At 33.2% G+C, this 72,089-nt stretch overlaps 1 protein-coding gene across 1 annotated transcript; it reads right to left on the reverse strand.

Moving 5' to 3' along the window:
• Window positions 1-33,004: 33,004 nt before the first annotated feature.
• Window positions 33,005-57,124, reverse strand: LOC143254611 (uncharacterized). Its single transcript, XM_076509759.1, has 2 exons — window positions 57,008-57,124; window positions 33,005-33,951 (listed from the first exon to the last, which is right to left on the reverse strand). Exons 1-2 carry the CDS (start codon window positions 57,016-57,018, stop codon window positions 33,327-33,329), a joined length of 636 nt encoding a protein of 211 aa, XP_076365874.1. The 5' UTR covers window positions 57,019-57,124; the 3' UTR covers window positions 33,005-33,326.
• Between the last annotated feature and the right edge of the window lie 14,965 nt (window positions 57,125-72,089).

The following is a 72,089-nucleotide window of genomic DNA, read 5'->3' on the forward strand; positions in this document are numbered from 1 at the left end:
ATGAGTGGTCAGTAACAGCTATCTAAATTGTTCAATATTTCAATGGTTTTATGTTTAACAAGCAACGATAATTAAATGTGAAATGCGTACATACATACGTCTGTGGATGGCTGCATGAAAAGGTATATATTTCCTTCCTAGGATCAAAAAGAAATTTTACAAGAAGAAAAAAAAAAACATGCGACAAAACTAATGCCAGGAATCTGTGTGTATTAATGTTCAAAAACTCCACAAATTGCACCATTAACACCAACTCACATGTTTTTGTGACAATATCATTCCATGCCTTTCTAAGTTATACAAATGGAATTAATTTCTGAAATTTCTAAAGATTGTTTACAGATATGGCTATGCTTTCATAAAAGGTAATTCAGTTTGTACTTTTGTATATCAAAGATCATTAGATTATTTTTGGGAAAGGTTGCGATTCTATGCTAAACATTAAACAATTTATTATAAAGTAAAGGACATCACATTAAGAGCTACATCTCAAATAACATAGAACAACTTTTATCACATTCGTTTTTAAATTTTCACGTATTGCAGCTGTGACGCTCCCACACATCAAAACGAGGATGAAAATAATTACAGTCATTAATGTTTTCATTACTTTCGATATGGTCAACTACTGAAGATACTCAGTAGGAGTACGTAAGGCCGAAACACAAACATTCACAGCTTCAAACCTATAAAATCTACTAAGAAAGCAAACCTTCAGGCTTTTTCTAATTTCTATAGGTAAGCAAGTACACAGAGCTAGAATCCAACTATGCTTTGTAAGTCACGTGGTATATGTAAACATAATCAAATTGTTGGAAGCTAAAAAGGTGTTGATGTATTAGGTTCTACTGAAGTAAAAACAGCTGATGGTATAGAAAGCGTGACTTCGCCTTCACACAACTTGAATCAAGTTCAAGTTATCCTTGGGTCTTGTATCTTTAGGATGAGATCATTGAAGAGAGCTCCGGAATAACAGGCATTTCAAAATCAAAGCAACTAAAATCGTTTCACCTCGGGACTGCACAGTGCCATTAAACTAACTTGATCTTTTTGTGTTTTTTGTTGAATATATTGCGAAAGTTTGGTTGAAGGGCAATCTAAGGTAATTAGTAATTTCCCGTGTATCTTTGATATTATGATTAGAGGAAATAAAGTAAATATATATTTTACTTTTATTTTTGTTGTTTACTCGTTAAAGATTATAGTTTGTTTATAGTTTCACGTTACCTTGTACTTTGAGAAATGAATGAAATTATAGAAATAAATACAGGATAATATTGTCATTAACCAAATAAATAAAACAGATTCGATAATAAGAAAATTTCAGAATTTTCGTCTTGCAGATTTTAAAACTCCCAATTAATCTGAATCCAAATTACTTTGTAAAACCAAATTTGAGTTGTACCAGCTACTTTTCCTTCCTAGAATAAATTATGAACTATATTATTAATTTGCTTTGACAAAGACGGCGTTCTTTTTTAAGTCGGTTGAATCTCTCTATACATATTGAATTATTTAGGTTAAGACAAAGAAGAAACAAAAACAACGCAACTTACACAAATATTTGTAATTGTAATGAACAAGATAACAAAATTTCTCATATATTATTAATAAAAAAAACAACACAGTGAACTATTTGTATATAATCCACAGAGAAAGCCATTTTCATCGAAATCCCAATAAATATTAAAGTCAATTACTAAACGCAACAAATTAGTAAGACATTTAACCTGTAGATAGCAGTGTTTCACCAGAAGATAAAACTTTTAGTAAAGCCGGTTGTAATATACCCAACAAGTATCTATCACATGTACGTCGTTATTAGTGATAAAGCCCAAATAATTATATGCTTGAAGTCAATACCTCACATACGTTACCACCCTGGAGATTGTTTTCTGATTCTTAATAAAGCATGTGCTTTTCCCTAATGACAAGCAGTAAATGTAATGAGAAGTTTCTTCACTATACCTAACTTTGTTTCAATGTAATTTACCTGTAATGATAGTTATTGTTGGAATTTCGTGTAAAGCTACTCAAGATCCATTTGTTTTTGTATACTGCGGGGAATCAAACCCTGATCTAGCATTGTAAGTTCGAGAATATAAGGAGACCAACCAATAAACCTATAACGATAGCACGATGCTTTAAGGAAACAATAGAACACATCATTGTAATGACGGAAGGGGGAAACAATGCGCTTAATTTTCCAAAAATTAAATTATAATTGTCACTTTAAGTACCAAATGTCGATTTAAGACTTTACATGTTTAATATATCTCAGTACATCTTTCCTTGTTTGTTTTAACCCGAAGCACACAGAAGTTTTATATGGGAGATATATAAATGCTTTGAAAAAGTAATGGACTGACAAAGCTAAACGGGAATACTAAATACACAGTTTTATACGCCAAGGTGAGCTATTCACAAGTGGAAATAGGGTGAAAAATATGTTTCTAATCGTTAGAGATAAAAACAGTGCTCATATCTTTTTATAATTAATAAATTGGTATATTATGTATTTTACATAAAAAATATTGTTAAACATAAGTTTCACTAAACTGTTTGTTTCTCGCTGTTAAATGTCAATATTTTCCTTTGCGAATGGCCGTTGATCTATGTTTAAAAAATACAAATCGTAAACAGCTTGCAAGGATTAGAAACTAATTGGTTTGGATTAGTGCTAGGATCTGGTAAGCTTACAGATTATCGAGATTCAGGCCCAGGTTTATACTTAAAATGACAATTTTTTGCCATTCGCACGGTCTGAAACTAACGTCTTTGTAAAGCATTTGGTAATGTAGTAAAACACACACCATTTGGGGCCGCTCACAGTTTTATGCACTTGGTGTTTGTTTTTTTAGAGAGTGGGTGAAAAGAGCCCGAAAATATTTTTACTTAGAACTCCCAGAGGTGTAGCACAGTCCCTGTATTTTATATGCCCTTAACCACTGCCGAACGTGTAATAAGTTTGTTTGTTGTTGTTGTTTTGAATTAAGCACAAAGCTACACAATGGTCTATGTGTGCTCTGCCCACCACGGGTATCGAAACCCGATTTTTAGCGTTGGAAGTACGGAGACATACCGCTGAGCCACAGGGGAGCGTTTGTTTGTTTCCTTGTAATATAAGCACAAAGCTATACAATAGGCTGTCTGTGCTTTGCCATCTACAGGTATCGAAACTCGGTTTCTATCGTTTTAAGTCTACAGACCTGCCGTTGTGCCACTGCAAGGAGACATGCAATAAGAAATTAACATATTAACAAAATGAACGACTTGGTCTTTCAAGAAAATCATCACTACCCCTCCTAAACCGTTATAAGGGGTTACATGTCACTACTGCCAATGGTAACCTATTTTATTAGTTAGTTATCATGTCAGGTAAATGAAACTAACTTAACTGAAGTCTTTTTGATATTTTAAATTTATCTTCTCTTGTCTTCATTCTTCAGGTAAAAAGAAATCAGAGTCCTTAATTTTACTGACTTCTCGGATAATCTTTTAAACTTCAACAAGCGCTTCGTGTATCATATAAAAATACTCAACAATATAATCCTAGTAACCCTTCTTGGAATTATTTCCAATAAATATTAACTTTTCTTAGTTAAGTAGATCAAAAATGTATATAGCACTTCAAGTATGGCCTAACTAGCGATTTATATAAATATAATTATCTCATTTGACTTCAATCGCTATGTCTATAAGCGAACCTTAAAATTTTGTTAGCTTTACTGCTACGTTGATAGTTTGAGTTACTTATATACCATTATAGCAAGATTAATTTTTGTTAGTCATGCTATCGAGAGGGTTCTTATTTATTCCAAACACATGATCTATGCTATTATTACACATATCCGTTAATTTACATTTATTGTTTAAAGATCATTTGTCCAAATATTTCATTAAAGCCATTATGTAACATCTTAGTATCTTCAGCACGGTTATAAATGTCCAAGAGGATAACGTTAACAGAAAAATTTATTGAATGTGACCCTATCAATACAATCAATTTAAATAAGGTTCAAGGACGGACCTCTAAGACATTTCGCTGGTGAAAAGGATCCATTTTGAATCCACTCAATTAACAACAACTTTTTACTTCCCCACTCTGAAGTCCAACATAATCGATATAATTTTATCAGCTATTATTTATATGGAACTTTGAAAACCTTTGATAAACTCTCTATACACTCCTTCCACTTCATTTCCACCTTCCAGGTAACAAACAGTACCAACACATTAATAAGGCGAGATTCCTCTTTGCTGAGAATCGGCTTTCTTTTAAGATGTCATATTTCACTGAATGATTTTGTAAAGCTTCTTTAACAGGATTTCTAGTACTTTCCCTACTTCAGAACTAGCTGGCCTGCATTTTTAAAAACACTTCTTATCATCTCCTTTTTAAAAGTATACTTCAGGCACTTGTCCATGCTTTACTTACCTACAAGAAATTAAAGAGGAATATTTGCATATGTAATATTTAGCTTCATTAAAACCCTTCGGACTATCTTGTGTATTTAAACTTTCTCACTATTTATACTTACTACCGAGGAACTAATATCTTGTTTGCATCAATCTCATTATTTTCCGTATAATACTCAAGGTGGAAATATTTCCAATATTTTCTCTTGTAAAAATTGTAGAAAACAATACATTGAACAAGATATTTAAATATAACCCAGTTTCAGTATTTTTCATTATATGATAGTTTTTATTTCAATCTAAGCCTCGGACTCATCCATTTTATTCTTAATACTCCAAGTATTAGAATAATAGAAAGTAAGCTATGATTATCTTTGTATCTGAAAGACTTATCTTTCGAACTCATTCAACTTGTATGCTTCAAATCTCCTATTTCTAACCTTCTCTTGCTATTACTATTCCAAGAATTTTACTCCAACTTCTCAAGGTCTGTTATAACCACGTGTTTTGATTTAAATAGTATTAATGAATATATTTAGAACTTTCCTAACAATTTTAGTATCCAACCTGCTTAAGTAGAGACAATTTCTTTCCATGACATAATTCACATTTACCATAAAAACTATTTGACATGTCCAACTAATCCATCTATTACTCTAAAGAATATTCTTGATAATATTTCTTTTAAATATTGGACCCTTCTAAGTACACCATTCCTATTTCTGTTTTTAAACTTCAGAAAAACACATATTTATACTTTCTAAACAACTTTTTTATTACTATTCCTAACATATTTTACTCCTACATGCACTATGAATATTTCTCCTTACCAGCAACTAAATCTTCTGTAATGTCTTGAACTTCAGAACGTGACAAAAAAATTCTACTCATATCATATTTTATGATCTCCATGACGGTTTTATCAATTAGCAGCAAGAAGCTGTCAAGATGCTTATTTCACTTAAAGTTAGCGACATAAGAAATTAATAGCTTTAAAATAATCTAATTTACTAAAACTATCAAATTATTTGACATATGTAAGTATATAAAACAGTAGCAGACCAAAGTTTCGCCTATGACGCCCCAAGATATCCACCATATTGAACAAAGGAAGTAACTGTGTTTATTAGCGATAAAAACTAATTGTAATTATTTTTATTTTTATGATTTTACTGGTATTTTTGTGTAAAATAAAGATGTATTTATCTGAATGCTTTCTTACTTATTGACTTTGCACCACTTTTGTGTGTTAAACCCAGTAGCATAAGTCTTTTTAATATTGGTGAGACTTACAAACCGTAGCCTACATTAAACGTGTGGTATATCGAAACATTGGGCTGTTTTGTATATTGACGACACCTGACGGTATTTATACACTTTCTGTTTGTTGAATTTTATGCATAGATATTCGAGTGCTATTTGCACTAGTCGTCTCTAATATTGGATGGATAAACTAGAGGGAAGACATCTTATCAACACCACTTACCGCCAACTGATGGACTAATCATTACCAACTAATTGTGAGATCGACCATAACATTATTACGGTTGAATGGGCAAGCATTTTCAGTGAGGGTTCCAACTTAAGACAAGCAGATTCCTAAAGGAGTGTCCCAGCCAGCAGATCTTGTCAAGTCCCATTTGGATAATAGGATAATAATAATTGAACTGTGGCCTGCTACAACGTCGGATCCCTGAAGTCCTTTGATGTTTTCTACTAAATCAGATTGTTTCAAACTTTCCATTTTCTCTCACATCGATGACTTGCCGCTAGTTAATGAGACACACTACAAGTTACTTTATCAGTGAACTGAATAAGAAGGCCACCCCTAATGTCACTACAAGTAATACGAGGTTGAAATCTAACCGATATTGCTACATAAGTATTACCTCTATAACCTCAACTTTTATTACGTTGTTATTTCGACATTTTCATTCTCACCATACCTGAAAGCTACGTTCAACCTAACTATATATTTTCCCTGTATTGCTTCTTTAGTTTCTCCCAGTAATCTGCTATCCCTCACTTCTACTAATAAAGCAAACATATCCAAAACTATCTCTAATCTATTCTCAAGTAACATACTCTTTTTCTATGGTTTATTGTGTTTTTATGAGCCTCCTGAAAGTCACCATCAAGCCCATAGTTCTTAAATATAATCTACCTAGCGTTTATCACAGCCTATAATTTCCACCTTGCTTATCACTGAACTGTCTCTAACCATGTTGAAGTTAATAAGTATGTATTCTCGGTTTTCAGTGCATCCAAACAGTTCTTTTGTTTTTCAATAAAATGAAACTATTATATGATTTATAGAATGATATAGCACGAGTCCTCTGATGATTTAGGGTAAGTCTCAAAAGTTAGAAAGGAAAATATTTAATAATGATACTGTTAGTTACTTTACTGCAGCTCTATATTTACAATCTGCAACTTTAAATATTTCTTATCTCTCTCTATACTCCCAGTGGCTCAACTATAAGTCTGAAGGTTTATAATGCTAAAATCTGGATTTCGACACCCGTGGTAAGTACATCAGAGATAGCCTATCTATTGTTTAGCTAAGCGTTTAATGACAAACAAACTCTTTCTCAGAACATAAAAATATTACGTCCTTTAAAATCAATAGTGACTTTATCTTAAAACAAGCGAATACAGGATATACACTCTTTATAAGAAGAAAATCTAACTGTTTTCATGATACTACTTAAGACAAATGAAACTTAAATCTTTTAGACGCCAAACGTGACAAGACCCTCTTTACAAATTTTATATCACTTATAAATTATCACTCGACAGCTTTCTAGCTAATTAAATCATGAAAGTGTAAATGTTAAATAAAAACGTCACATCTTCTTTATACACTATACGTAATGTCTCGTCAATTCCAGGTTTGTTTGTTTTTTTCACAAGAGGTCCAGAGTGAATATGTTGTTTGTTTGTTTTTTGAATTCCGCACAAAGCTACATGAGAGCCATCTGCGATAGCCGTCCCTAATGTAGCAGTGTAGAGTGAAGGTAGCTAGTCATCACTACCCACCGCCAACTCTTGGGCTATTCTTTTACCAAAAAATAGTGGGATTAATTGTAACATTATAACGTCCCCACGGCTGAAAGGATAACCATATTGGGTAGAACGGGAATTCGAACTTACAACCCTCAGAGTACGAGTCGAGTGTCTTAACCACTTAGCGATGCCGGACAGCGTGAATATATTACAGCAAACTTCGTCTAATATCTAAATTTGTATATAGTTAAAAATAAGAAAGATGAGTAATAAAATAACAGTTAGTTCAGTGATTAAGAATTCAGTGAAATATTCAGAGTGGAGGAATCGAGTAGTTGTTGATTGAGAGAAGTTATACAGTAAGATCTGGTGCTTATGGTAAGCTAATTAGTGAGTTAATAAAGTTTGTCATCAACAGAGGAAATTTATTTTAAACGTTTTTAGTGTATTAGTCCTACAGTACTTTCAGAGCTTACTTTAAAAGGTATGTTTACGAATTTAGGTCTCCAATCGGCTTCACAGTGATAATAACTTGTAGTAAACATTATAGAAGAAACTGATTAATTCATTATCTTTCATGACCTGGACTTGGCATTATTTTTTACAACTAGTCCACAAGAACCTGCCTGATGATGGAACACGTTACAACAATACTTTTAAATTGATACATATTTAATAATTACCATGAAAGTTGGTATTTTTAATTAATACATGAGGTCTCTGATAACTATCATGATAAGACACATTTCCAGTTACACACATTGTGTTCAACAATTACTATGGTAATAGGTAATTTAAATTATACGCGCAATATTCAATAATTACCATGACAGCTCGTACTTTTAATTTCAAATTTGATGCGCACTGTTATTGATAACTACCATGACAGTTGGTATTTTGCATTTATACTTGTGTGTTTTATGTTTTGATATGTATTGTAACTTGCACAATGATCCTAGTAATTTATTCTTTATCTTTTTAAATTATTCAATCAAAGCTGTTTAAATATAGGACTTGTGTGTGAGAAAAAAACTCCTTAAATATATATAACATACACTACTCAACTATATGAAACCCAATCTTATTCTTTCAATTTGCACCTGTTCAAGGTTACTAATGAGGGGTTAAATTCCCGAAACCAGAATATTATCTTGATCGTTCGTATGTTAAATATATTGTTCACTTCTAATGCAGAAATTGTTGAGAGAGAGTAGAAATTGGGGAATATCTGGGTGCAAGTGATCACTTCGCTGTTAGGTTTAATGCTTTGCTGTATATGGATATAAGAAATAACGATATTTTAGTTGCAAATTAAAAAAACAAATTTTCAAATAATGCGACAAGAATCAACTGTTGTGAACTGGACAGTTGAATTATTTAAAGATAATAAATGTGGAAAATGTTTAAAGATATTTTTATATATTCAAGATAAGCATATTTTTTTTATAAAGAAAATGGAGACTGCAAATAAAAACCAGGTTGGCTTACAAAGAGAGTAAGAAATGTAGTTAAAGTAAATCACCACAAATTTACTAAATTTAAATTGACTGGTATTATAGAAAACTTTAAAAGGTCAAGAAAGCTCAAACCGACAATTTGAGCTTCAGAAAGACAAAAGGGATGTACGAGAAAAGGTTGGCTGAAAATATACAAATTAATAGTTAGGATTTTTTTAAATACATTAAAGGTAAATAAAATGCTAGAGTGGAGGTAGGGCCCTTGAAAGATGATAAAGGAAGGCTTGTGTCTGATGATTATGTAATGGCTGGGTTATTAAATTCTGCTCTTCCTTCAATTTTTACCAATGAAGACTTAAGCAGTATTTCTCATCTTGAATAGTTGACAGGTTGAAAGAAGGTCGAACAAGATAATTGCATTAATTCTGAGCATGTTAAGGAAGTTTAAAGAATGATAAATTTTCTAAGTCAAATAATATTTCCCTAAGGGTTTCGAAAGCGGTTAAAGCTTGGTTTTGTGCGCCATTTGTTACTATTTTTTGTTAGTTCTTAAATAGTGGGCAAGTACAAGAGAAGCGGAAATTGGTTAATACTTCTTCTGTTTTCAAAGAAGTTTATTAATGTTTTATAGCAATTATAGGCCTGTTAATTTTACATCTATTAAAGGAAAGTTTTTGAAAGTTTGATAAAATTGCTTTGCAAAGTCATTTAATGAAGTTTAGAAAATTTTGGATAATCAACATGGTTTCACTAAAGGAATATCTTGCCGTATAAATATTCTTTGAAAAGGTTAATTTTTATATAGACGAAAATAAGAGTGTAGATTTGGCTATCTATATTTTGTGAAAAAAACATTGACAAGGTCCACATAAAAAGCTTGTAAAAGCATTATATCTATAGGTAAGGGAAGATAAGTTATCTATTTGTATAGAAGAGTGTTTTGATTAGAGAAAGCAGAGAGTTGTTTAAAATAAAGTTCAATCAAACAGGATTAAAGTCACAAGTGAAGTACATTAGGCTTCAGTCTTAGGAACTTCGATCATTTTGATTTACATCAATGGCATAGATAAAGAAATAGTAAACAAATTACTTAAATTTGCAGACGATATTAATGTCTTCAGTGTTATTTGCCAAGAAGAGAATGCCGCTGATTTACAAAATGATTTAGATCATTTACTGATTTAGGCAAATAAATGGCAGATGGGTTTTAATTATATGTGTGGGCTATCATAATTTAAATCATTAGTATAATTTGGATGGGAACAACCCTAACATTGTCATAAAAGAAAGAAATTTGGTGTAGTAGTTGATCACTTTCTAGAGCCATACAAAAAGTGATGTGTTGCTAGTAGTAGAGTAAAATGGATTTTAGTTAGTATATAAAGAAATATTGAATACAAACCTATAGTTCATTGAATATGTCACCAGTTAATCACCATTTAATCATTGTGTTCAGACTTGGACTCTTTACTTTGGAAAGAAGAATGAGTTATTATAAAGAGTTCATAGGAGGACCACTAGAATAGTGCCTTGGATGAAGGAGCTGTCATATGAAGAGAAGTTAAGGTGACTCAGATTGTTTTCTCTTGAAAACAAGAAGAGCTATATATCATATTGCTGTATTGTTATAGTAATTTGTAAATAAAATTTTTACACGATATGCTTGATAATTATGGTAATATCTTGTATTTTAAAATTACATAACTTGTGTTTCTTTGATTCTCACCATGGTGGTTATACTTTCATTGGTAAACTGTGTGTATAATACCTATAATGACATTTAGTACTTTACTTTCGTACACATTGCATTTATTAATTACGACGACAGCTCGTATTCCAAATTTATACATTTATACTGTGCAGGTATATCACGTACTTACTTGTTTTATCATTACAATAATTCTTAATGTTTTCATCTATCTTATTGCTATGCAGTTTTTGCATAAAAAAGTAGTCTAGAAAAAAATTCATATTGTTTCATTCTAGTTATAATTGTGTTTTTGTTGTTCTATAGAAAATACTATCTATTTTAACCATGGAATTTTTGTTGCAAATGCACTAATTGTGAAGAAATAGGTCAGCCACATTAATATTTCTCACTGGCTGAGTAGCTGATATCTTGATGTTACAGCCTTAACTATACTCTTCAAAACAAGAAACGCAAAAGAGATATTTTTGTTATTTTAAAGAGAAATATATGTAATAACGTTACAAGCTCAGTGTATGTGATGTTACACGTGTTAAGGCACTGATTGTCAGACCAAAATGACAATAAAAGTTGTGCACTTTGAAAACGGAGGAAAACATTGGATTTTTCGCCAAAACGCATGCGTGTCCAATAAATTTGTTTGAGAGATCTACATGTTCTGCAAGTGCAACATGTGCAAAATCCCTATAAAAGTGACGGGTTCTCGGTTTCCATAGCTCAGTGTTAAGCCACCGACACGCAATACAGTTACGCCAAGACTGACTGAAGCACAACGCAACAACGCCATTGGTCGCTTGGAAACAGGCGAATCTCGATCAGATGTTGCCAGAGCTGTAAATGTCCACCTAAGCACCATCACAAGGCTATGAAATCGTCACCAACAACATGGATCAACTCGTGGCCGTCCACGATCTGGCAGACCTCGTGTGACCACGCCCACACAAGATCGCAACATCCGGTTACGTCACCTTCGGGATAGGACCACCACTGCGACGTATACTGTCTCAACCATACCAGGGCTGCGTAGGATTTCCGATCAGACCGTACGCAACCGTCTACGAGATGCAGGAATCCGACCTCGACGTCAAATGAGAGGCGTCATCCTCACCCAGCAACATCGTCAAGCACGGCTGTAGTGGACTCGGGCACATCGGGTATGGCCTCATCGACGATGGAGGCATGTTTGGTTCAGCGATGAATTACGTTTTAGGCTTCGTAGGCAGGATGGAAGCACCCGTGTTTACCGTCGCCGAGGTGAACGTTTTGCAGCAAACTGTGTGCAGGATGTTGACAGATATGGTGGTGGCAGCGTTATGATGTGAGCTGCCATCGCCTACAATGCCAGAACAGACCTTTTGCACATACGAGGGAATCTTACGGCTCAACGATACGTCGACGAGATTCTTAGGTCCCATGTGCAACCCATCATGGTGAGCGTCAACGACGTTTTTCAACATGACAACGCCCGTCCTCACAGAGCCCGACTCACCACTGTCTTCTTGAGCCACCACAACATCAACGTTCTTTTCTGGCCCTCCAGATCACCAGATTTAAACCCCATCGAACATCTTTGGGACGAGTTGGACCGACGTCTGCGACGGCGAAAACCTCAACCGCAGACTCTACCACAGCTTGCAGCAGCTTTGCAGGCTGAGTGGACAGCCATTCCACATGATGTGATTCGTCATTTCATCGCTTCCATGGGCAGGAGATGCCAAGCAGTTATTGATGCTCACGGGAGGCATACTCGTTATTGACGTTGAGTGACGTTAAACTTCACCTAGTGAGCGTGGACTTCGCCTTTGCAGACTTTGGATGTTCAGCAGTGAATGTGCAAAGTTTCACACATGTCATACAAAACTACCCGGAATAAACTTGTTAACAATATGTCTCAAATTTTGCATTTTGCGTTTCTTTTTTTGAAGAGTATATGTTGTATGAAAATGAGTAACATACACATCACGTTTATTGTTTATAGGTAAAACTGAGGTTACTTTTTTGTAACAGGAGAGTTGGTTTTGTTACTTCTCATTGATAATTAAATGGAATAGGTAAGGCAAATATATTTAAAATAACAAAAGTTTTGAATGAGTAACAGGTCAGTTGATTGATTGTCCAGTGTCATACGATAACAAAGTTATAAAAAGCGACATTTATATTCCAGATAATTAAAAGATTCTTCTTCTTTCAGTTGATATTTCGTCTTTGTGGCTTCTTCAGGACAGTATATAAAATTGTTTGTATTACAATATTTGTTAGATTAATAAACTATTTATAATGTTCAATTTCTCGATAATCAAGGATTATCACACACGAACATTTCTGACGCTTGCACATAAATAATAAATCTCAGAACACCACACATATTGCGTATTATAATTACCAGGATAATTTGAATCCTTCATTAATATAAAGAGCTTTCAAGAGTTAAGATGACACTTAGTATTCCATATTTACACAGGGCAGGTGTAATAGCTACGATGACAGTTAGTATTCTACACTTATACAGGGAAGGTTTAATACTTACGAAGACAGTATTCCATATTCACACAAGGCAGGTTTAATAGTTACGATGACAGTATGTATTCCATATTTAACAAGGGCAGGTTTAATAGATGAGATGACATTTAGTATTCCATACCTACATAGAACTCGATTAATAGTTATGATGACAGTTAGTATTCCATATCTACACAGGTAAGTTTAATTGTTAAGATGAGAGTTTGTATTCAGTAGTTAAACAGGGCAGATTTTATATTTACGATGAAAGCTGGTATTCCGTATTTATACAGGGCAGATTTAATAGTTATGATGACAGTTAGTATTTTATGTTCACACATGGTATGTTTAATAGTGACAATGACAGTTAATATTCCACTCTTACACATGGCACGTTTAACAATTACAATGAGAATTATTATTTTATATTTACACTGGTCAGGTTTAACAATTACGATGACAGTTAGCATTCCATACTTTTCCAGGACAGGTTGAATAGTTATGATTACAGTTAGTATTTGATATTTACACAGTGCAAGTTTAATAATTAGGATGAAAGTTAGTATTCCATATTTTAACAGAGCAGGTTTAATAGTTACGATGACAATTAGTACTCCGTACTCACATGGGTCTGGGTTAATAGTAACGAGAACAGTTAGAATTCCATACTTACTGAGGGCAAGTTTAATGGTTACGATGGCAGCTAGTATTCCATGCTTACACAGGGTAGGTTTAATAGTTATGATGACGGTTACTATTCGATATTTATACAGGGCAGGATTAATACTTACGATGAGAGTTAGTATCCGGGATTTATACAGGGTAGGTTTAAGAGTTACGTTAACAGTTATTATTCCAAACTTACACAGGGCTGGTTTAATAATTAGGATGACAGTTATTATTCCATATTTACAACGGGTAGGGTGAATTCTTACGATAACAATTAGTATTCCATACTTATATAGGACAGGTTTAATAGTAACGATGACAGTTATTATTTGATATTTACACAGGGTCGGTTTAATAGTTACGATGACAGTTACGATGGCAACTATAATTCTATACTTAAACAAGGCAGGTTTATATTTACCATAGCAGTTAGTTTTTCATACCTACACAATGCAGGTATGATAGTTTTGATAATAGTTAGTATTCCATACACAAGGGAGGTTTAATAGTAATGGTGACAGTTAGTATTCCACACTTACACAGAACAGGTTTAATAGTTACGATGGCAGTTAGTATTCCACACTTACACAGGACAGGTTTAATAGTTACGATGACAGTTAGTATTCCACACATACACAGGACAGGTTTAATAGTTACATTGGCAGCTAGTATTCCACACATACACAGGACAGGTTTAATAGTTATGGTGACAGCTAGTATCCCATAATTACACAGGACAGGTTTAATACTTACGATGGCAGTTAGTATTTCATACTTACACAGGGTATGTTGAATAGTTATGATGATGGTTAGTATTTTCAATTACCCCGGAGCAGGTTTAATAAACACGATGACCTTTAGTATTCTAAATTTAGACAGTGTAAATTTTCTAATTACACTGTCAATCTCTATTCTAAGTTTATAAAAAGTGTTTCTGGTAAATTACAGTTTGGCTCAGTTGTTATAGTCACAACATACAGTGAGGTTTAATTTTATTGTCACAACATACAGTGAGGTTTAATTTTATTGTCACAACATACAGTGAGGTTTAATTTTATAGTCACAACATACAGTGAGGTTTAATTTTATAGTCACAACATACAGTGAGGTTTAATTTTATTGTCACAACATACAGTGAGGTTTAATTTTATTGTCACAACATACAGTGAGGTTTAATTTTATAGTGAGGTTTAATTTTATAGTCACAACATACAGTGAGGTTTAATTTTATAGTCACAACATACAGTGAGGTTTAATTTTATAGTCACAACATACAGTGAGGTTTAATTTTATAGTCACAACATACAGTGAGGTTTAATTTTATAGTCACAACATACAGTGAGGTTTAATTTTATAGTCACAACATACAGTGAGGTTTAATTTTATAGTCAAAAGATACAACGTAAACTAAGTCGTGATGACGAGAAACACACTCGAACTAAAAACTGTGTCTCAGAACAGCTTTAATGAGTATTAACAATTTACTAATAAAGTGGAAAACTTTTCGACCTTCCTAGTTCATCTTCATTTTTAACCAGCCGTTATGAGATACATTTTTAAAACATGGAATAAATATTACAGTAACAAGATAGAGTTTACATTCTAAATTTATAAAGCATAAGTTTAGTCAGTACAATCACTGTTTATATTTTAAGATCAGGACGATATATTTAATAGTTGCCATGATTGTTCGTATTATAAATTTATACAGTTGTGTTTAATGACAGTCGTTATAGTTGATATATTAAAGTTATAAGTTTTATATGTATTAATTACCATGATTTTTCATATTTGAACATTATACACGTTATTATTTGATTGCTACCCGAGTTTGTAGGTTTAGTTTATATACGCTGCGCCTAATAAATGACAATCAGTGTTAGCATTTTAAACTAATATACACGTGGTTGATAATTACTGTGATAGGATTTGAAATGCATGCTCGTTGTGTTCAATGATTATTACGATAGTTGCAATATTAAATATGTACCGTTGTAATTATTTGTGTTATAATTTGTATTTTACAATTAAATGTATTTAATTAGTATTTTAACTTGATGCACACTATAGTTAATAATTACCATGATAACTCCTGTTTAATTACCTTAATATTTAATACATTAATTTCATACACGTTATGTTTAATAGTTATCATTATAGTTCGTGTTTTAAATTCATTCACGTTATGTATAATAATTACTGTGATAGCTCGAATTTTATGTTTATACACTTTGGGTTGAGTAATTACTACGGTAGAACGTGTTTTAAATTATACACGCCGTGTTTAACAATTGGCATGACAGCTTGAATTTCAAACTTGTAAATGCTTTGTTTAATATCATTTACTCAGTATTAGACAATTTTCTGGTTAAAGGGTTCTTAATTCACAGTCATTGTTCACTAACAAACTTCATTCAGTAGTACAGTGAGATATTCAAGAATATTATTGCTACTGATTATGTTTTTTTTTTTTTCAGAATATCACGATCTTTTATAAACTTTCACGTCTACATTTTAATTCGTTTGGAATAGCGAAACGCTTTAATCTACTGACTACCACTAGTTTTACCTTCAGTTAGTTTAAACTTTTATTACAGTTAATATTAGTTATCTATTAGTTCCACACATAGTATGTCATCACGTTATTAGATTATGCTAATTACTTTCTTTGCCGTATTTACGAATGATGTGAGCTTCCTAAGTCTTATTATTATTATTACTGAACTTTCTTCAGGCTGAGCATATTTCCTTTTGACCTTTATAGAAGACGTAGCTTTATCTTTTACCGTTTAAACGCTGAAAGATGGTGCATTATTGAAAAATCAATAGGTTAATTGCCGAAGTTTTTCTATATCACTTTTAATTTATTCATGCTACTCGAGATCATAGATACCTAAAAATAGTATTTAATCTTGTGTTTCCCACAGACCACTGCCAAATAAGCTTTTCGCTCAAAACTAGAAATCATCATTTCGTCTTTTTGATGAAGAACAATTGAATTTTATTGTCATTTTATTCCAGCCCGAGGGTTTAACGAGCCATTAGAGGTTTAACTTCTCTTCGGGTAAGATAAATAAAGAGATTAATGATTGAGAGTAGATAAAGAAGGTGTAAGTTTAACAACCAATACGTGAAGATAGGCATACGGATGATGGTTTGGTTTAGAAATTAAGTTTATTTGTGTGTCAAAGACAAAACAGTTGAAGAAAGGCGGATAAAAAAATGTCGATGAATGAACATTTTTGCTGAAGATGTCAGGTAATACGATATTTTGAGACAGAAAATATCTATGACCATATTTGGTGGTAAATTTTCGTAGATGTTAATGTACTGGGAGAAACATTATCTTATAATACATCTCTTTTGTAGGATTAGGATGTGTAATATTGAAAGCAATCCTAATGTGGTTCCAAAATTAGAAGGCAAACATAACAGGTAGGAGAAGCGGAAATCCAGGTAGTATGATCATATGTAATACATGGTTGAACAAAGGACTTTTGGGTGTATAGTAGAAGGATGGAGGTTTCCGTCACACATAAAAAATTAATACAATGAGTGTCTTTGTGATTGAGACCCCTTATCTGAATTTTTAAAGTTAAATGTTTATTGAATATCACACCTAGATACTTCTGTGTAATGTTGTTGGTGTTAATGTTAAATAACAAAGTGTTCAGACATAGACTAAATATTTTCTTTTTAGAAACAAAAATGCTCGTATAATAAGGCATCAATGATAACGTTTAACCAAACAAGATGTTCACCCCGGAGAACTTTATTACGAGTGATCGTAGTCATAACGAGGATACCAGTTTACAGATATTAACAACATAAAGAATGTACAGCAGAGATAACGGAACATAACCACGAGTATCTCCTGCAGAAAGATCGATAGAGACAATATTCTACAGAGAATTAATTGCACGTTTCCTACAAAAATATGAGTTAGTAATTTGAATCTAGATAAGTGGTAGTTTTTGTTAATAAGTCTCTGTGCCATATCAACGGGTATTGTAATTTTCCTTTTTATGTTTTATTATCATTGAACTTTTTAGAAGTTTATTGTGTTTCATTATTCGACAGTGGATCTATAAGTTTTAAAGTATTATACTGTACGTAAATAAATAACGTTTCACAGAATATTTTGTCTCTTATCGTCCTGCCAACTGATGGGTTCTGGTATTGAACGAAAAATAATAACATAATAATAAACAGGAACGTCTGGAGACAGAAGATCGACCTGAAATGATATTTTCACACAATTCTTATTTCGATCACTAATTGAAGAGTTAAAAGGAATGTGAAAAAAGATGTTGACTTAAGATTAGTGGTGTTAGGCATCCCACATAGTGTGTTTGGAATATTATTTTCTTCGTATTTCATTTATCAGTTATAATTTCATGGATGATTCGGGTATTCTTTTAATGTCTTACGTATTATTTTGTACCTTTGTAAATGTTATTTTTTGGCTTACTATTTGAGAATTATAAATTGGTTAGACTGTTTAATGTATCTAATTTTATTAGCTCTCAATTTACTTTTTTATGATTATAGAGATTATTTCACACAATTTATTAAAATATGTATCTAAGTGTGAATTTCGTGCAAAACTATACTAATTTAGCAATAAAAACAAGAGGAAAAGCACCTAGTCATCACCACCCACAGCCAACTCTTAGGCTACTCTTTTACTAATGAATAATGGAGTTGACTGTCACAAAATAACGCCTTCACTGCTGAAGGGTGAAAATGTTTGGTGTGACTCTCAGATTGCGAGTCAAGCGCCCAAACCACCTAATCATCCCAGGCCATGTATTTAAGACTAACTTACGTGTTCTAAGCTAGTCGAACTTTATGAGATGTTATTGAGATTACAGCCTAAAATATAGTTAATAGCAAGAGTAACACACTGATGTAACAATGCGCTGTAATCTTTATAAGTATAAATCTAAAGACAGTCTTTTTAATTATCTATATTGAGTATCAGATTTATTTTTATTTTCGATTAATTAAGTAGGTGATTAACATTAACTTAAGAATTGGAAGAAGAGCTCGTATTTTAAGTTCCTCCTCGGTGGACTCAGCAGATAGCCTGGTGTGACTTTGCTGTAAGAAAAACACACACATTTTAAGCTCATAAATGTTACATTTAACAATTACCATGATCGCTCGTATTTTAAACTTAAACGCCTTGTGTTTAATAATTATTGTGGTAACTGGTATTTTGAATTTGAGTTTTCTAATTGTGAGTTTCTTTCATTTTAACATTTTGTTAATTGCACACTTAACGGTGAAACTGTTTTTGTTAGAAATACTGTCACATTTATGAGCCAAGAGTCTGTAGATATTTGAAGAATTAGCGGAACTAGGCTTAAGATGATCTTTCGTACAATGTTCTGAACAATCCTGTACACATCGAGAACAAGTATGCCGATAAAAAATGTAATAGCAGTGAAAGTTGTTAATCTCTTCTTCGTTACAAAAAGTCCTTAATACTGATTTTGAAGATATACACAGTAGTATTTCCGGTTAGTGTGATTTCAAAACATTTTACATTTTATTTCACATCTCGTAATTGTGTATACCAATTTCACGGAAGACTGACATAAAATTATAGTCTGGACACACCAAAACTCATTTTAATAGGGTGTATGCGTCGTTAACATGAAAAATAATATATTTTAAAATATACAGGAATAGAAAATGAAAACTATATTTTACAAAATGTTTGTCTTCGGATTTACAACCTAACACTATAATTCTGGGTTCGATTCCACACGGTAGTTACAGCAGAGATCCTAATGAGGTTTTACTTTAAAAGAAACAAACGGTCAAAAAGTTTTGTAGGTTTTTCATGAAAAGAATAAAAATAATAATATGATAAGTTGTATAGGACAATATATTTATCAAATATTTGTTAAGGATATTCCAGTGTTTTGTTAATTGTATTTGCAGATCATTTAATTCTTTCTCCGATTTATTAGTTTCTTCAAACGTTTTCTTGATTTTCAAGACAACTCTTCATGGTTCCCCCGGACATCAGTAATTCTTTGGTAATTCATGGGTTTCATTCCCCTCGGTGGACGTAGCGGACAAGCCAACTGTGGCTTTGTTATAAGAAAACACACACAATCTTCATAACACAACTTTACTGAGAATCTATAACAAAAACATACATATACCGTTTTTGAACTAAACATAAATAATCTAAAATAAATATATATATCTTCCAAATATATAATACTTTCCATTCTGAATTTTCAGGGCAAAATATAAAAACATATAGTCACGTATTATCGTATTTTCTTATATATAATTATGAGGTTTTTATAGGAAAAATTGACAATTTAAATAGTAACTGCAATATCTCAGCTTAGTACGATCGCACTATCTTGAAAAATCAAATGTATTTGTAAATCAACTATCTTAATAAATAAACGTAAATACGTATTTGTGTGTCTGTTACTTATACCTTTCCACATTTCTTGATTAATCAGCGTCAAACTCTCCACAGGGAAAGAGTATGACGTGAGAACAGTCGTGAGGGAGATTTAGACCCACTCAACTAATTTCATATTGATAGAATTCTTAAAACAGTATGTTTGTCCTTTCGGTTTTAGTATCTTTATGTATTTGTATCACACTTTTAATGTTTATTATATTAAATAAAATAGAAGCACAATTTCCCATTCTTTATTAAAGACGTGTCTTTATTTCACCCAGTCATCCAGTTGGATTCTTATAAAGGCATATTAATGTACAACGACTTAGTGTCCAACTTCGCACAATGTACTTATTCATTAAATCTTAAATCTGCCAGTTGTTTAGAGATTTCAAAGTTATTTTCAGTGTGTGCTTATACTTTTCCAAAATCTTAAGAAATGAATTAAAAAATCTGCCAATAGTTGTTCATAGGTATCTATATTTGAGATGTTTGGCCTAATTCGGATAATTATTTTTATGAATGGTTGAAAAAAATACTACAGTGAGAACCAACCACTACAATATCTTTGTATGTTTAATGAGTATATCTTTTTTAAATTTTAACAAATATTTTTGTAATTAACTTTTTATTTTTGTGGGCTCAAGATTGAATATTCTACATTAAGTTTAATCAGACATTACTTTCTATTTAAAACAACTATACATTGTTCTAAAAATTAACCTCGGTTATTAAACGTTGTAGTTTTCTGCGAATTTCCCCTGAAGATGGCTCTAGTGAATGCCGAAAATTTGTCTATGAACTGTATGTGAAGATATTTTGTTTGTTAAAAGTATTAAAGAAAGAGGTTTTAGGTTCAAGTTGTGTGAAATGAGAATTATTATTCCCCGTTTTTAACTTGTGATTTGACAGTAGGTTTTTCTTGTTTAAATGCAAAGTTATATAATGAGTTATGTGTGTTCTGTCCACCTCGGAGAATCGAAACTGGGATTTAAACATTGTAGGGTTTGTAACAGTACACCTGATCGGTTGGGGACTTGGAGGTAAGAAGTGATAGTGGTTTGTCTTGTGATGTTATTTTGTTTTAATATAATGAAGATAAAATAAAAGTTTATAAATGAAAACCTGTAGAAAAATGTTTGTTTAGAATTAAGCACAAAGATACACAATGGGCTGTTTACCCACCACAGGAATCTAAATAAATTGTAGTTAAATTTATAACTAAACTTCTCGTTCACCGACCACATGCGTACCAATTTTAGTCGTCATTATCGAAATTGGTAATAGGGTGGACAGTCTTTCATAAATTTAAATACATATAAAATTGTATAGGAATATGTAATTTGAGTAGTTAATCTCATTTAACAAAATAATGTTTTACTCTCTTTCCTTACGTTTCAAACAAGTAATTCTGCTGTTCCTAAAGAAGATTATAGTTAATAAACTTCCCGAAATTGAGAAAACCTCCTCTGAAAACTCATAACAATAGGTCATGTCTTGAGTTTGTAAAATAGTGAATCTCACATCTAAGTTTCTTTATTTTAAGACTTATGAATTTAGAGGTGGAAATACGAAGATTTACCACTGTTCCACGTACTTTAGTTACTTGTATTTTAAAATTGTGCAATTTGTGTTTAATAATTACTACGACAATTCGTATATTAAAATATACCTTGTGTTTAATAATAATTATCACGATAGATCGTACTTTGAAATAACATACTTTGCATTTCATAATTACCATGATAATTCGTATATTAAAAGTATATATTTTATGTTACCATAATAGTTTGAGTATTAAAATTGTACATTTCGTGTTTGATAGTTACCACGATAGTTCGTATTTCAAAATAGCATACTTTTCGTTGTTAATTATTATTATAATTCATATACTAAAATTGTGAACTTTGAGCTGATAATTACCATAATAATATTATAAACTTGCACATTTTTGTATTTGATGATTATCATGATAGTTTGTGTATTAAAATTGTACACTTTGTGTTTGGTTATTTGCCAAGACAGATCGTATTTTGAAAGTATATACTTCATGTTAGTAATTATAAAAAAAATCATATTTTAGAACTGTACCTTCTGTGGGTGATAGTTACCATTACATTTATACCTTTATATTGACAATCACCACCATAGTTACTTTTTTAAAACAATAAATTTAAAGAATGTAGAAACAAGCCATCACTGAACACAATTCACTGTGCGGGTGCTATAAATGTGACCTTAAATCCAGCTATTCGAAAATCGGGTGCTTGGTGTTTTCATTCTCTTTGTTCAGCAATTCTGTGTTGATTATGGCTATATACTCGAACCTTGGATTCTCCGACTTGGCCGTTTAATATGCAAAATAGGTTGAAAGTGCCAAACTCCAATTATTTATTATACCATCTTATTGCCATCGTGTTAAAAATATTAAGCGATTAAGAATACTAAGTTTTAAACATTAAGCAAGTCCAGCACTTAATGTCGAATGTACAATAATATGCATGTACTATTTAACAAATAGCGAATAGAACATAACGAATTATTAAGAGACAAATTTCAAACTAGGACATATTTCCAGTAAGAAGACAGGGTTACAAGTAAAACACATTTTTGGCTAGGAGTAAAACTAACATATATGTATAGTTCGTATAGTATTTTAGGAATTGTCTTTTGGTTTTTATGGTATGATATATACAAAATACGTTTTAATAGTAACTTTTTTGTTTAGATATTTCTCAAATAACTACATAATAGCTATCTATACATAACTTTCCTTAATTTTGAATTGTTTATTTGTTTTGAATTTCGTGCAAAGCTACACGAGGACTACCTGCGCTAGCCGTTGCTAATTTAGCAGCGTTAGCTTATAAGGAAGGCAGCTAGTCATCATCACCCTCACCGTCAGTTCTTGACTCACTCTTTTAGCAACAAATAGTGGGACTGACCAAACACTAACGCCTCCACGGCTAAAAGGGCGCTTATGTTTGGTATGACAGGGATTCGAACCCGCGACCCGGGCCATTATAAATTAATAGACTAAGGGAAAGTAATTATTTAATAGCGCTCACCGTCATTTCTTGAGCAACTCTTTTCTGAGTAAATAGTAATATTTGACTCACTGTTACACCTATCTACGTCTTTCAAACTGCGGAGAACGAATTTGTGGCAACGGGTCATTAACATGAATTCTCAAATTCATTTTCTGAGTAATCTAACAGCTAGCCTCCTCCCCAAATGGTACAGTGATTGTCTGTAAACTTACAGCGCTAAGAACCGGGTTTCCAAAATCGTAGTCGGCAGAGCACCGACAGCCTATTGTGCAGCTTTATGTTTAACTTTAAGAAAAACAAATCTAACAAGTAGGTAACATTCGTACTTTTATGTTTATAAGCTGAAATAAAGATTTTAAAATATATTGTATAGTGTTCCCTTTTTCTTATAGCAAAGCTACATCGAGCTATCTCCTGAGTCCACTGAGAGGAATCGAACACCTGATTTCAGTATTGTAAATCCGTAGACTTACCACTGGACTAGCGGGGGCCATATTATATAGTAAATAAATTGAACAGATGCGACTTAATGGTAGCATGCATCCCCACGAGTACAGCGGTATGTCTTTGAACTTACAACATAAGAAACTGGGTTTCGATACACGTGGTGGGCAGACCTTTGTGTAGTTTTAGCTTAACTACAAAAAAACAAACAATGGCAGCATGCGGAACTATGAATTAGATGATCCAATATTCGCGTATTGTAACTTCACAATACATTTGGGGACACAGATGTGCTAAAAGAACCTTTGACAAATCCGAACTAACAAAAATATTACATTATTGATCAAGTTAATACAGTATTATACATGGCAATTATAAAGTTAAATCAAACATTCCCTTGCACATAGCTCCGAAACTTAACAAATGTTACATAAATTAGTTTTTTTGTTTGTTTTGAATTTTGCGCAAAGCTACACGAGGGCTATCTGCGCTAGCCGTCCCTAATTTAGCAGTGTAAGACTAGAGGGAAGGCAGCTAATCATCACCACCCACCGCCAACTCTTGAGCTACTCTTTTACCAACGAATAGTGGGATTGACCGTCACGTTATAATATAACGCCCCCACGGCTGGGAGGGCGAGCATGTTTGGTGCGACTGGGATTCGAACCCGCGACCCTTGGATTACGAGTCGAACGCTTTAACACGCTTGGCCATGTCGGGCCCTACATAAATTAACACAAAAACTGAACAATCGTCAAATACTAAGTCACAAAATAAACTACATAATAACACTTATACTAAACGGTATTGTATATCTAAGAAGTTAATGGTTGTCGAAAAGGAAGCGAATGTTGGTTATTTGTTGTCCTCCAGTTGGTTAGCAGTTCAAAATCAGTTATAGATATATCCGAGTCTTGGCTTTGTTTGACCTAGCAATCGTTCGATCGTTGAGGTTAAAGATAGCTAATATTTCAAATGCCTCCTTTTCCCACTCATATTGCATAGATAAGTTTAATGCTCGATTTTCAGCGTATTTAAAGAACTTTCTTTCGTTCTGTTTGTTTGTTTCTTGGTGATGAGCGATGAGCTGAGTGTCACGTGTTTTTGTGTATGCAAAATAACTTAAGAATGTTTACAGTTAGGGCCTAACTATCAATATAACAACATTCCTAATCATCAAGTATAACAAAGTTCTTAGCCATCAATGTAAAAGTTTATAGCTATCAAGAAAAACAAAGTTCATAACCACAAAGTATAACAAAGGTCATAAATACCAAGTATACAAAAGTTCTTAACCATTAAGTATGATCAATTTTAACCATCACGTACAACAAAGTTCATAACCACAAAGTCTAACAAAATTTATATCCATCTACTGATGGATAACGAAGTTCCTAGCCATTAAGTAAAACAAACTTCATGACCATCAAGTATACAAAAGTTCTTAATCATCACGTATAACAAAGTTCCTAACCATCAAGTGTAGCAAACTTCCTAACCATCAAGCATAACAAACTTCATGACCATCAAGTATATAAAAGTTCTTAAACATCAAGTATGATAATTTTACCATCTCGTATAACAAAGTTCATAACCACAAAGTATTACAAACTTTCTATTCATGAATATAACAAAGTTCTTAACCATCAAACTTTCTATCTATCAATGTAACAACATTCAAAACCAAAAAGTATGAGAAGCTTTCTAACCATCAAGTAGAACAAAGTTCGTAGCCACCAAGTATAACAAAGTTCATAGCTATCAAGTATAACAAAGTTCATAGCTATCAAGTAGGACAAAGTTCCTTATTATCAAGTATAACAAACTTTCTAATCATCAATATAAAAAAAAAATCCTAACCATCAAGTATAAAAAGTTAATAACTATCAAGTATAACAAAGTTCATAGCTATCAAGTATAACAAAGTTCCTTATTATCAAGTAGAACAAACTTTCTAGTCATCAGTATAACAAAATTCTTAACCATCAAGTATAAAAAAGTTCCTAATCATAAAGTATAAACAAAACGTTTCAAGTCATAAACATGAGTCTATTTTGTATTTGATTTTCAACATCACAGAGTCCAGTGAGTTTACATTCTAATATCACCTCACGAGGCTTTAACAGATTTGGTAAGGTTTAACGATAAAGAAAGAAGCCCTTTTTCAGTAAACTAGGTTATTAACTTTTTAACAATGTGGCTATATACAAAGCACGACACAATTGCTGTGCTATATATTATTTTTTTCTGAAAGATCTTGACGCTAATATTACGACAGCTCACGGAAATCTGTTTAGGACCATAAAGCCAATTTTGTTACATCGCACTAAGACTATGCTAAGGGATAACTCAAGATCTCTAACATAACTGTAACACTTTCCTATAAATCCTTACGTTTAATCCAATCGCACTAAGACTTTAAGGGATAACTCAAGATCTCTAACATTAACACTTTCCTATAAATCATAAATCCAATTTTGTTAAAGTTGTAAAGTTTTCCTTTGAATCCTTCAACTCAGGTATAACAAAACTATAAAGTATCATATAACAACATAACTTTCTGTAACCATCAAAGTAACACTGTGCCTTTTGGCATTGTTATACATATGTATACAGTTCAGTTTCAGTGTTGGAACTAACAAAAATGATATAAATGATCAGCTGTGATCTATATGAATCAGTATCATGATATATATATATATATATTTGTAATACTTTCTTCCAAACCCTTAAGTTTTACCAATTTTGTTACATCGAGATAGCATAACTTTAAAGTTTTCCTTTAAACCCCTCAGTTCGCAATATCAGAATTTTACTCTTTCTATTTATATATAACATAATCAAATGTTGACAGAATAAACTCCCACTTTGTGTGACTTTAACATTTAAATTAGTATATTATATCATATATCCCAGGAAGAAATGTATGGAGTACTCTTTAATAGCTTTACATGTCCTAACAAACCTCATTATTTCAAAATGATTCAAAATTTCTTTTAAAATGTACTTATTATAATTTCCATTTAAACTTATTAAACACGGTGTCTTTTGTCTTAAGCATAATAAGTGATTTCAAGTGATTCTGCATTAACAAGTCTCGAAAGAATGATTTTCAGTTTACGAAACGAAAATAATCCATGTATGGTTTCTTGCTTTGAAGTGATATTTACTAAAGCTATTAAGAAAACAGAGATGTCTGTCTTTTCTAAGAGGATGATTACTTCATTTCGTCGAAACCACAGAACAACAATACGTAATTGTAAAGTAATAACAACCACAGCAAACAACTGTAAACATTTGTTTGAGTGTGCAACATGCCTGTAACCTATAATTAGCACGTGCAAATAAAATCTGTCATGAAAGAGGGCTGCTTGGAGCATTTTCACCACTCGCGTTGTAAGCTATTACAATTTATGAAGTACTTTCAATATTAACTTTATAAGCTGTCATGAATGATGAAGCACTTTTAGCTCTAGCGTTATAAACTATCATGAATAATAAAGCACTTTCACTACTAACCTTATAAGCTATCGTAAATGATGAAGTACTTTCACTACTAACCTCATAATGTTTGTTTTTGTTTGTTTTTGGAACTTCGCACAAAGCTACTCGAGGGCTATCTGTGCTAGCCGTCCCTAATTTAGCAGTGTAAGACTAGAGGGAAGGCAGCTAGTCATCACCACCCACCGCCAACTCTTGGGCTACTCTTTTACCAACGAATAGTGGGATTAACCGTCACATTATACACCCCCACGGCTGGGAGGGCGAGCATGTTTAGCGCAACGCGGCACAAAGCTACACAATGGGCTATCTGTGCTCTGCCCACCACGGGTATCGAAACCCGGTTTTAACGTTGTAAGTCCACAGACATACCTCTGAGGCACTGGGGGGCAGAAGGAGAAGGACAGTGAAAAGAAGATAGTAGAACTTTAATATAAACTCACCATAAACGGTTCAGTCTCGGTGTTGGAACTCACTAAAATGAGGGTAATGCTTTCTGAGCACGCGCCCAAATAACACGTTCTCTGACATTCCTATATCCTTCGTTTTTGGTAAACATAAATAAACAGAAAATAAAAGAAGGGAAAAGTCTCGTCTCACTTAGATGTGTATTCATCCTAAACTCTGGAAACAAAATGGATAAATGACAACCTGTGATAAATAAAGACAAATAGCCAAATTCTGGTTGCTTGAATGGTTGTTAAAAGTGTATATTGAACAGCATTAAATTTCTACTATATCGTACTATAATGGAGCTTGCAAAGAATACATACAAAATTTGGATCTCGGAAAGTACCGCACCGATCATCACAAATCATAACTGGTTTATAATTTTGTAACTAGGCAGTATTTTTATAGCTGAGCAATAAATAAAATCAACAATTTCCATAAAAATTATATGTTTCACACTTAACTAATAAAAATCACAAACAGAAAATAAATTAGTTTCACATTCAACCATTAAACATTTCAAAATGGAGTAAGTTTAAAATATAAAGCCCTTTAAAAAACAAACTTAAAACATTTGTTTTTCTTTAGTGAAAATTCATGAGTGTTGCAAAAGAAAAGCAAGTACTTTCATTGATAACTGTGTCTATAAAGAAATACTTCAATAAAATCTAATGATAGCTCATTTTTTAAGTAACATTTTAATAAAATCATTTTTCTTATTAATGGTGAGCGTTATTGAATACCAAGTATAAGTACTTTGTTGTAGAACTGTCAGACAATTTCAGAAAAGGCCCAGAGGGCTGACATTTCTGTCAGTTTATTTAATCTTTTAATAAAAACATTTTATCAAATTACATACACACACACACATATGTATAACTTAAAAAAAACAATCCGAAAAAATTAAACAAATAACGCTTCACTGATTGAAATGATACCAGGGTACAAATTAAAATGTGAGATTAAAAAATGTTCCCCAGGTTTTGGAGGTGACTGAGAAAGTAGGACCTACATTGCGGCGGGGATACATCGTCTATCAGTAGTTAACCTCCATTCGCCAATCTTACATAAGAAATAAAGAGTAGTAATAGATACAGAAATAGAAATTGAGAGAGTGAGATGTGGGTGCTCAAGCCCACAACGTCCTATATCCATATCACCCTCCATGTATAATGTATAATAACTGGGTATTGATGTACCGAACATTATTAACGTGTATTTAAAATTGATCAGGTACAAATTGTTAAAGAAAATAATATTTAATAGAAATTGAAAACTAGAAACCAGAAATAGCCTATATCAAATCCTTTACAAATGTTAAGCACGTTCACCTGTTAGAACGATCCAAGCTCCAAATTTATTTCATCATCCGTTATAAAACTTCACGTGCGAATTTAGATAACGAAATAAGTGAATAATCCTGAAGGAGAGCGACATCTATAGATTTGATTGATTTGTATTCAAAGACACTATGTGTTTAATCCACTAAGGAGCTTCAATGCGAGCTGGATTCTGTTACTGAATAGAGTTCAAGAGTTAAATGGCAAACTCCGTGAACTCGTGAGTTTTTAACGCAATTTTAGCCACAGAAAATGTGTGAAGATTCTCTCATTGTTACTCCTCTCTGCTTCTCAGTTTGTGTTTATGTCTTAATATCATATATTCTGATATACAACTCAATTACTTCTTTCGAATTTATGCGAATAAACCTTATAGCGGCTAAAAATGATAAGTACGTTTTCACAAGACTAAAAGCTTTACACATAATCAATTGGTCATTGTGATCTTAAATTCAATGTAAATTTCTGACAAACAATTCGAATTAATGTATTTCACTAAACTTTTAATCTTTATTCAGTTTATTACCTTATCATCATGTTTATGTCAGATAGACCATTGGACAATTAAAAGATATTGATACTTAAGCTTTCACCCAGGTTAGATTTAACTTGTATCTGCTATTGCAAGTTTCGTTTTCTAACCTTTTTTGTATTAAATTCATAAATGTTAGTTAACTGCACATAGATATACATCATTAATTTAAAGAGACGACAGAGAAGTAACATGTGTTAACAGTTTTATCGCATTGAACCTTATAAAACTAAGTACAAAAATTAACATATGATGTAACTGACAAGTGTACACCTGTAAGTATTTAAGTTCTCAGATTTTCATTTCAAAACAGACTGGTGGAGGCTTAACATGAGCAATCCGAACAGATCGAAGAAGGCTTAACTTGTCCAGGTCCACTTGGCACATTATGTGAGCCTTTAAAACTGGTAGTCGTTTCCAAAGTCACTATCGCTGTCCAGACGACTGTGTTCAGTTTCAATGTAATGTGTACGTGTCTTCTACACGGACTTTTAAAAGATTGTGTCCATAAGTCCACAAGATCACATTTCTTTACATGGACTTTTAAAACATTGTGTCCATTAGTCTGAACACAAACACACACATTTGTGTACTTGTATGTTGCGAACAGAATTTACAGGAAATAGAACAACGTCACTGATATTTGGGCTCTCATGTGATTATTGTTTTATAATGTTTAAGGACGAACGTTTCCACTGATAAATGAAAACGTAATATCCTACAGATAATATTTACCAGCATTATCTACAAAATAAATGTTTAAACTTTCAAGCCACAAATCTTTCCAAAAAGTGCAAGTTTGGAAAAAACATTCGTTTAAAATATTTCCAATTCTTCAGATAATATCAGCTATTCGTTAACAGGAACTTTCTTCGATGTACAATGTAATTGGTGTTACGCGTGTATATTGTGCGGATAAAACAATAATACATAAAATGTGTAAAACTTACATTGTATTCTCTACATTCTCATATTATATTAAACTTCACATTTTTTATTGCTATAAACAGTATAATACCAACTGAATACATAGAGAAAACGATAATATTAAATTAACATTCTGATATGCTTTTGAAATCCAGAACACATAAGAATAATGTTTTTGTTTTGTTTCAGTTTATATCATTCTTTTGAAATTCATATCAGTGTTGATAATTCTGTACGAGATAATGGAAAGAGTCCTTTGATATATATATTTTTTGGAAGCCAAGAAAAGTTTTTTCTGTAAAATAAAACTGTAATTTACAGTGTAAATAATGGGAATTTTATTTGACTTCAAACGCCACATTACGGTACGTTTAAGTTAGAACTGTTTTTTTCTAACTCATTAAATCCAAGAAAAGTTTTTCCTAATACATTAAGATTTAGGAGTGTGTGTTAATCTTACAGTAAATGTAGTTTGTTCTAGTAGTTTTATCTTCTTAAAATAGACTGTTACAATGTTATAATTTTAACACAGATTAGAAAATAAGTTATTACAGATAAATTTAAGTAACGTTGAGAAACACTTTTAGGCGTGATGTAATTGCCTATTGTGAACAAATAATTAATATTTTTATATAATTGACTTCACTATATAAGCCTTGTGATAATCTTTGTGACGAGATAAGTAAACAGATGCTAAGACTGTTTTCTTATTAAAAGAAGATCCCAACTAGGCACAGTGGCTAGCGTATCGAACTTAGGATTTGAGGGTATTAGGTTCGAAACGTGGTACTGTCGATCACACTTCGCACTTCAAGCTGTGTGAGTGTTACCAGAGTGACAGTCAATCTCATTAATCAGTGATGAGTTTTCGTTCAAGCAGTAGGCGCTGCTGACTGGTTGATTGCCTTTTCTTTGCACCGTAGTTCAAAATAAAGACGCCTATGAATGAGTCACAGAAGTCTTTGACCTGAATGTTTAATCAACAGTGTTCAGATGAGCAAACAAACAAATATATCCAAAAAAACTAATTATTGTTTAAAATAGTTCTAGCCACTAAATATAGACTGGTTAAGATTTTTGTAATTTATCTTTTCAACGAAATAACATATTAGGTTAAGCAAAATTCCTTCATATTGTGTTGACTTATCAGCACTTTTTAAACATTTGTTCACATTTTGTTGACTTAGTAGCGCTTTTAACACGTAAAATAAGATACTGATATATGACTAAACACCGGAAGGAAATTGTGTTAATCACGTACAAGATCCACTCTTGTACACTTGCTTGAAAGCCCTCTGTGAAAATTAGAATACTTTTTATAGAGACAAAAACATCCAATAACATTTTTAAACTCTTCTTAGGATTAAATGATTTTTTTTATTACGTACGATTTTCCAGTTAGAATTGAAATCTTTGTTTCTAGAGGTATATTCGTGCTTTTAAGTATATTTGGTGGAATTACGAAGTAAGCTGAATTATCATGATGAAAGTAAGAATAATTGATTTTAGTACGCTTGTGGAATATTATAAGCTACACCATAAACTGTGTATTATAAAGATGTAACAAATAGTGGTATTTAAAACCTCCGGTCACGAAAAACCGACCCTCCATAAGTCGCGCAAAATATTGAAATATTATGTCCCAGAAAGCGCTGGTTTGTTAAAAATAAACTACTTGACTTTACTATTCAGAATCGTTTTCCAGATTTAAAATCCATGAAATATGAAAAAATATACGAAGCTGTATATATGAGTAATGGTTTTAGAGGCTTCATCGTTTCCATCTTCTCCAGAATCAATATCATACACCTTACTTTTTCTGATATAATTCAATTTTGACCCCTCAGGACGGGTCTAGCATGGCCAAGCGTGTTAAAGCGTTCGACTCTTATTCCAAGGGTCGCGGGTTCGAATTCCGGTCGCACCAAACATGCTCGCACTCCCAGCCGTGGGGAGTTATAATGTGACGGTCAATCCTACTGTTCGTTGGTAAAAGAGTAGCCCAAGAGTTGGCGGTGGGTGGTGATGACTAGCTGCCTTCCCTCTAGTCTTATACTGTTAAATTAGGGACGGCAAGCGCAGATATCCCTCGTGTAGCTTTGCGCGAAATTCAAATATATGTATATATATATATCCCCTCAGGACACTTGTCCTTCTTATTATTCTTCTTTCTACACTTTCAGCATCATTTCTTCACTTCCAGTTAATATGATTCGTTTTATTCGAGCATGAATCCAAACGTAAGCAGCATCTACAAACACTACAGGTGAAGCAGCCTCCTTTCTTTCTGTGTTTGTTTCTAACAAGACATTTTTCAGATTTCACTTATGAGCATATTTTTTTTCAATCAGAATAAGAAGCTTTTTTAAACTATATTATTGTAGGCTTCCAGTTCATTCTTCTATTTTGATGTTTTTCCTTAAATTTAGGTTGGTTTTTCGCGACTAGGGTCTTAACAAAATATTAATAAGAAAAATCTTAATCTCTTAATCCAATGATGTGATTCCGATAAACGTTAATCTGATGTGAGACAACAAAAGTATGACCAATAAACTTTAAAGTGTATGCTTTTATGTCTTTATTTCACTTAGAGCTATGACTACACTTTTCACTGTGTTAAAGAAGTTAATCAACAATTTCTGGTGACAAAGTTAGTCCTTCAGATTTTGATACACAAAGATAAAATGGGATACATTTTGACAACCAAATAAACACATATTTTGCCACGTCGACAGAAAGTAGTTTATAAGAAATTAGCAGTCATATGTGTCAAAACTTCTTTACTTTCTTCATATACCTTAATATATAAACTTTTCTCTTTCGTTCATCGAGATTAATTTTCTATGCCAATGATGTTCTCTAATTTATTAATTTCCCTGCTTTATTTACTCTATAGCGGTATCTCTTCCTCTTTTCTTTCGGCCTAAACCGAAACTGTACTCTCGATCCTCACGTTTTCCTAAGCCAAAGTGAAACCGTCGTTTAATGAAATCCTCATACTCTCGTGGTATGCCAGAGTCCAATGAACTACGTTTCCCAAGACCAAAATCGAAGTGTTTTTCTTGCCGTTTACCAAGGCCGAAAGAAAACCTCTCTCTCTCATCATTTTTCTTGCCTAGTCCAAAATCATAAGTGAAACCCCTTTCATCATCTATGTTATACATGTGGGGCAAGAACCGCTTTCCCAAGCCGAAAGCAAACTGCTGAGGAACGCTTTTATAATTCGAAAAGAAACTTTGGTGTTCAAGATGATCTGATAAAATGTCATCGGGAAAGGTGAAAGAATCCCTTTTACCAAGACCAAAGCTATACATTTGGTCTGCTCTCTTGGATTCAAAGTCATCAAAGTGTTGTCTTCTTTTGCCGAGACCAAACCTGTATAGATCGTGAGTCCCCTTCTTCTGCGTATAACCAGAATATTGTATGTCTTCTCTCTTCTCACCTGATGAGACAGCGAATAGTTGGGTCATCCAGAGAAATCCCCAGGCGACAAGAACCCCTTTTGTTATTCTGAAGAAAAGAAAGCAAACGAAGCTTGGATGAAGATTATAAGAATTAATGCAAAAATATTAAATCAATTACAAGTATTGTATTTTTGTTCAACTTTATCAAAAAAGATGAAATAAAATAGATACAAATCTGAATCAGGACAAATTAGCCACATACAATTTCGGAGTTACTTTGGGCAGTACATTCAGAAGTAACAATACCTTTCTATTTAATTCGATAATTGGTTTATAAATATTTATTTTTCTCCTTCCAAATTATATTTTGGAAAAGAAACTGCTTTCTGAAAAAAGAGCCCTTTTACATCCATGTTTACAAAGCTAAACGAAATTGAAAACAATGCGGCATTAATGTTTCCTTCATTTTTATAATTGTCTTTACTTTTTGTCTCACTTCACATAAATATTTCACCATTGTACTTTAAGGATATCAAAACCATGTTTGTAAATCACCGAAACGAAAGCAAATGAAAAGCAAATGTTCTATTGTCCTGGAAACTATTCATACATTGTTTATATTCACACCATCAAGGGGTGAAAGTTATTTTATGTTATTGCGATGATGGTTGAAACTTTAGGTATGTGTGAGTACGAAATAGTTTAAAGACTATTTTAGCTATTTTTGTCAAACTACAAAGATAACTCATATAACATATTCTGAATTTGTATATTTGTGTATGTTTCCCCCCATTGTGGCACAGTTGTATGTCTACGGACGCTAGAAACTGGGTTCCGATACCCGCGGTGGGTAAAGCACAGATAGCTCATTGTGTAACTTTGTGCTTTAATTACATTCAATCAAAACATGTACGTGTATCTGTTAGAAACCGACTCTTTGTTTAACGTATCTGATAAATTGGACTTCTTTATCAATTGTTTTTTTACAAAAGATAAAAAAGCACAACGAGTGGGATTAGAAAAACAGCTTATAAAGATTTTGTAGTTTAACATGATTTCTCTCACGAAGATTTTTGATAAAGTGAACGAAAACTACGTTTGAAAGTTATATTTGAAACAAACATTTGTTTATTTATGTTCTCTTTACAAACCTCCCTTATTTTATTTTGTAAAGAAAACCACAATGAGATTATTTTGTTTATCATGCTCGCATGCGTTATGACACACAGAACATTAAAGAAAGAGCCACGTAAAAACAAAGTTGGTGTGGAGATTTAATTTATGTTTCTTTTATGGAAGAAATATATTAGTAAAACTTAAAGCCACATTACTCTTATAATAAAAGTTTAATATGATTCATAAGAGTTCCCTTTGAATGAGAAAAAATGTTTTTTTGAAAAATAAACGTCAGATGACTATTCATTGACAGTTAAACAGGAATCTTTTGGCTGAGTATAAAGACAAAAAGTAGGATGAACAGGAGGTGTTGTCCAAGTTCCACACAGCGAAAGAAACGCGAGTGAACAAGACATTATATTTAATAAATTTATACAACTAAAGTAAATATCAAAACAGCATAATTTATTCAAAGTCTTTGTAATTTCATCTAATACATTCTTTTAAGATATAATAATAGCGTATTCAAATTACCGAAAGGAAGACATCAGTGAAAAGGAAAATAAACACATTTCACTTTTATAAAGTTTTATTTATTTAAAAAAAAATCATTTTTGCTGAAATATGTCTCACATAAACACCACTCTTCTGTTAAAAACAGTACTTTATGAAAAATAACAATAATATCTGATAACTTCATGTATGGATCAAAAGTTTATTTTGATAACAAGTTTTGTATGTCATTTGGAGTTTCACGCAACGCTAATTCACAATATCATGTCACAACCTAATGTATGAAACACATGTTCCAGAAGTTTCTGCTGAGTCATCGTTTACTTTCTTGACAGACGAACAGTGTTTGTCTTCACTAAACATTCGTAAAATCGAATTTTTGTTCATGTAACCGAAACTTGCAAATTTATTTATAATATTGAAGCAATAAAGAAAACAACATTTTTATTCACAGGTGTTATTATCACAATTATTTCTCTCCTTTCAAAAATTCTAAAAACAGTGCTGATTTATCTAAGTGTATCTTGGCTCTATTGTTTTATCGTTTAACGTCTAACACTAAAGTATAACTGTAATTGAAATGACCTCTCTCAATGTTCTGTGAATTATCACAGCTGCTTCAAGTGTAAACGCATAAAATAATGACTTATGAACAAAAAAAGATTTATTTCGCAAACCAAGAAGCAGACTTCAAACATTTGTTTTGTAACATTGTACACAAGTAGAGTAATTTAGTTTACATTCGAATAACATCTGCAACAAACGTCTTCATGAAAAACTATTCATAAATAATTGTTTAGAAGAAAGAAAAATAGCATATCCACTGAAAATGTATTTACTTGTATTCATGGTTAAATGCCTACTTCAACTTGTTTTGTGCTAATTCACGTATTGGAAGCCATATTCTGTTCAACCAATTGGTTTTATTATTCGACCTGTTTGAAAAGCACCGTGAAACAGTTTGGAGAACCGAGCTCGTGCTCAGTGAATAGAAAAATGTTGGCTGGGGATAAGAAAAATTATTAACGTTTATATTAGCAGATGTGAGTCAGCTTAATTTTGTTTCTCTTCCAGATGGACTTTAGACTGAGTTACACAACAACAACATGATGTTACAAAGTAATAATAGAATCTTCATGTGTAAAGCAGCAACGTTAGACATAAATTGGTTAGTAGTACAAACCAAACTATTTACACTTTCCTTTGTTGTTACGTGCTACACAATCGGACGTAATGTAAACACGTTAAACTCGAGTGAATTAACAGGATTTCTTCTCCATATTCATGGTAGTGATACAAAACTTAGTAAGTAATTTTTTTCAAATTCCATCATTTACTGATTGGAAACAATGTAAGTGAATTTTATTCATTGTAATAATAAATACTTTTATTTACACCGCAGACTTTCATTTGGGTTTTGTTGAGGCATGTTTACATGTCAGTTTACAATGTGGCTGTCTTGTACTTTTATTATGTTAAAGTATGTTTATATGTCAGTTTACAATGTGGCTGTCTTGTACGTTTATCATGTTGAAGTATATTTGCATGCCAGTTTACAATGTGGCTGTGTTGTACATTTATCATGTTAAAGTATGTTTACATGTCAGTTTACAATGTGGCTCTCTTGTACGTTTATCATGTTAAAGTATGTTTACATGTCAGTTTACAATGTGGCTCTCTTGTACGTTTATCATGTTAAAGTATGTTTGCATGTCAGTTTACAATGTGGCTGTCTTGTACTTTTATCATGTTAAAGTATGTTTACATATCAGTTTACAATGTGGCTGTCTTGTACGTTTATCAGGAACTATAAAAGCTGTGCAAATCCTCATTTGCTTTCGACGATGTTTTTATTGCTTAATAAATTCAACAACTAGTTTTACTAGCGTTATTATTGTTAATGAAGATAAACGTATGCTGTTACTGAACAAGAAACAGGGTCTCCATGAAAACAATAATTGAAACTAAGGAAACAATAATAGAAGGAAAAATTAAAATATCACTATGAAAATGTTAATATAACTACAGCATCTGATATTACAACACTTAGAGTTACTTTTCTTGTATTTGATTTTATGTTTAAATTATTCAAATTATGTATTAAACATTTTCTTATCTATTCATAGAAAACAAATACACAAATAAGATATACCGCAGACACGGCATGGCCAGGTAGTTAAAGCACTTGACTCGTACTCTGAGAGTCGCGGGTTTGAATTCCCGTCTCACCAAGCGTACTTGCCTTTTCACCGTGGGGACTTATAATATGACAGACGATCCCACTATTCATTTGTAAAGGGGTAACCAAAGAGTTAGCGATGGATGGTGATAACTAGCTGCCTTCTCTCTAGCCTTACACTATTAAATTAGGGACGGCTAACGCAGATATCCTTTGTGTAGCTTTGAGCAAAAAACAAACAAATATAGACTACTGGCCAAAATCTTAAGGCCAATGAACATAAAAAAAAAATATGCATTTTGCGTTGTTATACTCAACCACGTTTTTTGAGAAGAGCTTCGAAAAAATGAAAATAAGAAAAGGAAAATAAAAAACAACTTTTTACCATTTAATAGGCAAAATGTGAACACTATGAAATTAGCCTAACTACAATGTATTTACATTAATTCTTCTCTACATTCAAAACTTTTTGAAGCTGGCCAAAAGTTTAAGACCATAAAAAAGAAGTCCTAAACAGGGTAGAAAATGCCCAACAAGAGGTCTCAGTAGTGAGTTGCACGGCCGTCAGTGCGAATAACTGCAAACTTTGCTTTGGCACGGTCGGTATAAGCGTTTGCAGAAGGCTGGCTGGAATGTTATTCCAAGTGGTGAAGATGGCTTCACGAAGATCATGCACTGTTTGGAATTGTCGTCCATTTCAATAAACTTCCCTTGCCATCCATCCCCAAACATTTTCAGTGGGGTTCAGTTCGGGCGAACACGCTGAATGGTCCAAAAGAATCACGTTATTCGCCATGAAAAAGTCCTTTTGTCCTGCGGGCAATGTCCATTGCAGCGTTGTCCTGCTGAAATATCCAGTCATTTCCACACAGGCGAGGGCCTTCAGTCAATAAGGATGCTCTCTCCAGCGTGCCAATGTAGCCAGCTGCTGTTTGATGTCCCTGTATAACCTGAAGCTCCATTGTTCCATGGAAAGAGAAGGTGCTTCTCAGCAAAGTTTAACCGAACTGTTTCGTGGTGTGGAAGGAGACGTGGCCTTTGAAGACGTTTACGGTTTTTAAAGCCTTTCACTCGTAGATGCCGTCTTATTGTTCTTGCGCTGCATTCTGTGTCCGTTAGAGCCTTAATCTGGTTCGACGATCGGCTAGTGACTTGCCGGACAACCCGTCGAATCCTCCTGCTCAACGCCGGCGAAATTTTCTTGGGCTGACCACTTGAAATTCTCGTTTTGTATCCCTCAGAATCTTTTAAAAAATTTGCGACAGTAGTTTTACTACGCCTAATCTCACCAGCGATGGCAAGTGAGAGAGACCTTGCTTTTGCAGCTCGACAATTCTGCTACGTTCAAACTCTGTCACCTTTTTATCCTTTGGCATGTTTTTACCCAATGTAACACAGGAGATGTCAGTGGGAGATGTTGACAACGCTAATGCTTGAACAGAAATGACTAAATTTCGTTACGTGTTTACCAATTAACGCTTCATTTCAGTATGATCTTAAACTTTTGATCAGCTAGTATTTAGGATAATTTTATAGTGTTCACATTTTCCCTATTAAATGTTAAAAAAGTTTTTATTTGTATTTTCCCTTTTCTTATTTTCATCTTTCGAAGCTTTACTCAAATAAGTGGTTGAGTCTAACAACGCAAAATGCATATTTTTTCTTTATGTTCATTGGCCTTAAGATTTTGGCCAGCAGTGTATATCCTGTTTTTAATTAACAAAAAATAATGGAATTAACTATCACATGTTCGTTTTAACTACACAGTGATGAAAACATAAATAATAGATGTACTTTCGCAGGGTTCTCAAAAATGTTCTCTTTCAAGAGTAAATAAATCCAATATATAGAACAATAAATAATTGTATTTCTTGCTTTTGAATTCGTATGTCATACTGTATTGTAGTTTACAGAGTGCATAATTCTTCTCGTGATTCATGGCATGCACAAGTTTTGCTGTACAAACTGTAACGTTAATTGTCCCTTATATGACGTCATTTTAATTACTACTGCCTAACTGACAGATAACATGCTACTGCCATATGATAATCGCAGGCGGTTTTTGGTCCCCTTTCGAGGAAATCATACCAGAGTTAATTAAACAAAACACTTAAAAGTACTGATGGCCTTGTGGCGGTCGGTGCTGTTGACTAGCATTCTTCTTTGGTTAATAGTTGAATATTAAGAACAGCTATAACTGAGATCTAGAAGTCCTTCAGCTGGACATTTAGCTGTGTGTCATAAAAAATTTGCTTTTTCAGATTGCTAACTTCAAATAAATATTATTTTAAAATGTAAGTTATAGTTGGGTCGCTTGTGCAACGTTTGAGGTGTATTAATGATAAAGCCGACATGATGTATCTCTCTCCATATATAATTATTTACATGACAATAACACAATTCCAAAGCACAAGTTGTTCGGTGAAAGTGACGTAATTGTACTATTTTACTGAAATTGACTTGACAAGTAATATTAGTATCTAAGTTATAACCTTTTCTACATCTCAAAAGTAACGTATTAAAAGATTTTCAAAAAAAAAATAAAAGCGAGAAATTATAAAAGCTTCAATAAAATGACGTAATTGATTTTTAAAAAGAAAAAAAAATGAAGATTTGAGGTCGACTGAATTTAGTTTCTATTGAAACAATGCACAGTAGGTTTGATTTGTTGAAATTTCGTGCAAATCTACATCAGGGCTATGTGCGCTAACTATCCCTAACGTATCAATGATTTAGAAGGAAGGAAGCTAGTCAATGCCACCTACCGGAACATCTTGAGATACTCTTTTTACTAACTAATAGCTTAATTGGCAGTCACATTAAAATAACCTCACAGTTGAAAGAGTAAGCGTATTCAGTGTCGAGGACTCTAACCCGCAGATTGCGAGTCAACTGCCCTAACCACCAGGCCATATATAACCACAAATTCAAATATCAATATGTGGGAACGTTGTTCCCATTATTTAGTATAACTAAATTTTAAAAAAAAAATAGACATGAGATTATTCTATACTTAGTCTAAAAAAGTGATTTAAGTTTCCAATATATGATATTATTATAATATACATAAATTAACATTCTATGCTTTACTATATCGACTAAATTTATATCGACCAAACAAATATGAGGTTAACAATTTGTTCAAAACTGAAAATACTGAACGAATCCTTAGATTAAGGTTAAGAACCTCTTCACTTATTTAACGTACATCCATCAGTTATCCTTTCTCCAAATCCACAATTCTCCCAACGAGTCAGTATGTTTAATGACTTTCAATGCTAAAATCTAGGTTCAACTCTTCGCAGTGGACAAAGTGCAGATAGTCCATTGTGTAGTTTTGGGTTATAAACTCAAAACAAAAGTGAAATACACAATTAATGCCAGGGCGCCACCAGGGGAGTTTATTATTCTTGTTTTATTTATTTAAGAAATATCTTTAAATTACTTTATTTCATTAAACCTTCGAATTGAAACTAAAAATATTTCTTGAGAAAAACTGAATGTCCTATAACAAAGAACTTTTATGAATCTAGCAGATAAATTTGAGTCCAAAGGAAAATGCTATAAGAAGTTTTGTATAATAAACCACACTAAAGCAACAAACCTACATATTGAGGATAAATCATTGATTCATTTTGATGGCTTGGTAACGCTTGGAGCAAATAATTCGAAGAGCTGACGATTTGATTACATTTACAACAAAAGGAGTGAATGATACTGAAAAATCAAGTTGGCAGTGGATGCTACTGGCTGGCTGCCTTTCTGTCAGCTGAAAATTACGGATAGCAGTCCTCAGATGATGTTTAAGTTTTGGCAAAGATGAATAACTAATGTATTAACTTCATAGCGGTTATTTCTTTTATTAGAACTAAACTAGAACTTCTTCTATGAAATGATGTCTCTGTTAAAGCCACGCTAAAATTTAAATCGGAAATATCCGAAAGGTGGTATATTGCGTTCATATCAGGATCTCCAGGAAACATTACTATTAAGCTACGAATATGCTTGCTTTATGTGGAGATAGATTTACGCACATAACGATTCTTGTTGTCCTTTACTCCCCAGTGACATTGCGGCATGTCTGCGGACTTGCATTCCTATAAACTGGATTTTGATATTCGTGGTGGACAGAGTAGGTTTATGCTTAATACAAACAAATAAACATCTTCTTGTCCTTTCAATAAAAAAAAATATTCACCACTTTGATGTTCTGACTGTAGTTTAATAAAAAAATCTTAAATTATTTTGCTAGAAGAAGATATGTCTAAAATGTCTTGTTTTTACTGCTAGTAACATGAACTGCGACTCAAAACCTGATTTTAACTATTGTAGGCATTCCGCTGAACCACTGGGGGATGGCACCAAAGAGCGCTTATATTAAAATATTGAGTATTGTGTACACTGAGGCTTAACTGAAAAAAACACACAAAAAATGGCTCCTCTATTCAAACAAACACAAAAATATAGTAAGAAGGCTTGTGACTTTAATATTAAATGACAGTGCTGATTTTACTTGAGTTTATAACACGTGGACACTCTCTTATGTGATCTTATTGTTTATAGGATAGAATTCTGAAAACAACAAGCCAGTTCCATGGTAATGTTTCTTATTGTTGCTTCAAATCAATGCCTGAAGCTGAGAGACATCACAATATCCGTTAGTGTAGCCCTGTGAGACAAGTTACTGTGACTTGTGCTCTATGTAACTGTACTCTGACTTGAAGAAACGAAATTATTTTTTAAAAAGAACTGTTTTCAATTTCCTGAAGAAAACCTACTTCGTACAAAACATTGACTTTTATATATGAACCTGTATGAACAAAACAAGAAATCAAACATCTTACAGATGTTAATATTAAAGTCATAGGTTTCACATCGTGTGTTTCTTGTGACAAGAAAATGGATAATTATTCATGTATTTATTGTTGTAAGGTCATAAAAGAACCTAATTTTTTGTACTGCTTAGTCATTTTCAACTTCTTTGATTCTGAGCCAATTAAATTTTATCTGTACAACTTTATAGCGAAATTTATGCAACTATTTTAAATATTAATTTATTGTTCAGCTAGGGTTAAGAACTCGATCGAATCATATTTGTAGATGTGCAGTCAACATTCTTGCTAAAATTCCAAAGCATGGTATGAAGCTGAGTTAAATGTTTATCTACATGAATATTTGGTTGTTCATGATTCGTACGAGTTTCGTTGTTAAGTTTTAAAATCAACTCGGTTAAGTGAATACTGATGTGGTTCTCTCGAGCTCGAAGAATCTTTAACCTACCTGCACATGTATTAACATAAGGTTTGAGGAACATAGAAAAATTTCAATGTTTCTATCAGTAGTGACAAAGATTGACGCGCTAATAAATCTTTGCCCAAAAGCTTTATCTTTATCTTAAGTACTAAGATAAACAAATGACATATTTGTGCTCTATCCACCACGGTATCGATACCCAGTTTCTAGCAGTATAAGTCTACAAAAATACTGCTGTGCCATTGGGGGAATTGTGTCTCTCTTATAGCAAAACCACATCAGGCTATCTGCTATGTTCATCGAAGGGAATAGAACCCCTGAATTTGGCGTTGTAAATCCGAAGAGTACCACTGTCCCACAGGAAACATACCGTGGCAATAAGACTATAGTTTTATTTTTCATAAAGAAGACGATATAATCAAATGAAATATTGAACTGTCCTTTAATTGGCTTATAACTTAACAAAGTACATTGTAATGAGGTTATTTTTTTTACTCTTGTAATTTTGTAAATTTTACTGCAGAAAACGTAGTGAATTTTGCGATCATTACGTCCCTTAAAACAACTTCTTGAATTATTTTACGTAAATTGTATGTACTTAACATTCTTTTTTCGGGATTTATTTAGTTTTACTCTAACCATACTGTCCTATCCCAAATAGGAAGCAGTATGTCTGCGGGATTATAACGCTAAACGAATCGAGGTTCGATACCCAAGACCTACACAATAGGATAGATTTGTGTTTAAAATAAACATACAAACTAACTTAATGTGACGTGCTGTATATAGACAGGCCCGGCATGGCCAGGTGGGTTAAGGCGTTCGACTCGTAATCTGAGGGTCGCGGGTTCGTATTCCCGTCGCACCAAACATGCTCGTCCTTTCAGTCGTGGGGGCATTATAATTTTACAGTCAATCCCACTATTCGTTGGTAAAAGAATAGCCCAAGAGTTGGCGGTGGGTGGTGATGAATAGTTGCCTTCCCTCTAGTCTTACACTGCTAAATTAGGGACGGCTAGCGCAGATTGCACTCGAGTAGCTTTGCGCGAAATTCAATAAAAACAAAAAAAGAAACTGTTTATAGACTATTTTAGCGTCTAGCGGTAACAACAACAACAAAAACTATAAAGTAATTTTAGGACTTCTCGAACTTTATGAGTGCATACTTTCCAGTTAAGTTCCCCCGTTAATCAAAGGTATAATTTGACGATATATATACGAGGGCTGTTCAAAAAATACGCGGACTGACGTCATAAAACAAAATGTACTTTATTTAGAAGTTACAGATCTGGGACCCCTTCAAAGTACTCTCCTCCCCAACGCACACACTTATCCCAACGGTGTTTCCACTTGTTGAAACAGTCCTGGTACGCTTCTTTTGTAATGCCCTCCAGCTTCTTCGTCGCATTTGCCTTAATCTCGGGAATCGTCTCAAATCTTCTTCCTTTCAAGGATCTTTTGAGTTTGGGGAACAAAAAAAAATCGCAAGGAGCAAGGTCAGGTGAGTAGGGGGGTGGAGAAGAACAGTGATCGAGTGTTTGGCCAAAAACTCACGAGTTCTGAGGCACAAATTTCGCAGCAACGCGGTGCATCTTCAATTTTTCGGTCAAAATTTCGTAACAAGATCCAACTGATATCCCACACTCTTCAGCAAGCCCCCTGACAGTCAGACGTCGATTTGCCCGCACTAGGGTGTTGAGTTTGTCGACGTGTGGGTCGTCAGTTGACGTGGAAGGACGTCCAGGACGTTCATCATCTTCAATGGACTGTCGACCATCCTTAAAACGTTCATGCCACTTGAAACATGCCGTACGCTTCATAGCAACATCACCGTAAGCCGTGTTAAGCATAGCAAAAGTTTCAGTCGCAGATTTTCCAAGTTTAACACAAAATTTCACAGCAAGTCGTTGCTCCTTCAGGTCATTCATTCTGAAATCCGCCAAACGAAAAAAATCGAACTTCACTTAAAACCGCGTAGCTAATACACAAATGAAGATATCTGCAATCGGGAAATGGCATCGTAATCAGCTGATCTGTGCATACCTAGCGACACCAAGCGGATTTCCCTGGAACCAACTGGAGCCGCGCAATTCAAACAGTTCGCGTATTTTTTGAACAGACCTCGTATACATATACCAAATTATATCTTTATGCTGTTCACAGGTTTTTAACTAAAATTTACCATAAACTGGAAACGACGTTTTGCATAAAATTTCTGATGAATAATAACAATTACTGAGCTACAAGAAACGTGTAGGTAGAAATATTTTTGTTCTTCATGTTGAAGGGACTTAAACGTTAGGGTAATGAAGTTAGAGATAAAAACGACCCTTACTTTGTACTTTATTTTTTGAGTCAACATTTCTTACACCATTACCCCTGATGAAGTCGCAATGGTGAAACGTTGGTTTAAATAAAGTTTTCTATCATTACCTAGAGAGTAAAGGATTTCTTCAGATTTTATTGTAAACTTGTAGGAATATTTTTATTAATGATCACTTCACACTTCCTGGTAATATACTATGCTAAATCAATCAACGAACTGAATGTAAAATACCGCTTTGATTCCAAAATAGGTAGAATACCCGACAAATTAAATTGTATTTTTCTAGTAAATCTAGGATGAGTAAATAATAAACCTGACGACCAATCACGCAGAGTTCAAAATCCCTCAACAGAGGGTGTGAAATTTCATGCAGTGAATAAGTGTGGGCGAGCATAAAAATCGGCGTTACAGATGAAATAAAAAAGTAAACTTCTTCAACCATACTTGTAAAGAAATGGTTGTTTTTTGTGAAAATATATGAATAATTCATAAGTTAGGTTTAAATAAAATTACTAAGAAAAAAGGTTCAAGTCCTGTTTTACCAGCCACTTATATTAGGTTTAATGACTAGTTCCACATAATAACATTTTCGAAACAAAATGATTTGATTATCCAACGATGAATAGAAAACAACGAGCTGTTAACGACTTAGTTCAGTATATTTGTTATTCATGAAGAACGAATTATGTAAAATAAGAGCTACGAGATTAGAGACTATATTATTCTAAATACATGTACAAGGTGAAAACTCGATGTTAAAAATGTTAAAATTACACTTTTAAAGCTTTGAAGAACTTGATAACAATACACAATACTTGGCTTATCTAACTTTTGTTTTTAAGACTCAATTTTGTGGGGAACTTCCAAAAGCTTCACTATTTTTTTTTTTGTAAAAAATCGTTAGCGTCATGAATTATAATTTGTATCTATTTTCCATTTTTCAAGTATTTCTTACGCCTGTAAATACAAAGTTTTTAGATTACAAAAGTAGTGATTTTATACAGAATAAGTGCATTATCTTCCTTCCTCTGTACAATTGCAATTTAATTCATTGCTTATTTTGAGACGAACGAATAATAGATGATTTCGCTCCTGGTTGTAAGCAATGATTGATGCAATAGGCTATTATTTTCGAATAAAATCCCACTACGGCCCGGCATGACCAGGTGGTTAAGACACTCGACTCGTAATCTGAGGATCGCGGGTTCGAATCCCTGTCACATCAAACATCCTTGCCCTTTCAGCCGTGAGTGCGTTATAATGTTACGATCAATCCCACAACTCGTTGGTAAAAGAGTAGCCCAAGAGTTGGCGGTGGGTGGTGATGACTAGCTGTCTTCCCTCTAGTCTTACATTACTAACTTAGGGACGGCTAACGTAGATGGCCATCGTGCATCTTTGCGCGAAATTCAAAACAAACAAACGAAAAAATTCTCACTAAGCATATTAAAACTGTGAAAATTGCTTAAGTTAAGAACATAGCGGGTAAATGTCACTACACTATCTCTGCTAAAAAAAACGTACATCAAAAACAGTCTTTCTTTGTACTTATATCTCTTGAATTAAACTTAAACGTTTCTTTTTATTTGTAGCTGATTGTTTTATATTTACAGTTTGTTCAACAAACATTAGGAGCAGAGCTTACAAAAATCAGTAGAGGTCGCCACTAAAAATATAAATACTTTCTCAGGCAGATTTTGTGGACAAGATTAAGAATGTGTTCTCAGCAATAGCGTACTACTAAGATGGTATCCTATAAATATTAAAACTCTGTCGTAGTTTGTACTGAAACAGTTCGTCATTCCCCATAACGACTTACTAAGGTTGTTGTTTGTTTCTTCCAACACGTTAATCATTGTTTTAGTTATCATCACTACACTTACACGTGTTGTTTGTTTGATGTTTGTGTTATGAAACATGAAACTTTACACACTGTAAGCAACCTTTTACGTGTTGTTTTGTATGTTCACCCAAAGTTACGCCCAGGTTATTTATCCTTACCATATCTAATTATTAAATAATAGACTAGAGGAAAGGCAGTTATTCAACAATACCCATATTAACTCTTTACCAAATGTAACTGAACAGCGGGATTTGACAGTTTCTCTTATAATGCACACATAGCTTCAAAATATGGGGTGAGATTTGGTGGAAATGAGACGTAAATTAGGAACCCTCGACTTTTTTGTGTAAAATTTAAATATGACATAACACACTTCTGTACTTTATTACATTCTGTCTAATAAATATAAATTAAATAAAATTACAGTTCTATTTTCTAAGCTAACAAACAATACCACTATGAATCGGAATTTCTTCTTGCTACTAATATAGAATATAAAGAAAAGTAATCCAATGAAAGATTGGGAAACTAAATCAGGAATACAACATAGAAGTATTAAAACACTCTTAAAGAAACTTTTTTTTTTTTTTTGAATTTCGCACAAAGCTACTCGAGGGCTATCTGTGCTATTGGAGAAACTAAAACAAGCACATAACTTCCATTAAATGTATTAAATCACAACTCTCCTTCTACACCTTTCATCTGACTTAATAAAATTGTCGTAATTTATTAATTATATGAGTTGTTTTATCTATATTGGTTTTAGTAACGAATAATTTGATAAAACGTTATTATCAGTTATTTATATTTAGTGTAGAGTTGTGGTGAAGGTGAAATTTACTGGAAAAGCGCCTACAAAAGAGTTTGGGAACCATATTATGCTCAGCTTGGCAAGCTCATTAAAAACAAAACTGAAATATATCTAAATTGTACTTTCCAACTGTGTTAATAGAGTTTGTAATTTTGTCACAGGATTATAATTTATTACTTGATTAAAATTTCTTGCAGCTTGGCCATTAATTTTTTGTTGTCTTGCGTACATATTCTAAACATAAGTAAAACAAGCAATCACACAGTAAACTCAACAGTTAAAGTAATTAACTCCACATCACTGAATCAACAATAACACAGTAACTCAACAATTACGATAGCTCCCCATTATCAAACCAGCAATAACACAGTAACTCAACAGTTACTGTAGCTCCATATTATTAAACCAGCAATAATACAGTAACTCAACAGTTACTGTAGCTCCACATAATTAATGATCCAAGATATAATCAATTCATGTGATTTTCACACTTCCTTTTAAAGCAGTAAAATGTGTGACTAGAACACTAGTTACGCATATCAAGTGACTTGATACCATTCTTCGAACGTTATAGCATTTGTATCGTTTAATAGAGCAACATATATGTGGGCTCGGCATGGCCAAGCGTGTTAAGGCGTACGACTCGTAATCTGAGGGTCGCGGGTTCGCATCCCGGTCGCGTCAAACGTGCTCGCCCTTTCAGCCGTGGGGGCGTTATAATGTGACGATCAATCCCACTATTCGTTGGTAAAAGAGTTGGCAGTGGGTGGTGATGACTAGCTGCCTTCCCTCTAGTCTTACACTGCTAAATTAGGGACGGCTAGCACAGATAGCCCTCGAGTAGCTTTGTGCGAAATTCAAAAGCAAACAAGCATATATGTGTGTGAAAAATAGTGAGGTTTATGTGACAAGACAATAACCTATATTAAAGGTGTAGCAACCAAAACGTTAGAAATTTTAACGAAAGGGCGGGGTACCGTGTGTAATATCAGAAGAAAAAATAAGGTAATTCACTTAGACATTATAAAAACACCGTACGTCTGAGAAGTATTTAATTAGCTTTATTTGGTGTAAACTAAAGAGTCCAATGTTATATCGTAAATCACTAGTTGTTCCCTTTCAATTTATTTTCCCTAGTTATTGTTGTTAATTTAATCGTGTAAACAATAGGAATATTAATTCTGCCTTTTTTAACTATCAGAAACTGAAACATCAGCAACAAAATAGTACTATTATAAATAAACAGATAATTTTATAGGATGTAACTACGAGTGACCGTCTATTTATTAATACATAAATAAATGGGCAGATGGCCATTCTTAATAAAAAAAAGATGTATTTTAAATTAATGCTACTTGGTAACAGACTGAAAATCTCGAAATGTATTGACTTTAAAACTCTACTTATACAAAAATAAATCAGTATATCTCGTGGGTACTTAATGTAGACAGAAAATGAATCTTTCAAGAAAGATTTCCAAAGACGGAAATTAATTATCTAGAATTATTGTACATCACTTCTGCCACTGCTTTCTCGTGACAGTTGGTAACATAAATGAATGCTTGTAAGAACTATTTACAATATACGAAATAGTTGCAAAGATACTTGCAACACTAATCTTCATTAAATCAAAATTACCTTTGACAGATAATTAAAGCACAAAGGGAAATAATTAGATGTGTTTATTTAAAAAAAAACAACTTTCTAACAAGAAATCTAAAAACATTTCTTGGTAAAGTTCTTTATGAGTTCCAAGTTCTTGTATTGGTCTTTAGCGACTAATTTGAATAGATGTTCTAAGTATTTTCGAGTCCAATATAAACTATTAAAATATTTTAAAATCCTGAAGTTTGAACTCTTTATGTCAGGAAGGGTACATTATGACAGCTATATCTTGATTTAAGTAGTCAAATCTTTGGAGGTTTTTGTCATTTAAACCTCCTTAAGTATTGTTAGATAAAATCATGCATTTCTTTATGTCTTTAGTGACGCCTAATTAACCATAGCTTCCAATTTTCAACAATGAACTTTAGTTAAAGGCTAAACCGTTCGAACTTGTGTATTTTTTCTGCAAACGTATTGTGCAGTCAGACTGGAAAGAATAATTGTGACCTAATTACTGAATATTCCCTCTGAATAACAAGTCCTGTTTGTTTGGAATTAATCACAAAGTTACACATGGTGCTATCTGTGCTCTGCCCCCCCACCGGTTGCTAGTCGTGTGAGTCCACAGACATGCTGCTGTGTCACTGGAGGCCATGAATAATAAAAAGTGAAAAAATTGCTTGTTAAATTTTCCGTGTTAGTTGTTACAAGTATGAGAACGTTTTATTTCATTCAAACAAGAAGACAGAAACTGATCAAATTAGATTTTATAACATCTCAGTGAAATTCTAGTTAGAAACAAACTTCTTCCACAAATTTCTTAATGTAAAAATATTTTTACTTAGATAACATGGTAGTTTGATTCGATTTTATAACAGTACTTTTCTTACAGTATTTGTCTCATATTCCACTTGTTTGTTTTTAACGGTTGTTTTAGTTCACACGATGAGTAAAATGATAATCTGTGCAGACTGTTAAACCACATGGACTATTTTTGTAAATGTTGATTTTTTCGTTTTGATTCTTTAAATTTATTTTTACAACTGATTAACAACTTATTAAATGAGCAGCTAGGATCAAAACATACCTAATTCCAATTTTACACACAGTTAATGTGAACATAAACAAAAATATGTTTTGCTATTACGTATGGCCATGAACAAATCAAATCCACAAGAGAAACTTGTGTTATAACAGAGAGTTACGACGCGTAGTTTTTTTCTATCTGTAAAATAGATGCAAAATGTCTGATGTACGTTTAGTAAATATGTTAAGATTATACTAGAAAAAAATATTTAACTTAACTAAAATTTATTTCAACGTACTTCCAAAATGCATCTACTCTTCATTTATCCCATCAGTTTCGAAGTAATTCTTCAATCACCAGATTTTTTGTAAAAAGTACACAGAAAGTTGTTATCGTGAACAAAAGTATGTGTGCATTTTGAAAGAGACCTGAATAGAACTTTTGACATTCTCACTGTATTCTTAGTCAGGAATTAGAAAACATAGGTAAAATATGTGTCAAAACACCAAAATAATTTTTATGAATTAACATTTTAATCTCCCCTTAAAACTTTTTAAACACTATATAACGACAGTAATAGTAGGCCTATTTGTAGTCTAATCTAGGGATTAGGACTAATACATATACGTGACGTAAGGCTAAGCTGAAACACTACTTGATAAATTTTATTTTACTTTTGGCTACAATTCAATATCTTAAGGGGCCCGGCATGGCCTAGCGCGTTAAGGCGTGCGCTTCGTGATCTGAGGGTCGCGGGTTATAATGTGACGGTCAATCCCACTATTCGTTGGTAAAAGAGTAGCCCAAGAGTTGGCGGTGGGTGGTGATGACTAGCTGCCTTCCCTCTAGTCTTACACTGCTAAATTAGGGACGGCTAGCACAGATAGCCCTCGAGTAGCTTTGTGCGAAATTCCAAAACAAATAAAAAGTCAATATCTTAAAACTTTTGCATTAAACTATTTTGCTGTTACGTCACCAAAACGATTGAAAAATAAAATATAAAAGTATTATTAATAAATCAACACGAATATTGGCCATTCAACGTAAACACCATAGTTAGCCTAAGAACAATCAGGTGATAGTTTTGTTCCTAACAGAACCTGTATATCGTTAAGCATTACCAAAAAATCGGAGCGTGAAAGCGTTCTTGACAGAGTGACAAAGGAAATAACCTTTTGTAGTTAGTAATAAGAGACGGCTTGAGATCTCATGCTAACCATCGAGATTTTCGAATTTCAATGTTTAGTCGATGGATTGAGAAAAAATGAGGAATATGTAAGTACAAGTTTTCATTTTATATAGTTTAAAGAACAATATAAACACAAATGTCTACAGACATTAAACAGTTTCAGTAACAAAACATGAGCGCAGAACTTTGTTAAAGGATGAATAATTTAACTACTAATATTCATAAATTAAAACAGATATTTTATTGTCATCGGATCACGTGACGTTTGGTGTGCTTGATGGAAATAAATATTTCAAAACTGTGAATACTGGCATTGAAAAACAATGTTTACAGGAAAACAACTGAAGGTAGAATTTGTTCACCCCTTAAACTAACTTCCTTTCAATTAATTCACAGCGGTCAGGTCAACGTATTGCAAAACATTCAGGAATTTTGTAAAAATGTTTGCTTGCTTTTTTATTCTCAAACTTAAAGCTTCACAACGGGCAATCTGTACCCTGCCCACTGCGGGTATCTTAAACCAAACGCAGACCAACCGCTAAACCACTGGGTGGCGAATGTAAAGAAACGACTAAATAAGTTGAGGAAATTGCCAATTTGACGTGTTATTGAAGAGTCAGTAACTTACAAAGTCGTGAACATACAAGTAATTTCATGTATTCATGGATTAGAAAAACGTGTTTAAAAAGCCAATGGACACCATTGATAATCTTAACATTAAGGATACACACTAATCTGTGAAAAATGACGGTAAGTAATAATAATATACGAAATACATGTTTGTATGTAGTTCAGAGTTACATTTCTTATCATACAACATTTCTGATTTTGTAAAAGATAACTAGTTGAATAAACATTCTCTATGAAAGTTTGTTTAAATATTTATTATGCAGATATTCATTAAACAACAACAAAAACAAAAATCAAGCTTCTAGTTCTTTGGTAACATGCTTTCTTTACATTTGACTGAAGCCAAAACAAAAGTTCCTCAACAAGACATTTATTTTTCTTGGAAGTAAATCTTTCAAGCGGTATTGCTCTTGATTTATTGTCAGCAGGAGGTCAGCAGGGAACTGGTTGGTTACAAAGATTTATATGATTGGATCAGTCACCTGATGCCTTTAATTGCCAATGTCCAGTACCTTAAATGGCTGAACACACGGCAGGGTGTCTCAAACAACAGAACAGGGTCCAATATAACATTTACGTAGCTTTTCTTGTATAATATTTATATTAAAAGCTATACTTGGGACAGAAAGAGAGAAAGAAAGAGTTTAGATTAATATCACAGTTACACGTAAAAATGTATTTTCCTACACAATGAGAGTAGGAACTTATCAATCTTTCTAATAGATTGTTTCATAGATTATCTTTTGTTATAAGAAGAAGTATTGGTTAATATTACTACTACGAAGAATATTTCGTTTTTCATATATTTAAATATTTAAATTAACAGTACTTATATTGTAAAGTGCCACTGGTGTGTTTTTCTTTTTAACTTCAGTGTAAACTGAAGAAAGTCCCTAAGTGGCTACATCCATTTCCTTTGAAGTGTTGTTAAGATTATTATTGGTAAGTTTCCCATCAGGGGGTTACACATGGAAACAAGTATATCAAAGCGGCTTGAAGTTCTTATTTCTTGTGTTTCTGTTTTTCTATATTTTCCAAGAGCTGCTTTTTATCGTCAATTAAGTAAGAAATGCAGTCCCATGGTCACATTTAAGAAATCGGTTGTTTTCGTTCAAGTGAATTTTCATTTACTACTGGCTAGAGATGAAATCCGTAATATTTGGTTTCACATTTCGTGTTCAAAAAGATGTTTTGAAAAATCAAACCCACAGATTTATTCATTTTTATTTATTATCAAATTTGGCTCGTTTTGTCTTTAAACATAATGTTGTTTGCTTCATCAATATCGAAATATAAACAATTTATAACATAAGCGTTTCTCTACATTGTGTACTAAGCCATGCATCTTTTCTAGACAGTAACGATGAATACTAAATAGTTTAAAAACTTTCACAGAGCCAACACAAAACGACTATTTTGGGATTAAATATTTTTTAAACCTGCTAACAAAATTATGATCGATCTCGTTCCCAGCTACTGAATTTTGTATATCATTTGTCATCATTTAAGTTAAGAAGGTAAGTAAATTACATGTGTTTATTGTAGCATAATCATAGAGCCACCAAAAAGGGTACAATTGCATTTCTGTTGACACGATCACATAAAGAATTTCAACAGATGCTAACTATTATATGTTTTAGCTATTTTTGTATCATATGTCTCAGGAATAGGAACGTAAACATGTAATAACTTTTGTTTTGCCTATGTTGTTGTTTGTTGTTAAGCACAACAAAGTACAAAGACATACCACTGCACCATTTTATGTTATCAAGGATTACTCTGCTACGACGTTGAACCTTTATTTTCGTTTGCTTTAGTAAAATATTTAATACTACAGTAGCACTCAGTTCAAATCTTCACCCCGTCTAAACGCACGAAATCTTTATTTTAAATTTCAATTATTGTTGACGCTGCAATAATAGTCTGTTATTTTTATTGCTTAAAGAACGTTATGAGGTTGAATATAATTTTCAGTTATTAATCATTATCTAATAAAATAAAGAAATGGCGGAAACAAATCACGCGATTCATAAAAGCGCGAAAAACTGTTAAAGTTTATTCAACATATTTTGGTTGTTTTACTGTCTTCGTCTGAACAGTGGTTCAAAAACATGTTGTATTTTGTTTACGTAGTATGCTTATCATTCAGTAATCTACATAGTTTCTACTTTCTAGGAATAATTCTGTAACAGAGGCAAAATAAATTTATGTCATGGTATTTCAGATGTTATGCAGTGGCTCTCCTCTAACAATCGCCAACGAACTTGACCTATAAAACACATTGTGAAGGGAGAGAACGTGTTGTCTCTGTATTAACAGTTATGTCGAGTAAGAAACTCTTGTTAGTGTTAGAAAAGTTAAGAATAATCATATATTATATCTCATTTATAGAGAATGAATCTTTGCATACAAAAGCAACTCATACCATACAATTATATGAAACAACGTGCTAGTTTACTATAAGATTGGCTAGTAATATTTGAAGATCACAATGTAGCAATATCTCCAATGATTGCTTTTCTTCAAAACAAATCTAAAGATCGTGCGTGGATCCACGAACAATTTGAACTACATTTGGTATTTAATGGTACAGTTAAAATATTCTTTTCAGAAGTTTGTAACATCAAAATATTAATCATCTCTTCCTGAGAATACTTAACGGTTATTAACAATTAAAACTTATCTTACAAAGTAGGCTCTTTCCTTTTTCAAATACTAATTTAACTGACTGAGATGTTATCTGTACATAAACTGTTTTCAGAAAAAAAAAAAGACGTATATGACTTGTGCGAATTTGACCTAGAACCAAGTACAAATAATCCACTTTCCTTTTATCTTCGAGCTTCATTCATAATAGTTTACGAACGTATGAAAATATCTATAAATTGCTTAAAACGAAGTTTCAACATCTGACATTGTATTTACGCGGTATCATGTTTTTAATCCCAATCTATTAGTAAGATTTTTGATTATCATTCTCTTTTATGATAGTCTTTACTTTCTATATTGGAGAACTTCCACCTGTAACTTTCGAGTCTGAAAACCAAACCATTTAAGAAAATGGTTTTTAGTTTATGCATATCGTACTTTCTGAAATGATGGCTTTCCTTCCAGAAATCATCGAATCCCACTCTTGGTAAAGCAACTCACACTCGGGAGATACTCTGTCTCTTAGTAACAATCTTCATTGCACAAATCATTACCGAACCTCACATTTTGAATGATAACCTTCCTTATAGAGATTAATGTATTTCACCTTTATTAAAATAAAATTCATTCCCAATATTACCGAACCTCACATTTTGAGAGATGACCTTTCTTACAGAAATTGGCCCGGCATGGCCAAGCGTGTTAAGGCGTGCGACTCGTAATCTGAGGGTCGCGGGTTCGCATCCCGGTCGCGCCAAACATGCTCGCCCTTTCAGCCGTGGGGGCGTTATAATGCGACAGTCAATCCCACTATTCGTTGGTAAAAGTGTAGCCCAAGAGTTGGCGGTGGGTGGTGATAACTAGCTGCCTTCCCTCTAGTCTTACACTGCTAAATTATGGACGGCTAGCACAGATAGCCCTCGAGTAGCTTTGTGCGAAATTCCAAAACAAACAAACAAACAAACTTACAGAAGTTACTGTATTTCACCTTTATTAAAATAAAATTCATTCCTAATATTACCGAACCTCACATTTTCAGAGATAACCTTTCTTACAGAAGTTACTGTATTTCACTTTTATTAAAATGAAATTCATTCCTAATATTACCAAACCTCACATATTGAGAGATAACCTTTCTTACAGAAGTTACTGTATTTCACTTTTATTAAAATGAAATTCATTCCTAATATTACCAAACCTCACATTTTGAGAGATAACCTTCCTTAAAAAGGTTAATGTATTTCACCTTTATTAAAATAAAATTCATTCCTTATATTACCGAACCTCACATTTTGAACGATAACCTTCCTTAGAGAGGATTAATGTATTTCATCTTTATTATTACGATTTCTGCAATATCGGTGCTTGGTTAGCATGATCTTCACTTTAGAGCTAATTAAATGAACCATTTTTATCACTTCTTTCGTGACATATCTAAAGATATCTTGCTATTTTATGTGCGATTAACCTTAAAAACGCTGCGAAAATCATATCATTTCCATCATTTATCAGCTGCTTTCAGAAATACATATGTTAATCCATGCTAACCCTAAGGGCATGCTCTGTACATCAACTATATATATATATTTCCGAATCCTGTGATATGTCGTTTGTAAGACTTTTCTTTAATGAATTATGTAATGAACCAGGGAACTACAAAACTTTAAATGTTTTTCTAATGTCACAACTCTTTGTGGTTTCTGAAAATACAAAATGCTTGATTTCTAAGAGGTTAATAAGAGTTCCACTTGTTGAGCCATAATTCATGTTTGGACTTCATTGTTTATTTATGATTAAGTAGAAACAACGTCTAAATATAACTGGTTTTATATTATCAATCAAACAGATTTCATATTTACCTGATTCACTATTAAGCTAAGTTTCTCTTTAATTTCCTAAAGCTGTTTTAATTACTGGAAACTGTTCAATCTACGTGTATAATTTATTCATTACGACTTCACATGTTTGTAATTTCTCGAAATAGTAATATATTTTATGGGAATACTAACTATATGACATACCTTGAAAACATGGTTGTTGATTACTGTATTGTCTCGGGTTCCAGTCCAGCGGGATGAAGCTTTTGGACTAACTTCCTCAGTTCTTCCTTATCGCTCTAACTCGAACGTGCGTGTTTCTTTTAACTTGCCACCTCTGCCGAACGACTGCCTCTCGGGTGACGTCATATATTACAGTAGCCAATAAACCATATATTCTACAACAATCTTATATGAATACTGACCAATCTCTGAGGCAGTTTGTAACTAACGTCGGTGTTAGTTATTGAAGTTATATTGATAATTGATTGTATTTTGTTTCTAAGATTACGTTAGAGACAACTAGTTTGTTGGAAATATAAGTAATTTCGTATTATTTTATATTTAAATAGCTCTATTCTAGTTCAACATGAATTGTTCAAAAACCAGTAAACACATATAACTCAAATATACTGAATAAATACTGGTTTGTCAAAAGATCAGGCTTCTCGTGTTTATCTGATATTGACAGCAAGCGATCCAAATGCTTTGATATTGTGTTAATGGCAAGCCGGTGGGTAGTGGGAGTGTAATTACTGAGTATGACATTAGATTAGCTTATATAAAATGAGTGCATGTAGATTTGGTAGCATATTTATCAATTATAAAAAAAAAAACCCATAAAATTATATATATGAAATATAACTTAAGGTACTTTGCGACAAGGTTAACATTCATGAAAACTTTGGGCGTTCGAAACATATTTTGGAGCAGTAAAAGCAGAGGTCAAGGTATGGTACAAGCTATTCTTTTGTCTTCTCTGCATCTCTTATTTTACGCCTTTGATATAGCCTTCATTAATAATAGAAATTGCCCAGAGACGTGGGATTATCTGATTGGATATATCATTCTTAATTATATGACCACCAAGGTGAATGAAACAATTCATTTTGTTTCCACCCAATAGTTCAGAACTTTTCGACAGAAATAAATATACACCGACTTCTAAATTTGTTGTTCGTGTTTTGTAATTTATTTTGTAATTTTGGACTAGTTTCGTTCTATGTGAAAATATAGATGATGCTCAGTGCAAAAATAATTCCGTTAAAACGATATTCATTTACACTAAAATTCTATGTGTACTTCAAAGAAGACTCTCGATTAATAAAACTGGTCATACCAGCTACAATGTACTTATTTGACACCAAATATTCGGATTTTGGTTTATTTGTACTCAAAACAAAAAAAATGTCCAATTCCATATGGTTACATATTTTATGTGTTTTTTGTTTTTTCAATGGATATTAAACCGGATTTGTTTTGTTAAATACATTGACTGTTTCCATAGTAAATTACCTTCATTCTCTCACATATTGACTTCAAACTTTTAATTGTTTTGATACATTCATTCAACTTTGTTTGTTCAGTGATACTAACACCCCTCCTTTTTTTTTTTTTCACTAGAAACACTTTATTTTCTACTCAGGCACAAGAATGAATAAGAACAAGATAGACATGAGCTTCGTTACTTCCCCAAAAATTTAAAAAAAGAGATGTTTTAAAATAGATGGCTTGTTTTACGGTGAAAATCAGTCTAAAAAGAATAGAAAGCTAGATTACCTCTTGACGTCATCACGTTGAGGGTACACCAAATCATTGCTAACTGAATATTATTTAACGTTATTAGTTTTTTTCTTTCAGCGCAGTTCAATTTTTCTTTCTAAATATGCTTTATATTTTCAGTTGTTGGAGTATTTTGACAGCGTTAATCAATTCGTTATTTGGTTAAGAATATCCAAAACGAAGGGTGTTTCCGACCGGTTAACTTTCTCTGGTCAGTAACTCTAAATAAGCTATGGCTGCAACATAACTAAGAGACCGTTTGGATTGGTAATGTCTTGTTTGTTTGTTTGTTTTTTTGAATTTCGCACAAAACTACTCGAGGGCTATCTATGATAGCCGTTCCTAAGTTAGCAGTGTAAGACTAGAGGGAAGGCAGCTAGTCATCACCACCCACCGCCAACTCTTGGGCTACTCTTTTACCAACGAATAGTGGGATTGACCGTCACATTATAACGCCCCCACGGCTGAAAGGGCGAGCATGTTTGGCGCGACGGGGATGCGAACCCGCGACCCTCAGATTACGAGGTCGCACGCCTTAACACGTGCCGGGCCTGGTAATGTCAAATACTTTTATGTTTCAATCTTTTTTTTTCTTAATATTTAACAGTTAAAATATTCATATGTCAATCAGTGCAATTTTTGTCACTGGTAGAATTCTTGTGTTGTACTTTATACATTATAGCTTTATTATGTAGGCATAATCACATTCGCTACTGGAAGACTGAAAACTGCCTAGACAAGTGACAGATATTGCAAAATACGTACAGTTGAAATTATTTAGTGTAACGAATTTACTAATGTATATTTATTTTAATATTGATGTTTGATTCAGTTTATTATATATTTAGAAATGCATGAAACGTATATTGTTAAATGTGTAAGAAAGCCCGGTTTGTTCTCTAAATTTGTAGAAGATTCTCAAGTTCAAGAATCAACAATGTACGATGGGTGTAGGTAAAAAAAAATCAGTATTGTTGTCTTAGCTGAAATTTCTGGAAAAATTTCTCTCAAGCTTATAAAAGGTAACCAAAGCAACTCAGAGAGGCAGTTTAATAATATTTTTGGTTCGCCACAGTCAGTTTACTTTAAACCACAGGAGCTATAATTGTGATAAACACTTATTAATAGCATAAACTACAGATATTTGACAGGGAACGTTAATATATTTCGAACATTACAAACCACGAACTAACTTTGAACGTTAGTGTTTCTTTAAAAACATTAGATACTGTCATCGATGAGAAACTTACGTGTGTTCAGTGAAGCAGCTCGCTGGCTAGCCGTCAAGAGAAGTATACCTTTGTATCAACATAGAATTTATTCGCTCTTTGTAAACCGTCGATAAAAGATTCAGTTTCACACCAAATAAAAGATAGTCAAGTGGTTAAGGCACTCGATACGTAACCTGAGAGTCGCTGGTTTGGATCTCCGTCATACCAAACATGCTCGCCCTTTCAGTCGTCGGGGCGTTATAATGTTATAGCCAATCCTGCTATTCGCTGGTGAAAGAGTAGCCCAAGAGTTGGCGGTGGGTGGTGATGACTAGCTGCCTTTCCTCTAGTCTTCAAGTACAAACAAACCAACCAAATAGAAGACTGTACGTTTTGTAAGTTTGTAAAACTGTTGTGTATAAATTACTACTTGCAATAACCGTTAATATAACTTGTAGGGTTGTTTGTACATTAAAATATATTTGTGTTAAGAAAGAAAGTTGTCTATCGGTCTTCTTGACAAATATCATAAGTTTGATACATGTTGACATTCAATTAACTTCTAAATTCAAATATTCAGCTGTTTGAAATCGTAATACTTTAAAATGCGTGTGATATGATAAATCGGAAACTCGCCCGAGATAAATTAAAATACGTATCATTGGAAACACATGAGGTAAAATATTAAAACGTAATGGGCCGATGTTTCAACTGTCTTTGGGAGTATTTTACTAACATCTGACTTCTTGTTTTTTCTTTCTTTTTTTTATTTTTAAATCCTAGTAGACTTAAGTACAAGAGACACGCATTTCCACACGAGAATACTCAATGCGACAAATCAAAGTGTTATAGTTAACAAGTTCAGGAAGAGTAATGTTAGCGACTACGAGAAAGTTTAAAGGCAAACGAATTTATGTTAACAAGTTGGTTAATAAAAATTCAAGCGAATTTCAGTTATGCATTCTTTGAGAAATTGACGTCACGTGTGACTGTAGATAGCTTCTTATTCCCCGTAATTTTCTCCGTAAACAGGACATGAAAAAACAAAATATGTTAAATAAAGTCCAGAGAAGATCAACAAAAATAACAATATGGTAAAGCTATCTGTTCAGTTTTACATGGAGCATGATTTAAGCAACAAGTCGTAAATATGTAACCCGACGTTTTGTTTTGTTTTCGTTATGAAAATACAAGTTTTAGGTTATGGGAAAGAAAACAGATTCTAAGCCTGTCGTTACTACAGATGACTCCATAAAGAAGTGAGCTTTTGGTAAAACACATTCGTAAATTAGGAACTAATTAATGGAAATGCCGTCGAGAGACTACTAGAAAAAGTACCACTATTATAATGATAGAGGTAAGATTATCATTGAATAAAAAAATATAGGCTCATAATGGCCCCGCAGGGCCACGGGGACTTTCAGAAGTCAAAATGTGTAACGCAGAGTGAAGAGTGCATGTTATGTGTCCGACATAGATATATAACGCCTTATTTTCAAGGATATTTAGTTTCCTAAGCCCGTACAAAGGAGACTGAATCATAAAAACACAGCCATAACCCAGTTTTGAACGAATAAAAGAACAATGTAATAACAAAAGGGTTTGATGATCAGGTTCTCGGCGAAACGAAATAAAAATAAAGTCAGAATAATAATAACCAAGGAGAAGCTAGAATAGGTTACAAGTTTTACTTATCTTGGACAATTTGTTACACGAGATGATATATGTGTGAAAGAGGCAAGACGGACAGCAACTGTAAAAGCCACTTTTAATAACATTAAACAAATTCTCAAGAAAAATAAACCTAGGACAGAAAGAATTCTATATATGGTCAACCTGTCAGGTGTTTCCACCGCTGGGACAGCGGTAAGTCTTCGGGTTATTAACGCTAAAATAAGGGGTTTGATTCCCCTTGGTGGACATTGCAGATTGCCCGATGTGGCTTTGCTATTAGAAAAAATAACACATACAGAATCTGATGCAGAGGCTCGGACAATAAAAGAAAATACAGAGAAAAGGATGGCAGCGTTTGAAATGTGGACATTCGAAAGACTTGGAATAATATTATGTAGATAAAGAAAATATGTTATGAGATTTTAAGAAAATTGAATACAAAAAGATAAATGATAGGCAACACACCAAAGGAAAACAGTTAGACAATAACACATAGAAATTTATCCCAAAAGGATAAACGGAAAAAAGAGAGCAGAACGAAAACAAAGAACGAATTGGGAAGATAATATCAAACACTGGACGATCTCAGAGTGCAAGGGAAAATATCAAGACAAGCAATGTTGACGGTTAATTGCATTCAACCTCTGTAACGAAGATGACACAAAATATACTAGTAAAGGGCGATTATCTCCTCACGTATTACTAGAGATCAGCATTCATTAAAATAAACAAGTGAGGTTTCCAATCTAGTGTCATTCCAAGATATTTCATCTCGGTCACTAAGATATTATTCACTTCCTTGCTACGACATATAGAATGTCTCACTACTCAAAGTATATATTATTTGTTTATTAATTGTGTGACGCCATCTATCGGTTTGTATTTAGTAGAAATAAAAACAAAGAACAACAAAAACAAACAAACACAAAAAATAATACTCTGCACGAAGATGTGTCTATCTATATCTGAATTAACAAGAGCTGGACTTCATCTTGCAATACGTAACTCTTCTAAATAGCTTATACGTGAAACATTTTGTCCATTATCCAATATTTTGTAGTTTTACATGAGACTGAACGACATGTTACGTATACTAGTTCCTGTAAAACGAATTATATTGTTTGTTTGTTTTCTAGTTTTACTGCATGTTTCTTTTCCCCACTTCCTAATTTTAACGGCCGTCAAGTTACATAATGTATTCAATACCATGATATATTTATTCTATTTGATAAATTCAACCAGGTTTCTCTAAGTGATTTTTAAGTGTATGAACAGCGAGTGTGTGATTATTTATAGCAAAGCCACTTCGGGCTATCTGCTGAGTCCACCAAGGAATATCGAACCCCTGATTTTAGCGTTGTAAATCCGCTGTACCAACGGTGGACATGAACAATGGTTGAAGACTACTCTGATATCAATCGAACCAAAATGTGAGTGTTTTTCTCATACATTGAAAGTAATGCAGAGTAATAACATTTTTGAAATTTTCTTGAGTTTGGATGCATTTCTGATAAACACAGTAGTAACAGAAAGTGCTATCTTTTATTTTAGTAATTTATCCCAGCTGTTTACATTTTATTGAATTGGATATGTACTGTTGAAAAACGGTACTTTATTTTTTATCTATACTCTTCAAGAAAAGAAACGCAACAGAGATATTTTTGTTATTTTAAAGAGAAATATATGTAATAACGTTACAAGCTCAGAGTATGTGATGTTACACGTGTTAAGGCACTGATTGTCAGACCAAAATGACAATAAAGGTTGTGCACTTTGAAAACGGAGGAAAACATCGGAATTTTTTCCAAAACCCATTCGTGTCCAATAAATTTGTTTGAGAGATCTGCATGTTCTGCAAGTGCAACATGTGCAAAATCCCTATAAAAGTGACTGGTTCTCGGTTTCCATAGCTCAGTGTTAAGCCACCGACACGCAATACAGTTACGTCAAGACTGACTGAAGCACAACGCAACAACGCCATTGGTCGCTTGGAAACAGGCGAATCTCGATCAGATGTTGCCAGAGCTGTGAATGGCTACCCAAGCACCATCACAAGGCTATGAAATCGTCACCAACAACATGGATCAACTTGTGACCGTCCACGATCTGGCAGACCTCGTGTGACCACGCCCGCACAAGATCGCTACATCCGGTTACGTCACCTTCGGGATAGAACCACCACTGCGACGTCTACTGCCTCAACCATACCAGGGCTGCGTAGGATTTCCGATCAGACAGTACGCAACCGTCGACGAGATTCTTAGGCCCCATGTGCAACCCATCATGGTGAACGTCAACGACGTTTCTCAACATGACAACGCCCGTCCTCACAGAGCCCGACTCACCACTGTCTTTTTGAGACACCACAACATCAACGTTCTTCCCTGGCCCTCCAGATCACCAGATTTAAATCCCATCGAACATATTTGGGACGAGTTGGACCGACGTCTGCGACGGCGACAACCTCAACCTAAGCTTGCAGCAGCTTTACAGGCTGAGTGGACAGCCATTCCAGAGGATGTGATTCGTCATCTCATCGCTTCCATGGGCAGGAGATGCCAAACAGTTATTGATGCTCACGGGGGGCATACTCGTTATTGACGTTGAGTGACGTCAAACGTCAACTAGTGAGCGTGGACTTCGCCTTTGCAGACTTTGGATGTTCAGCAGTGAATGTGCAAAGTTTCACACATGTCATACAAAACTACCCGGAATAAACTTGTTAACAATATGTCTCAAATTTTGCCTTTGCGTTTTTTTTTTGAAGAGTATATACATGAAACAAAAATGGAATAAAAGCATTATGTTACTTACCTGTATGTTTATACATAAGCATGCAGCCACGAGGTTGTAATAAACGACAATGTCTTATATTTGTAACTCACCAAGAGTTTATTAATCCAATTAAATAAACCAGAACTAAATATACAATTTTATCTGTAGACATTTATATAGTCTCCATTACCTGAAACAAAGTTCAAGTTCACACAATACTTCCTCGTACGCAGTATGCTTATCTGATTAACTTGAACTCAACAACAATCCACAATAATTTGTAAAATTCATATTAAGTGAGACTATTATGAAAACCTAATTTCTTTATTTCTATCGACACAGTTAATTCAGATATTGGAAATAATTAGATATCAGAACTCTGTGATATGTTCGTAAAGGATATTGTCCTTATAAAAATTTATGAGAAGCATTTAAACATTAGTGTGTGTGTATGTGTGTGTGTTTTCTCATCACAAGTAGAAAGACGAATCTTCCAGTGATAAATTATTATAAAAATAAAATATCAAACGTGAAAGACACAACATCCAAAAGTTAACAATCTTATATATAGATATAGAAAAATACTTATTCGGAACATCCCTGAACAAAAAGTACTTAAAACAACAACAAAAAACTTTATAAATTTTAATGAAACGAATAAAAAACATATGAAAAGGAATGTAAAATGAGTTTATACTGGAAATATTGAACCAAACAATGGATGGTTAAAGTAATTATGGGTGTTTTAATTTAAAAGTTCACGCTAGATACATACTTTTCGCGTGTCCTTTTACCTTGGAAGTCTTTTGTGTGTCTTGAAACACTGAGCTTAAGATATACTACACCATGACGTGGTAATGATGAGAAATTGGGATAACGTACATTAGTACAGAGGCAACGTTTAAAATGTGAATAATGTATGACACGAATAATGAGGTGCATCTCAAGCTCGTTACCATGGTGAAAATGTTCAAAAATCCTCTTCGTCAATATTTCTTTATGCATTTCGAACAGTATGAAACGAACTGTTAGTGGTGATATAGTTTCGATTTTAAGACGCGTTGTGAGATTCTTAGTAAGAAACTAGAACTAATCGCTTTGTACCTAAGTTATTAGGTTAAGAACTGTGTTTTCGTAAAATTGCTACGAAGCTTCTTACACATTTTGTTTACAAAATTGGAAACAGCGCGAGCTAAAACTGAAAGATTTTTAATTGTTTATATTGTAATTTGTTTGTACGCAAAAGTAAAGAAGAAAATGTATTTAATCTTTCATAACATAAAATGTTATTATATAAACTTCTATATAATAAAATTGCCGCCAATGTATATGATCATTTACGACCATCTGCCACCTTGAGTATATCATATGTAAGCATTGTTCATGTGGCTGCCTGAATAAACGTAGTGGTGGACGGGTGCGAATGTGAATATTCAAAACGAATATTTTTACCAACTTTGGCCTAAGATAAGCACTTTTAACTGTTTTTATAATTAAAGTACGTATTAGGAAAACTTATCTTTGTTAACATAAAACAGTAAGAAATAATAAACTGGCGAATAAGTCGACATGCGACTTTCTTAGATGTGAAGCTCACAATAAGACGGGCGTTTTACCCCACACTAGTTAGCACCCATGTTCTTTAGTGCCATTGGTCTAAATAATGTGCAACTTGTACATGGCATATGTCTTCCGATTCCTACAAGGAGCATTTAAATGTCGAATTAAGTGATTGCATTGTTCCTCATTAACAAAAGTGCATTTACTTAATTGCTATAAGAGATCTATGTTTAACATTTTGTTTTAATTAGAAATATATATATCTGTAAATAAAGTACAAAAAATCTATGTGTTTGTCTGCCCGTTGTCAAACTACTCCTAGGGCACTGGGTTAATCTCAAAAAAACTTTGAGGGATAATAGTTTGGAACCAGGGAAACTAATGGAGCTCACAATTCCTCCACCCCATTATTGCTGCTACTGAGTATTTATTACGTTTCACGTAAGTTAATGTTAACTAAATTCACGTCCTTAAAACAAGTCAAAAGCTTTATTGTGGGGGAGAGGCACACAAACGTCTTATATATCTCAGAGATTGCACTAGCCAATATTACAGTAATACATAAACTCAGCTGAAGTTTCTACTCCAACAGGCATCATCAGGTTGATATGAAGAATCCTGATAATTCTTGAGTTATATCCACTTCCTACGTTGACCCATGACCTTTTAACTCCGGTCCGTAAGACACTTTTGCGGCCGATGAGCGTTAATTAGCTAATCACGTGAAACACTGTGCAAGGATATTAAGAGCTGATTGTTGAAAGCGGGTAACAGAAAGCGCCCCTACTGCCGCTAATTTACCCTTAATTCTTCCTACAAAGTTAACCCGACTATGGCAGGTTTTAAGTATATGCTTTGTGAGTCCTTAAAGCTTACAGAAAACATTTGGTAAGGTAGTAATGAATACAGTTGTAAATAAATGCGCAAATGTTTGTCTGTTTGTAATTAGCAGAAAGCTATACAATAAGCGGGTAAAGTTACGATATTTATGTTGTTTATCATATCCACCACTACAATTTTTTAAGTTCATAGTCCAGACAGAAGATAAAGCTTGTAACTTATATTGTTCATTTGAAAAACTTTTGCTTTTTCAGGATATTCATTTTAATAGGTGAAAATGGCATTTAGAGTTAAGGTAGACGTATTATTCCACTTTTTCTTATTATTGTCATTTCTTCAGATTAATTTCTAAATATTTTTATTGCATAATTTAACAGACCTCTCACAAAGCAGTGTGAGACATTTCTGTTGACAAAAAAAGCCCTACCCAATCCGTTTTTTTTTTTCTAAATTTGAGCTGAAAATGTTCGTACATTTTTATTGACTAAAAACAAGTTATTTCCCTTACTATTTTAACGTTTCGACTGCGAAGAGTGATTTTAAGTAGTAAGGTGACGCAAATCCATCATCGCATCACGAGATTAACGGCCAAACATAGGAGGCATGGAAGTTTCCAAATGACACACAGATGTATTCAGGAACTACTTATAACCACCTTGGTAGTTGTTGTACAGCAAGCAGAGTACAGTATTATCCCCGTTGCTGCTTTCAAAGTGTTCCTGTCTGTTCATCCTATTGCTGACTACCATGATGCTTCAACCTTCTCCACCGAACTACAAGTGAAGTCGTTTGTATTTCTGTTGAAAGCTAAACATAACAAAGATGATAGTTGACAGTTGCTTCGTTAATGATGCTAAGAATGCGGATTTATGATGTGCTATAAACAAGTCTTGAGAAAATTGAAAAGGAAACCCTTATAACCCGAGCGCTTTCGATTTGTTTTGAAATTTCGCACAAAACTACTCGAGGGCTATCTATGATAGTCGTTCCTAATTTAGCAGTGTAAGACTAGACGGAAGGCGGCTAGTCATCACCACCTACCGCCAACTCTTGGGCTACTCTTTTACCAACGAATAGTGGGATTGACCGTCACATTATAACGCCCCCACGGCTGAAAGGGCGAGCACGTTTGGCGCGACCGGGATGCGAACCCGCGACCCTCAGATTACGAGTCGCACGCTTTAACACGCTTGGCCATGCCGGGCCAGCGCTTTCGAAAGGTGAACTTTTCTTCTTCAGAGACAATCTGGAAAATGTGGATTTATTAATATGTACTGAATTCACTCAGAGTGTGCAGACCTTAGTACTAGCTAGTATGAGACTTGAGGATGTTGTATTTCACTTTGAAATTTATAAATTAACAAATTAAGACTTGTTTCGAAAGGATATAGCCAAAACCACATTCTTTGGGAATTTTCGAATTGAACCTAAATATTTACCAAATTGTAATGTAAAGACACTTTTTGTTTCCTGAGGGACGTGTCAGAAGAAATGCATGTAGTTCAAATATGTTTAGCCTTATTTTTGCAAAACTTGAATATCAGTACGTTGAATAAAATAAAATACCTCTCTGAAAGAAGTTCAAAGTTGGAATAGTCAAATACAACAAATTTCAACGAATGACATTTCTATACCTAAAACAAATTACTTAAGCGACAAAATAACAGTAACTTTGTAAACCATTTGTTTTTAATAGAAAATTCAGGAAACAAACAAAACTTCACAGACTGTATCAGGGCCCTATTGATTAAAAAACATCCCGTTTATTTAGAGACAACGACAGAGTCTCAGCTTGTTAGCCAATAAACAGTCTAGCCACTTTCGCTACAAAGATGAAAAAATACTGCAGGTAGCTGAAAATTACTTAGCAACGATGATAGAGCCTAACTTGTTAGCCAGAAAATAGTGTAGTCAGCTCGCTACGAAGATAAAAAAAAAAATAGTACAGGTAGCTGAAATTTACTTAAAAACAACGACACAACTAACTTTTAGATCACAGAAAGAGAAAAGTAATAAAGGTTATTTAAAACCACAAAATAACAATGATACGATATAAAAACTTTAATGTTTCGTGCAGTCAAATTAATAGTAATTATGTTTTTTTGTGGGAATAACAACAACAATTACAAACAACAGCTTCAAATAATATGTTATGAAATAAGGATATACAAGTCATAAACTTGTTTAGAATATCATGTCTTAATTACTGTTTCATAATTTAATTTTGTTATTTTATAAATTAGCATATATTGAGAAAGGTAATTTCTCAAGGAGTAACTCATAGAAACAGGGTAGGCTTATGTCTCCCCTTTCAATATGTTTTTTTATTTTTTTCATACTGGCAAGCGATTTTATTGAACTAAGGTTTGCCCCCCGTAGCACAGTATAATGTTTGCGAATTTACAATGCTAGAAACCGGGTTTCGATATCCGTGGTGAGTAAATCAAAGATAGTCCATTGTGCAATTTTGTGCTTAATTTCAAATAAATAGCATGAACAGTTGAGTTTGGGTTTCTATATTTTGTTCTTAAAAACTGAAAGTCTTTTAACCTATAAGCTACTTTTATTCATAACTCAAGGTTAAAACTGAATATGATTTGACCATCAATATAGATCATTCAGTGTTTTGGTACCAAATTACTTTATTCAATGAAACACATCTTGAAAACATAGTCGACAGCAAGTTAATGCCCAACAGCGTTCTCCAAGATTATTCATAAAACACATTTCTAGTTAATTTTTTAAAGCGCAACTCGATCCTACACTTTGTGAGTAGTTTTGCAACAGTTGTGTTAATAAAAGAATAATATTTTTCACATAGTCTGTTCTAAATATTAAACAAAATGAACCAACCAAACATGTAAAACCATCTAATAGAATTAACTATATACTGACAATATGAAAAATCGATGTTGTTAAAACTTTTGTTGTTTGATCTCACTTGTTAGAAGCTCGTTTGTTTGGAATTAAGCACATATATATACAATAGGATATAGTTGCTTTGCCCACCACGGGTATGAGTTTGCATACATACCGCTGTGCCACTGAAAGGAAGGGCCCTTGTTGGAAAATAAAACCTAGAATAACTGTTGTTAATAAGTATATGATAGTTTTTCAACTGTACAGTATATACATATTTATTTATTAATATAGCACTGTTGAAGTGTAATGATGATACTCACTGAGCAGTAGATAAAGCTATGAAGTTGACCTCTTCACATTGCTTTCTAACTGTTTATAGCATGCTCCTTTATACTGCCAACTAACTGTTTACATAATGATATCTAGATATTGCTTTCTAACTGTTTATAGCCCAACTAACTGTTTACATAATGATCTCTACATACTGCTTTCTGACTGTTTATAGCATGTTCCTTCATACTGCCAACTGACTGTTTACATAATGATCTCTACATATTACTTTCTGACTGTTTGTAGCATGTTCTTTTATACTGCCAACTGACTGTTTACATAATGATCTCTACATATTACTTTCTGACTGTTTGTAGCATGTTCTTTCATACTGCCAACTGACTGTTTACATAATGATCTCTACATATTACTTTCTGACTGTTTATAGCATGTTCCTTCATACTGTTAACTGACTGTTTACATAATGATCTCTACATATTACTTTCTGACTGTTTGTAGCATGTTCTTTCATACTGCCAACTGACTGTTTACATAATGATCTCTACATATTACTTTCTGACTGTTTATAGCATGTTCCTTCATACTGTTAACTGACTGTTTACATAATGATCTCTACATATTGCTTTCTGACTGTTTATAGAATGTTATTTCATACTGCCAACTCACTGTTTACATAATGATCTCTAGATATTGCTTTCTGACTGTTTGTAGCATGTTTTTCATACTGTTAACTGACTGTTTACATAATGATCTCTACATAATGCTTTCTGACTGTTTATAGCATGTTCCTTCATACTGCCATCTAACTGTTTGCATAATGATCTCTACATATTGCTTTCTGACTGTTTATAGCATGTTCCTTCATACTGCCATCTAACTGTTTGCATAATGATCTCTACATATTGCTTTCTGACTGTTTATAGCATGTTCTTTAATACTTCCAACTGACTGTTTATATAATGATCTCTTCATATTGTTTTCTCATTGTTCACAGAATTTTCTCTTCAAAATGTTGCCTGACTGTTTACAGGATGTTCTGTTCATGTTGCCAAACGACTGTTCACAGGATGTTTCTGTTCATATTGCTAAATTACTGTTTACAAATGTTTCTTCATATTACTGATTGACTGTTCAAAATATATTCTTTTCATATTGCTCACTGACTGTTATCTTCCAGCTACCAAACTAGGAACAATACAAGTTTGCCATGTGAATTAACAGTTCTGAGCTATGAAATATAAATAATTAATGTATTCCACGATATTACATATTTTATAGTTATTAGATATTATGCGGGTATTTTTACATTTGTATCAGATGTTTGGCCCATAAGATGAAGAGTGTTTCTTTTATAATGTTAAAACTCTATTATTATTCAGGTTATTATATAGGAAGCACCAGTAACAACCGTATTACATTACGTACTTTTTTTTGTAGAATGTAGTAATTTTTAATATCCTGATTTTCTTCGATGAGAATGTGCGAGATATATTTGAACTTATAACCTACAGGTACAATATTTATTGTTTTATACCACAGAAAGCATTCGTCGTAAAATAATAATATTTAGTTGTAGATCCAGGTTCCATATACTAATTAATAATCTTACAGTTCCTATACAGTTTGCCTTTAATTATGCACCTTTGATCTACACGAAGAGCGAAAACTCCATTATGTCGGAAAACGTAAGAAACTATATTTTATACGCATTCTACACAATGAGACGTGTTTGTTTTGTGTAGAAACAGTTTTGTTATATATTTCGTATGAGCAATCTGACAACAGACGCAAAATGTTGTCAAACAAGCAGGACGTTTATTGCCCGAAGAAATGATTTATTTTCTCTGTTCTATATTTGATATATTGAGATCGGATAAAAAATATGTCTCGCCAACATGAGAAAGACTACGTAATTGATAACAAAATGAGGCTTAATTGTGCCAGCCTAAAATGCCATCAATTCCCAAAGTATTTATTAGATAATTGATGAGGTTTTTGTTACAGGAAATAAATGATACGAGCCATTCTTGTTTGTTTAGTTTTTAATTAAGCACAAATATCCACAATGGGCTGTATGCGCTCTGCCCACCACAAGTATTAAAACCCAGTTTCCATCACTGTAAGTCCCCAGACATTCCGCTGTGCCAATGGGGGGTGGCATGTGCCATTCTAGTGGTTATTTTCCATAAAGAAAACTATTACACTGACAACAAAGTATTACGTTTAGGCTTAATGAGATATCATTAACTTCACTTTATTATGCCAACGTGATTCCTAAAGAATGTTATAAG

This window comes from Tachypleus tridentatus, chromosome 6 (assembly GCF_004210375.1).
Source record: "Tachypleus tridentatus isolate NWPU-2018 chromosome 6, ASM421037v1, whole genome shotgun sequence".
NCBI classification, from domain to species: Eukaryota; Metazoa; Arthropoda; class Merostomata; order Xiphosura; family Limulidae; genus Tachypleus; species Tachypleus tridentatus.